At 49.2% G+C, this 71,177-nt stretch overlaps 2 protein-coding genes and 1 pseudogene across 2 annotated transcripts; all 3 read right to left on the minus strand.

Annotated features, from left to right (window-relative positions):
• Positions 1 to 12,306: 12,306 nt before the first annotated feature.
• LOC123092929 (probable inactive receptor kinase At1g48480) lies at positions 12,307 to 16,797 on the minus strand. The gene is made up of 3 exons (XM_044514786.1): positions 15,225 to 16,797; positions 13,835 to 14,217; positions 12,307 to 12,894 (listed from the first exon to the last, which is right to left on the minus strand). Exons 1-3 carry the CDS (start codon positions 16,618 to 16,620, stop codon positions 12,637 to 12,639), a joined length of 2,037 nt encoding a protein of 678 aa, XP_044370721.1. The 5' UTR covers positions 16,621 to 16,797; the 3' UTR covers positions 12,307 to 12,636.
• A 3,043-nt stretch (positions 16,798 to 19,840) lies between these two features.
• LOC123090178 (chaperone protein DnaJ) lies at positions 19,841 to 28,601 on the minus strand. The gene is made up of 16 exons (XM_044511596.1): positions 28,271 to 28,601; positions 27,625 to 27,693; positions 26,901 to 26,996; positions 26,008 to 26,132; positions 25,733 to 25,928; positions 24,860 to 25,035; positions 24,444 to 24,573; positions 24,128 to 24,288; positions 23,067 to 23,140; positions 22,874 to 22,952; positions 22,594 to 22,800; positions 21,925 to 22,150; positions 21,798 to 21,847; positions 21,605 to 21,710; positions 21,459 to 21,517; positions 19,841 to 20,100 (listed from the first exon to the last, which is right to left on the minus strand). Exons 1-16 carry the CDS (start codon positions 28,559 to 28,561, stop codon positions 20,046 to 20,048), a joined length of 2,100 nt encoding a protein of 699 aa, XP_044367531.1. The 5' UTR covers positions 28,562 to 28,601; the 3' UTR covers positions 19,841 to 20,045.
• A 16,329-nt stretch (positions 28,602 to 44,930) lies between these two features.
• Positions 44,931 to 47,482, minus strand: LOC123095054 (peptidyl-prolyl cis-trans isomerase CYP59-like; annotated as a pseudogene).
• Positions 47,483 to 71,177: the final 23,695 nt, after the last annotated feature.

Consider the following 71,177-nt stretch of genomic DNA (forward strand, 5'->3'; position numbering starts at 1 on the left):
CGATAAAGATCATCATAGAATATGTAGGAACCAATATGGACATCCAGGCCCCGCTATTGGTTATTGACCGGAGAGGTGTCTCGGTCATGTCTACATCATCTCGAACCCGCAGGGTTCGCACGCTTAATGTTCGTTGACGATATAATATTATACGAGTTATGTGAATTGATGAACGAATGTTGTTCGGAGTCCCAGACGAGATCACGGACATGATGAGAAGCTCCGGAGGTAAAGATTGATATATAGGACGATACTATTTGTTCACCAGAAAGGTTTCGGAGTGGACCGGGTAATTATCGGATCACCGGAAGGGGTTCCGAGAAGCCCTTGGAGGTTAATGGGCCATATGGGCCAAAATAGGGGAGCACACCAGCCCACAAGGGACTGGCACGCTCCTCCTCGGGGCGTAGGCCTTGGGGGAGAAAAGGAAGGGGGGAGTCGGCCTCCCCCTACCTTCCTCTCCTCCCCTCCCCCCCCCCCCCCCCCCCCCCCCCCCCGTGTGCAACAAGGAACGGGGGGTGCCAGAGGGCAGGAGCCCAAGGGGGTCGGGGGCACCTCCTGACTGCCCCCCCCCACCTATATATATATATGTGTGTGTGTGTGTGTGTGTGTGTGTGTGTGTGTGTGTGTGTGTGTATGTGTATAGGGTGGGTCTATTCTAATAACACCTCTTAAAACCTTATTCTGCTAACACTACCGTTATTCTGCTAACACCCCAGCCGGTGCCCATCCTCCCCAATCCCCCCGTCAGGGCCCAAGATCCACTCCACCTACCTCCTCCCGACCACCTTCTTCCCCATCGCAGGCCCCTCCCCTTCCCCTTACCCACCTTCTACCGTGGCAGCGCACCCACCCAAGCCGCCGCCCCACCTTCCCTGGCGCGGCGCACCCACTCGAGCCGCCGCCCACACTCCCCACCTTCTTCGGTCCGGCTCGCTGTCGGCCAGCACGCCACCTTCCTCGGCCAGATCCATTGGTGCCACCCCGATGGCCTCAACCTCCCCCGGATGGATCTCGCCCCGCTCCCGCCATTGACCGCTCAATCCCACCGGACCACCGGATCGGCACCAGGATTCGGCCATGTTTGACCAAGCCTGCCTCGATCCGTGATCGTGTGGAAGACAAAAGGGCTCGCCGGAGCTACCTCCTCACGACAGATGGTAGCCTGGCGCCCCTCGCACGTCCTTGGCCCGTGGTCGACATGCTCCTCCTCCTTGCTCACCAGGTGACACCGTCCTCCTCTGCTCCTATTGGCACCAGGCCAGCCCCGCCCTCCTCATGCGCTGGCACCTCAATTCCTTTTCTGCTTCCGTTGATCTGTAGCGTTGGTGAACCGGAGTCTGGTGGCGCGTGGCGTGCGGTCCAGTGTGCTCGGCTTTGCAGTTTTTTTCTCGTCCCCAATGGTGTCCGCCCCTCTCCAGCTCCTCTAATATCCCGCCATGCCTCCCCTCTCCCAACACATCACGCCGCTGCTTCTCAAAGCCCCGACGCGCCACCACCCGCTTTTCGAAAGGATCTGCCGGATCCGGGCTCCAGATGCGGTGGTGCCCACCGTGACGGTCGGGGATGCTCAAGGCTGAATCCAGGCGGCCTGGTGCCCCGCGGGAGGAGGCAAGAAGGGATCCCGTCGCTGGCCGCCTGGCTCGCCGGAGGATGTCGGGAAAGGGTTGCTGAGGTGGTGCAGCTCCTTCACACCTAATGAGCAGTTCCAGCAGCAGCATCCACCACCACGGCTCAACCCCCATGCGCATAGTTTTTTGCATTTTTCTGTAGATAAATTCAAGTGCAAATTGCAGTACGCTATTGTTAGCTCTTGAGGTTCACTTTACTGATTTTTGCAGGAAGAATGTGGTGCACTTCGGTTGGATGCCGCATGGCATCTTTTTGTAGTTTCCCTGGTCATTTAGTTTGGACAGTGAAGCCTCCCTCCGTGCAGTCTGCTGGTGTGTCCATGCAGCACAGCGAGTCCGTGTGTGCAGTCTGTTGCAGAAAATCCCCTTATTATTAAGGGAATTGATGTTCATTGTTACGAAAAATGTGTAACGTTCACTTTATAAAAAAGCATGGTCATTATTCTCATAACAAAAAAAGATGCGGTTCTCTTGTCTTGGCCATGTAATTCGGATGCATTTTAAAAAGTTAATAAAAGAAATAAAATGAAGCCGATCACTAACGTTGGCCATGTGGTCCACATAACCTATAATTTTTTTAAGAGAAAAGAAAAAATGTCATGCAGTCCGCTTCCATGTATGCCGAGGTTCATTTGCACTCGTTTCTGCGGTCCACTCTCGTTCATAAAAAAGTTAAAAAAAACAACAAAAACTCGCCCAACAAAAGAAATTATGCAGCTCGCTTGACCCTTGTATGCGGTGCGGTTTTTCGTCTGAAGCAGTGTGATTTTATGTTGGATGAAGCTCACTCGTCGATTTGAGTGTCGCAAAAAACCGAGTGTCGCAAAAATGTTTCCGTGTGTCTCAGAATTCAGTCGACTACATCAACACTTGCAGTGCCTTCGGTCTTCGAATGTCGTTCACTTTTGAGAGTGATGTTGTTCACTTGCGTATGAGAAAAAAAACGTCCAACAAAACAAATTATGCAGCTCGCTTGCCCATTCGATGCAGTGCAGTTTTCATTCAAAAGCAGTGCGGTCGGCCGTATGATGTTGTTCATCCCATAAGTGCAAAAAAATTGTTATGAAAACGAAAAAAAGTAATGCGGTTCATTTCTTGATAGTGTTGTGGTTCATTTACACCCGATGTGAAGTGCACTCTACTTTGTCGTTCTTGAAAAAAAATACGTTTGAATAAAAGGAACCATGCACTTCTCTTACGCGTGTGATGCAGTGCGGTTTTTCGTCCGTTGCAGTGCGGTTTTCAGTCGGATGAAGTACCCACGTCGATTTGGTTGTCGTGAAAAACAGAGCGTCCGCATTTCGGTAAATTCGAAATTCCTCTTAAACCGTAAAGAATTAGAGAGAGTGTTCTACATGAAAGAGTTGCGTATCGTCGATATCTTTCCAACGGCGTATCGTTTGAATCATTCCAACCAGCGGTTTCCAAATTTTTTTCCCAAAACGGCCGCTGCCACACGTCGTCCGCCGCATGATTTTTAAAATTAACTTAAAAACGTAAGGAATTTCAAAAATATTTCAACATATGAAAGTTGCGCCTCGTTCGTAGCTTTCCAACGGCGCATCACACACCACGTTTAGACAAATGATTCAAAAACTGGAGCAGAAACAGTACAAAAAATTTGAATTTTTTTGAAAAACAGAATTCCGCGATTTAGTAAATTTGAAACTGCTCTTAAACCGTAAGGAATTAGAGAAAAATTTATATATGAAAAAGATGCACCTCAATGATATCTATCCAACGGCGTATCGTTTGCTTCATTCCGACGAGCGATTTAGAAGAAATCATGAAAAAACGCCCGCGGCCACTCGTCATGGGCCACACCATTTTCAAAACTGCTCTTAAACCGTGTGGAATCTCGAAAAGTGTTCAACATGTTGAAGTTGCGCCTAATCCATAGGTTTTCAACGGTATATTACACGCCTCATTCCGATAAATGGTTAACAAATTAGAGCGAAAACAGTACCGAAAGAATAACGCGTGCAGTTTTTTCCGACGAGAAGTTCACTCGTGTGAGTACTGCAGCACACTTGGTTCAAAGAATGACGTGCACTTGCGTTCAGCGTGCAGTGCGGAAGTGGTGTGCAGAATAGTTATTCTGCTAATATTAGCAGAATAGACCATGTGTGTGTGTGTGTATGAGAGGGGGAGCGCCACACAACCCATGACAATCTCTTAGCTGTGTGTGATGCCCCTCTCCACAGTTTCATCCTCCGTCCAGTTTTTTCGTAGTGCATGACGAATCCCTACGGGAACAATTTCACCACCACCGTCACCACACCGTCGTGCTGCCAGAACTCATCTACTGCTTCACCTATCTTGCTGGATCAAGAAGGCGAGGACGTCATCGAGTTGAACATGTGCTGAACGCGGAGGTGTCGTACGTTCGATACTTGATCAGTTGGATCGCGAAGGTGTTCGACTAGATCAACCGCATTGATAAACACTTTTGCTTAACAGTCTATGAGAGTACGTGGACACACTCTCCCCTCTCGTAGCTATGCATCTCTATGGATAGATCTTGCATGCCCGTAGACATTTTTTGTTTTCCATGCAACATTCCCCAACATGCAACCATCAGCAATATAAGCTGGGATCGGCGGCATTTTTCGCTACAACCGATGAGTAGTGTCGGGACAATCGGCTGGGGTGGCGTCGTGGTTGCTGCAATCAGCAACCATAAAAAGCTACGATCGGCGAGCTTTTTTGCTAGTGATGGCGAGGTGAGAAGTTACAACCGGCGAGTGGAGAAAAGTTGCGACGAGCATGTAGCGATGCTACGACCGACGAGGCCAGAAGCTGGGACCGGCGATGTAACGCCCCGGATTCGATGCGCCAGGTGTCTGCCAGTTATTCGCCGTTGTTGACATGTCATTTGCTTGTGTGTTGCATATTTCCATGTCATCATGTGCATTTTATTTTGCATACGTGTTCGTCAAATGCATCCGAGCATTTTCCCCGTTGTCTGTTTCGCAATCCGGCACTCCTATGTCCTCCGGCGTCCCCCTTTTGTCTCCTGTTGTGAGCGGGTGTTAAACTTTCTCGGAATGGCCCGAGGTTTGCCAAGCGGCCTTGGTACACCACCGGTAGACTGCCTGTCAAGTTTCGTGCCATTTGGAGGTCGTTTGATACTCCAACGGTTAACCGTGTAGCCCGAAACCCCTTTCTCTTTGCAGCCCAACACCCCTCCAAACTGTCCCAAAACTCATCCAAACCCCCTCCATGCTCTCGGTCGTTCGATCATGATCGTGTGGGCGAAAACCGTGCTCCATTTGGACTCTCCTAGCTCCCAGAAACTATAAATAAGTCCTCCCCGTCCATTTTCGCAGACGAAACCCTAGCCTTTCCCCTTCCTCCCGCAGCCGGACGCGTCCGCTCGCGCCAGACACGTCCGCGCCGCCGCCCGCAGCCAATCGGAGCCCGCCACCTGTCCCAGCCGCCGCGCCCCGCCGCCAGGCCCGTCGGGGCCCGAGGCCGGCCCGCCCCGGCCCGATTTGGGCCGTGCCCAGTCCCGCGAGCGCCGCCGCCCGTGCTCCGCCCGTCACCGCCGCGGCATCCCGCCGCCGGCCGCGGCCTCGCCGCCCCGCGCCACCCCGGCGCTCGCCGGTGCTGCCCGTCGACCTGCGTCCGGCGCCCGCGCCTCCGCCCGTCGCCGCCCTTGCGCGCCCGTGCCCCGCCGCCCGGCTTCGCCCCTGCCGCGGCCTGCAGCCACCTCCCTCGCCGCCGGTGGCCGCCGTCGCCTTGCCGGCCTCGCCTCGCCGGGGCTGAGCCGCCCCGCCGGCCCCCATCGCCTCCTCCGCCTCCCCTCGCCGGGATCCTGCCGGATCCGGCGAGATCTGGTTCGGATCCGCCTCCCCGACACCTCTCCGGCCACCACCACGTCCAGCTCCGGCGATCCTCGCAATCCGTGCCCAGATCCACGAGGTTGACCCCGAATTTTTGCCTAAGTCCCCGAATATTTTTGACATTATCATGTCATGTTCATCACATCATATCTCCTAGCATACTGCTGCGTTTTGCGTACATAACGTATCAAAATGTTCATTGAGAGATTTTCTTCATTTCATTCGATTGCATCATGTTCATTTGAGTCCATCTTGATGTCTGAATCATCATTGCAAGTGTGCTATATAATGTTGTTTGCTGTCGGTTAACAGAACATGTTCATTTGCCATTTTTGCCATGTTTGATGTGTGCATCCTATGAGGTTGATGTCTACATGTGTTTTGTGCTACATCATGCCATCTTTACAGTGGTGTATGCCATGTATTTTTGTGATTAATGTGGTGACTAGAACAAGCGTGCAAACTAGGCTTCGTGATGTTGCTGATTTTAGTCCATGTTCTGCTGTTATTTTAATGCCATGTAAACTTGATCCTACAGAGAGATCCATGCATATTTTGAGATACTTCAGTAAGGATGTTTTGAACATATGGTTATGATCTATCCATTCATGCTCCTGTTTGCAATTATGGAGTAGTCTATCATGTCATTTTCTTGCTCTACGTTTGCTATAAAATGTTTCCTGGCAGATTGTTTACATGTTATTTAATTTTGCCAAGGTTGTTGTAGTTGATCCTTGCATGCTATGAACTTGTTCTTGCCTTGGTTAGTTTCATAAACATGTCTTCTTGCTGATCATATGCTTATCTTGTCATGCAATGACTTGTGGTGAGTGAATCGAGCTCGTGAAGTAGTGTACTTGCTGTTACTGTTTTGCTAGGCTGAATCTGTTATTTTGTGATGCTATGTAAACCTGGTGCTACTAATCATTCTATGCATAATCTAGATATGTTCTCTAAGGATGTTTTGTTATACATGTCATGCTCTATACATCCATGCCCCTGATTACATTTATGGCTTGCTTTAGCTTGTTGTAATCTTGCTCTCAAGTTGCTCAATAATGTTGCTGTCAGCCTGTTAACATTAAGTTCAGTTTGTGCCATGTGTTTTGCTAGTTATCCATGCACCCTATGAACTTGCTCTTGCCATGATTAGCTTCATAAATATGCCATCTTACTGTTGGTTGTCTTGCCATGCCATGTATTGCTCTGTGGTGAGTTGTACGAGATCACCAACATGCCTACTTATTGTTGTTCCTACCATGTTAGAATCTGTCATATCATTTGCCATGTTTACATGGGTGCCATCATATTTTCTGTGCCCTTTTGGCTCATGGTCAGTAAAGGACTTTTGTTCTATGCAATTAGTAGATTCATGACATGCCTTTGTTTGCCATGTTAAGTTCCTGTAACATGTTGTTTGATAGCTCTAAACATTGCAACCTGATGTTATTTCTGCCAAGTCTGTAAACTGTTACAATATGCAATCTTGCCATGTGTTTTGGAGCATGTACTAGTGATTTCTGAAGATAGCTCAGTGTTCATGTTTTGTTATGCTTTACCTGTACATCATGTCCATGTCTTTTTTTCCATGTTGAGATGCTGTAGCATATTGTTTTGATGCTTGCTAGATGCCTAGTTGCTGTTTTGGACAGATTGTTGCTATAACTTGTATAGTGTGTGTGTTGAACCGTTGCTCCGTTTTAAGTGTGCTCTATATGAAACTTGCTTAGATTTGCATGTAGTTTCATATTATCATGTTGCATCCTTGTTTTGAGGTGTTTGCTTGATGTTTGTATGCTTTTTGCATCAATGTCATGTTTAACTTGTTTTGTTCATATCTTCTAGGCCGTAGCTCCAAATCTAATGAACTTTATATGTAACTTGACTAGAATCTCGTGTAGATGATCTTGGTTTATCTTAACTTGCTGTTTAACAACTTGAACATAAGGTTTATTCAGATCTGTACCAATTTCGAAATTTGCATATGAGGACTTACCAGAATTGTTATATGTTGTTCCCGACCTCATTTAAACTTGCCTTGATGTGTTGCTCTTATTTGCATCATCTCTTGTCATGAGTAGCTTCATGTAGCCTTGTCATACATCATACTTGGTTGTGCATCATGTCTTATTCTTGTGTGGTGTGTTTACCATGTTGTGTGCTTCTTCTCGATAGTTCCCATTTCGTTGCGATCGTGAGGATTCGTTCGTCTACGCTTGGTTCGGCTTCATCCGTTCATCTTCTTCATGGACTCGTTCTTCTTCCTTGCGGGATTTCAGGCAAGATGACCGCTACCCTGGATCTCACTACTATCATTGCTATGCTAGTTGCTTCGTTCTATCGCTATGCTGCGCTACCTATCATTTGCTCTTCAAGCCTCCCAATTGCCATGACAGCCTCTAACCTTTTCACCCTTCCTAGCAAACCATTGCTTGGCTATGTTACCGCTTTTGCTCAGCCCCTCTTATAGCGTTGTTAGTTGCAGGTGAAGTTGAAGATTGCTCCTTGGTGGACAGGATTATGTTTGGGATATCACAATATCTCTTATTTAATTAATGCATCTATATACTTGGTAAAGGGTGGAAGGCTCGGCCTTATGCCTGGTGTTTTGTTCCACTCTTGCCGCCCCTAGTTCCGTCATACCGGTGTTATGTTCCCGGATTTTGCGTTCCTTACGCGGTTGGGTGATTTATGGGACCCCCTTGACAGTTCGCTTTGAATAAAACTCCTCCAGCAAGGCCCAACCTTGGTTTTACCATTTGCCTCACCTAGCCCCTTGCCCTTGGGAGTCGCGCTCTCGAGGGTCATCTTTATTTTACCCCTCCCCCCCCCCCCGGGCCAGTGCTCCTCCGAGTGTTGGTTCAAACTAGAGCACCGTGCGGGACCATTCCTTGGCAACTTGGGTTACGTCGGTTCCTGTACGCTTCGCTCATCCGGTGTGCCCTGAGAACGAGATATGTGCAGCTCCTATCGGGATTTGTCGGCACATCCGGGCGGCTTTGCTGGTCTTGTTTTACCATTGTCGAAATGTCTTGTAAACCAGGATTCCGAGTCTGATCGGGTCTTCCTGGGACAAGGTATATCCTTCGTTGATCGCGAGAGCTTATCATGGGCTAAGTTGGGACACTCCTGCAGGGTATAAACTTTCGAAAGCCGTGCCCGTGGTTATGGGCAGATGGGAATTTGTTAATGTCCGGTTGTAGATAACTTGACACCTGATTCGAATTAAAACGCATCAACCGCGTGTGTAGCCGTGATGGTCTCTTCGTGATGGAGTCCGGGAAGTGAACATGGTTTTTGGGTTATGTTTGACGTAAGTAGGAGTTCAGGATCATTTCTTGATCATTGCTAGCTTCACGACCGTTCCTTTGCTTCTTTTCTCGCTCTTATTTGCGTATGTTAGCCACCATATCATGCTTAGTCGCTGCTGCAACCTCACCACTTTACCCCTTCCTTTCCCTTTAAGCTTTGCTAGTCTTGATACCCATGGTAATGGGATTGCTGAGTCCTCGTGGCTCACAGATTACTACAACAACAGTTGCAGGTACATGTTTCGTGATGATCATGACGCGAGCGCGATGTTTGCTTGTTTTGGAGTTCTTCTTCTGCTTCTTCTTCGATCAGGGGATAGGTTTCAGGTCGGCAGCCTGGGCTAGCAGGGTGGATGTCGTTTGAGTTTCTGTTTGTGTTTCATCCGTAGTCGGATGATGCTCTTATGTATTGTGATGTTGTATTCGTGTGGCATTGTATGCCTCTTGTATGTATCCCCATCTATTATGTAATGTTGATGTAATGATATCCACCTTGCAAAAGCGTTTCAATATGCGGTTCTATCCTTGGTGGGACTTTCGAGTCTCTTTAGGATAGTATCGCATATTGGGCGTGACAGGCGAGGTATGACGCTACCCAGTGGGGGCGAGGTGATGCAACGACGACATGCGAGATGGCATGCTTGGACCAACAAGGCAATGGTACTGCAAAACGACATGGATGCTGGGACCAATGATGATGTGGCACTGGGAACAACAAGGTGAGGTGTTGAGATGTCGGGACCAGCAATGGGATGGCATTGGGAACAACAAGGCGAGGTGCTGAGATGCTGGGATAGGAATATGATGCGAGGGAAGGCGAGGGAGTTGCGAGCTCGTAAGGCGGTGTGGGGATTGCGGCAAGCACGACGATGAGGTGCTGGAGGGCGCGAGGTGGGTGCGGCAAGCGGTGCAGGAGAAGGATGAGAGGAAGACTCGTACTGGGACGAAGCGGTGGAAAGAGGATAAAGTGAGGTAGGGATCAAACGGCTACAAGTGAGCCAATCGAACGGTGGGCGTGCGACTGGCCAAGCCCTGGCCGGTCGCCTCTTGAATTATGCTCTCGCCTCGCTTTATAAATAAAGCAATAGCATCAATGTTACACGGCCGAACGATACAATGTTACATGCGACTATGCTGCCAAAAAACTGGCACAAGACTACCCGATTACAACGCCATGACACTTAGCAGTGTAATATCTAGAAATGTGAAATGTTGACTTCTCTCTTTATGGATGCCCTTATATGACTTTCCAAAGGATACTGTATTTTCATAAAATAATGAAATGCTAAACCTAATAGCACCAGATTTTAATTAATGATAACTTTTATCCATTTGTCAACTCCTTTACCCTCTTCCTTTTGCGCGCTCCTCTTCTGAGTCTCTTCCCAATCCCATGATGGGTTCACAGCACGCAGGTACCATGTATACAACAGATTGATTTTTGCTTGAACGGCTATATATAACATAGTTCATAGTGCAACGGATTGTTTTGCATTGTCAACCCTTCACATGCATTTTAATGTCCGTGAACATGTTTGTCCATTCTTTTATTAATTGCTCCACGCAACGTCTGGAAAAGAAACCCGTCTGAATCGCGCATTGACGCTCCTTGGGCCGATCGGCTCCAGACATCCGCTCCAATACTATACAAAATAAAATAAAATAAAATGGCACTCTAAGAAAATTCGAAGCAACGTCTAATTTTCTTGTAAGGACCACTCCAATACTTAACAACACAAAAAAACTCGAACCAACGTCTCTACTTGCAACTTGCAAGCATTATTTTAGCAACAACAAAAGAAAACAGCAGGGCGCCCACACCACCTCCTCGCTCCTCCCTACCCCTCGAAGCCTTGACCTATGGCCAATATTATCAAATCGAAAACCTTGGCCGGCCGGCGCATATCACATCATTGCAACCAAACGGGAATTTCACAGCTAACTCTTGTGACCCATATGCGCAAAGATCATGCGTGTCCGATCCAGGTCACTTCTTCACGTGGATGCGCCGGGGATGTGCTGTGCGGTGCGCCACCAGTGCGCGGCATCCCAGCGAGAGATAGCCAAGCCAGCGCCATTGAACTGGAAGCACAAGCACGGGACGAGAAGGCGAATAGGGGCCCATTTCTGTCACCCGACTCCATTAGGCCTTGTACAATGGAAGATGCTTAGGGAGGTGCTTAGAAAAATAAACCGAGTTTTTCTGAAGCACCGGTGCCTATTTCTACTGAATGCTTAAGAAAAATAAGCGCCGATGCTTAAGAAAAATCTGGTTTATTTCTCTAAACACCTCTCCTAAGCATCTTGCATTGTACAAGGCCTTATAAGTATGCCGCGGACTTAGGTCTAGATTGGGTAAGGACCTCCAGGCAGTGGCCAACACGGGGCTGGGGCTGGCTGGTTCGTCTCGTCGGGGAAACAAGTCAAAAGGTCGACCTAGCTTTTATCTCCGCTTGGTCCTTGGAGTTGTACCAACTCTCTGATCAGCAAAAGTTTTGATAATTGGTCTCTCTTTTTTTCCTTTATTTTTTTGCGGTGGATCCTTTCTTTGTTTCTGAGTGGGAGATATGCTACGTATTGAACTCAAAACATTTGAAATGAAAGCGGAATAAACATCGATGGAGACTCCAAGCTGGATTAACTAATCCAGGATGAGGGCAGGAGAATCTCACCAAGCATTTCCAGCAGGAGGCGGCCGAAGCCAAAACAAAAAAACGAGGAGGGCATGGCTTTTGAGCTGTATGCCAGGAGAGAAGCGGCGCGCGCTGCTCCACTGGCCAGCCGACAGAGCTGGCCGAGCAGCGCACACTGGCCAGCCTAGCTCTTGGCTTCGTGTAATTCTTATTGCTGCTGCTCACTACAGATACTATTACTAGTACTAAGACACTGCATAATTGCGTCTGTTTATTACTACATGGAGGTTGACGCGGCATGGTATTCCAGCTGGTTTGACACGCGACGGCTGGTCTGTACTGTCGGTTCGCCGGCGTATGGTACCCATACAAAACCGGGTTGCAGTTGCAGACAGGCGATAATCCGATATGAATGAGCCAGCCACAAACGGTGCATAGACGACGATGATGTCTTGTTGCCGCACTCTCGCCGAGTTTGACAACCCCGTCAGCATCATCGAACTGCACACGTATAAACGCAACGCTACGTACATGACCTCTGGGACGGGATGGGTCTCTCTCCGTCGCCGTGTTACTTCGAAAGCACTCTCCGATGTCTCTTCCGACCTACCACACCAAGACCAGTAGCCGTAGCCGTAGCCGGGTTTCGTCCATTCACTCACAGGCCGAGTGCTAGACGCCACAGGTGGAGCCATCGAGCGGCGGAGTGACAGGCAAAAGGAGGCTCATCACGGTAGGAAAATGGGCAGCCCAACAACCATTAACAACCGAGATCGGCCGATTAGACGAGGTGAAAGTGAGGGAGGGTCGGGAGCTGGCATGCACAGGCAAGCAAAGCAAAGCACTGGCAGCGAAAGCCTAGCTACCGCGAGCAAATCACTCGGTGTTTTAAATAAGCAAGCAAGCAAGCATTACAACAGCTGGTGGCAATGGTGGCATCCGTGGGATCGTCCTTAGGTACAGTACAGGCATCATCCATGTGTTACTTTCCAAGAATCAAACGCTTACAGTAGTGACTGACATGTGCTATAGAACAGAATCAAAGCCCGTGAGAAAAAGAAAAGGGGCCAAAAAGGAGAAGAAAAGAAGAAGAAAATATGAAGACATGCACAAGTTGCTGATGAGCAAAGATAAGATCCATGCAAAGAACTAAGCAATTTCCTTTTTTCCAACTGATGAATTTCCGTTCGAACGGGGATCGATCAACGCCGGTCGGTTATAGGGAAGGCTCGTCGCCCTCGGGGGCGGGGGCGGGGGCGGGGGCGCCGTCCGTCGTCGCGTGCTGGGCGGAGGAGGCGGAGCGCCGGATCTCGTCGATGCGGGCGGCGGCGTCGGACATGTTGGGCCTCCGGTCGGGGTGCTGCGCGGAGCAGTCGATGGCGAGCTGGAGCAGCTGCACCATCTCCTCCTCCACGTTCTGGTACCTCAGGAGCTCTTGGTCGAACACCTCGGCGGTCCACTCCTCCCGGACGACCAGTGGCGTAGCTGTAGGGTGGCCTGGGTGGTCCATGGACCACCCTGGAATTCAGCCCATTAATATACTACTAGTCTATCAAAAAGAAAAAGAAGAAAGCAAGCCCAACTCAGCCCATGTATACGTGAAGGTTGGCTCGTTAGTCTCCGCGAACGCGTGTATGCGCTGATTGATCGACACCAGAAGACGTTCCTGATTCCCGTCTCCTCTTGCAGTTCTGGAACCCTAGCAGCGAGCGCCATCCGCCATCGCCCCGCACTCCCACTGCGCATCCACCGGCCGACAGGGCACTAATCGACGTGCCGAACCGGTGGCCGGGCGAAGGACACTTGCCTGCGGCGGCAAACAGGCTGTCGGTGAAGCATTAGGTTGAGCACCACTTGTTCAGTTTTTCATCCTACTACTCCAATCAAAAGTAAGATATTTTGTTCTCCTTATTCATAAATTCAAAGTGTAAATTTCTTTTGCTATGAAGATTTGAACAAGTTAAGCTGAGATCTGAGAGTGCAAGATATAGTTTTACTTTTGGCAATTGATAATTGATAAATAGAAGTATAGAACTGACTTATCATTAGGGATTTGATCCAGTTGATAGATAATAAATTAATGTTTGTGTAGAATTTTTGCAAAATGAAGAGGACTGGAGACATAGTATCTCTTTTGATTGCGTTATATACATCAGGCGAGATGCTTTCTCCAAAGTGAATGAAGATGATATAATTGATACTTTCATGGTGAGAAGGCGTTATCCCGACATATAAGGTGTGAATCTTCTTTTACGCGAATTTAAGACTTAACCATGAATTTTATTATTGTGATGAAGACCTTATTGATATATTCTGTGTGCATATGCTGGTTTAGTTGAATTTGTGGAGCAATTTTTTTTCCTGTCAATTGGACCACCCTGAGATAAAATCCTAGCTACGCCACTGCGGACGACGGACTGCACCCAGCGCGGCAGGTCGAGGCCCTCCTCGTTGACCACGGCGTGCGTGGGCGCCTTGCCGGTGAGCAGCTCCAGCAGCAGCACGCCGAAGCTGTAGACGTCGGCCTTCTGCGACACGCGCCGGATGTCGGTCACCTCCGGGGCGCGGTAGCCGGACACCCGGGTCGGGGAGAAGGAGGGGCCGACGAGCGTGGGCAGGCCGTGGTCCGACACCCGGGCCTCGTAGCTCTTGGTGAGCAGGACGTTGGAGGACTTGATGTTGCCGTGCGACGCCGTCGGGCCCGTGGAGTGGATGTGCGCCACGCCGCGCGCCGTCGATAGCGCGATCGCCGACCGCGCCTCCCAGTCCAGCGGCGTCCGCCCCGACGACCGGTTCCCTGCACGCACACCACAATCACATGAAGATTATTAACACACATCTCATCACAGTTACCGCGTCCACGGTGCAACACGGTTGTTTCTTTCTTTTTGGCTTCCGTTGGTTTTACGTTTCATGTGCATGTGCCATGCGGATGCCACCCATGTGTTCTTATCTACCCCGTCCGGGCTCATGAATGATCCTTTTAAATCTCTTTCTCTCTGTGTACGTACGCCAGCCATTATTGGCGCGGGGAGGGGAGGAATCCCGAGGATCGGAGCAGTGGCGCCAACTAAATGTCACATGGACGCATATCAAGTTCATCAACCACCCTGCCAGCCCCGGGACGCCTTCCCCGCTCACATGCGCGCGCAACTTGCCAAGGAAATTTTACTACTCGTACTACCAGGAATCAATCTGCAACTAATAACTCCATGTACGTGCTCGCATAGTCGTATCGGACAGTACTAGTGGATTTCAAAACGAGAGCCTCCATGGACCACGAGCTTAAGCTAGGCAAGTTGGTCGCAAATGGCGGGTCGTGCCAAGGGCAGTCATGGCTGTCACGTTGTTGGCTGCCTTAAACTAGTGGATTAGTGGATTAGACCCCACGCAACTCGGCTGGCAACGCTGAACCCGACAAGTCTACTACTGTAGTCGTAGTACTCCTACATGCTAGCGTACAAATTGCAGTTCCAGCGTATGAAATGTACACCTTGGCAATGGCAGAGCCATAAAGAAACCGGGCCAGGGACGCGGCGGGGTAGGTCAGGCGTGGCCGTGATGTGAGCGAGCAAATTGATCGGTGTCCGAGGGAGCACTGGTAAAAAGGGTCTCAAACGGAATGGATCGGGCGAAAGCGACGCGCCACCGCGTTGGACTTTTTTTCACGCCGGCGACGGAATATCGCCAGCCTGTTTGGATCCACCGACAGGACGGCAGCGGCGATAACGATCCGGCCCGGCGCGAACCTGTAAAAAGTTACTCGGACTGTACGGTGAAAGAGAAGGTTTTTATTTTTGTTACCGTGGAGGAGGGCGGAGAGGCTGCCCATGGACATGTAGTCGTAGACGAGCAGCTTCTCGTCCTTGCTGAAGTAGTAGGCGCGGAGGGGAACCACCAGCTCGTGCTGCACGGCGCCGATGGCCGCGATCCGCTCGCGGAACTCCGGCTCGGGGAGGTCCACGTCCTTGAGCCGCTTCACGGCCACCGCCGCGCCGCTCTCCATCACCGCCTTGTACGCCGTCCCGAACGCGCCCTTGCCCAGCACCTCCGCCGACGCGCGCAGCAGGTCCTCCAGGTCGAACGGCGGGGCCGCCGCCATCGGCCCGAAGTAGATCAGCTTCTTCGAGCCCGTGGTCGACCCTCCTCCTGACTTGGCGGCGACGGCAGCTGCGGCCGCGGCGGCCGGCACTGCTCCAGCGGCGGCCCCGGCGCCGTGGACGCCGTTGCCGTTCTGCCCCTTGGGCTCCCCGTCCAGCGGGCCCATGCCCAGGTCCCGCCCCTTCTCCACCGCCGCCGTAGAAGACCTCGGCGCGCTGCCGGACTTCTTCTTCCGGCAGAGGAAAAAGATCAGGGCGAGCAGCAGCAGCAGGCCGAACACGCACGCGATGGCAATGCCGGCGATGGCGCCGCCGGAGAGCTTCTTCTTCTTCTTGCCGCCACCGACGTCGGCCGCGCCGCCGGCGCCTGGCTGGCCCTCCGGCGATCCGGCCGGCGTGTCCGCGGTCTCGCCGGGGCACAGGCCGAGCGGGCCGCCGCAGAGCCCGGTGCCGAGGAAGGAGTCCTTGGGCATCTTCCGGAGCTTGCGGGGGATGGAGCCGTTGAGCTTGTTGTAGGAGACGTTGAACTGCTCCAATGTGGGCAGGTCCAGCTTGGGGATCTCGCCGGAGAAGTCGTTGCTGTCGAGGATGAGCGAGCCGAGGCGGTTGAGCTTGTTGAAGTCGGGCGAGATCTCGCCCGAGAACTTGTTCTGCCCGATGTTGAGCCGCACCAGGTTCTTCAGCGCGTAGAGCGCCGCGGGCACCTCGCCGGAGAAGGCGTTGTGCTGGAAGTACATGGCCCGGAGCTCGGTCATGCGGGAGACGTCGTCGGGGATGGGGCCCGTGAGCGCGTTCCAGCGGAGGGAGAGCGTGCGGAGCGCGGTGAGGTTGCCGAGCACGCCCGAGGGGAGCGCGCCCATGAGCCCGGCGCCGGGGAGGCGGAGCTCGACGACGCGGCCGTTCTCGCAGGCCACGCCCTGCCACTGGCACGTCTGGGTGCTGCTGTTCCACGCCGGCAGCGCGGACCGGCCCACCGCCTTGCGCAGCGCCTCCAGCGCCTGCGCGTCGGTGTTGAGGTCGTCGGAGCGGTAGGCCGGGAGCACCGACGCGAGCACCAGCACCGCAAGGGCCAGCCTCGCCGGCCCCGGCATTGCCGCCATCGCCGGCGGCGCGGGGTGAGAGAGAGCGGGAGGACGGTGGGCGGCGAGAGTCTGCTTCTTGCTCTGTCAGCTCAAGGAGAGCACTGCCATGGCCATGGAGAAGAAGAAAAGCACAGACACACTCTCTGTGTGGTGGTAGTACTGGCAGTAGTAGAAATAGAGTGGGCGAGGCAGGGGCAGGGGAATCTTGAATTATAATGGAAGGTTTGGTTAGCCCAAGGAGCTGGAGCGGCGGGCCTGATTGGCGCAATGGGCTTGATTGCTTTAATGATAGATTAACCCGGTGGCGCTTACTGGAGCCTAGTTGGAGAATTCCCGCTTTCCTCTTTTTCTAATCCAAAGCTCGCTCAGAGGGGAAAAGGCAGATTAGCAGGTGGAGTCTTTTGAGGCCCGATGAAATGAAAGGCTGGGCGCGGGACCAGCCGGGGCAAAAGACACGAGAAAAATAATACTGCTGCAGTGCTAATAATATATATTTCCATGATGGATTGTTTAGGAAATCACGAGCTAGACGGGTGAACCGCGCTCGCTTTCACCCGGAATTCCATCGGGAGAGAAATTCCTACCCACCGCGCTGGAGATTCTTTTGGAGTTGGAATGCTGCTGTGCTTGGGGTTGAGTGAATTCCAAGCTTCCAACCACGAGCAAAAGGGCTGCTAGGTGCGGCACTCGGCCAGTGCAAGTGCCAGTGGTAGTACCCGAGCATCGCATGTTATCCAGTTCACGGGCATTTATCGGCCAGTTCCCCGGGCAAGGCACACGAGCACGGCCTTGTGTTGGTGTACATAAACTTGAATTTTTGGCAACACGTACGTACCCGGTGCCTGAAGACGCAGCGGTAAAACTCGGCAGGTTCACGGTTATGTGAAAAGGCAAATTTAACTGGGCAGCTTCAGGATCGCACGCTTCACAGGCTTTTGGTTCCGGTCAAGGACTCGCGGGATGAGCTGCATCATCACGCTCGAGACTCGGCTACTCGTCAAGAGAAAAGAATTGTGGCCAGCCAGTCTCCCGGGAGAACAAGAGCGACGAGCTCTGGCAAATGATGATGGTGTGGCCCAAGGAAGTGTGGCACCTCTTTTTTTTTGTGTTGTTGGTTTGGCAATGGCAATGATCGATCGACGGTGCGTACGGTAGGTCTTTCCAGGCAGCAGGTATCGTATCGGGTACAACGAACTCCCTTGTTGTTCCATCGGTTGGAAATTGTGAGAGAGATGGGCTCCGCCCCTCCCCGCCCACCAACTAGGTTCTTTTGTCTGCCCAAGCAAATCGGTCCAGCCCAATCGTATGCCAAGCTTGCTGATGATGCATTGACCGACTGGCTAGGTTTTACTAGGGGCTTTCGTTTTCGTTTCTTTCATTTCTATTCCCTCCGTCCCATAATATAAGAACGTTTTTGAAACTACACTAGTATCAAAAACGTTCTTATACTATGGGAGTACCTTTCTTCCTTCGAGATTGTATTACTGCTATATGCATGCAGGTTGGTTGAAGCTGAAACAATTTCAACATGGTGCTAATAATAATGCCTGCGGGAGGAGGAACCCAGACTGCAATGGATTCCATAGAATAGCTACAGACAGGGCTCAAAGACATCGAGGAGGAGACAAGAATAATACATGTGGAGGAAGTCAGCAACCAAAGGGGCGACAATGATACTACTCCTTGAATGTCAGAAAATTGACCAAACCATCTTAGAAACAGCTTACTGTAAATGACAATCCTTCAAAAGAAAACGAAAATCCTTTAAAAATGTGAAGCTATGTAAATCAGATGATTTCGTAGTGAATTCTGGAAAGGACAAATAACAGTAGAGGCTGTCGCAGACGCACCTGCTTACCATACTGGGTTTCGAACCAAGATTCAGAAAGACAACGCATGCTGCAGGATGGTGAAGATGGTTTACCTACTTACCATGCTCAACTGGCCGTAAAAAATGCTGGAACTTGTTGACAGCGATGAGATAGATGTTGCAGTTGCCATCTCGAAGCTGAACAATGTTTGCATACGAAATGGTTCTCTCCTCTTCTACAAAGGGAGGTTTGTCCCGGCAGATACAGCGACTGAAACTGGGCAGAGAGATGATATCTGACGCTTATAATCGGCTGATAAACTCAAGCAAATGCCTTTCATTCATGCCTTTGTATTCCACTGAAACCAACATAACTTCGCAAACTCAAAATGGAGCCCTTGTTTATCTTCATATCCAAAAATATTTGCTGAATCGAGCCTGCAAGACTCATCCATTGACACTGACACAATACCAGCAACTATAGCGGAATCGTTCAGCTTCACACCATCTCCAAGGAATTAAACACCTTCCAAGATCCATCTATGTAGAGGCTACCCAACTGGGTAACTCTGCACCTCAAGTCAACCGAGAGCAAAATATTGCCGACACATAATGAGGCCGAGGCACCTCTTTGTGAAGTTGACTGATCCTACATGATGGCACCTATGCTATTTCCAAAGAGTGACCAGGCGAATGGGTTTTCCCACTTGTCACAGTCGCAGAGTTAAACAGAAAAAATGAATCGGCAGAATATTGAAGCTTTTGACCCAGCTACTTCTCTGGATTGAGAGATGTGCCTAGTACTGATTCTGAAAGCATTTTGCATGATTGTCAAATATGCCTCCCAAGCTTCTCGTTAGTGGCAACAATTATCACGAGCCTCTCCTCTTGACTTGGCACTTATTATCTCAAAATGCAAGAGGCTGTCGGTCGAGAAATCTTGCCACACTTTTTGTGTGTATGACATATGGTTATTTTTCACAAAAAGAATATTGCCTAGGGTGTGGCTTAGAATCAAACACCCACCTAATATGAGGTGTGGCAATGTGTGGGAAAGTGTGGCTAGAAACCAAACAGCCACGAAGTGATGTATTTGCTGACCCCTTTTTAGTCACTCATTGGCAGTAAAACCTGAATGTTGACATAAAATTCAGGAGCTTGTTGTTCTGGGTGCTTCTTCCTTGTTGAACCCTTTCCTTTGTAATGTTGTTTGTGTCAACTGAAGCTTCGATTCTGTTGTCTATCTAACACTAACAGTGATCTCAATGAATCTTAAATATGGTTTCCCTGTAGTACCTTATTATGTTTGCATATCTGACTTGTTTCGTTATCTTTGGATGTCTATTATTAAGTCTATTGGGATATCAGATAGAGATGACAGTGGAAACACAGGAATAACTTGACACAATTTTCCTAGATAAGAGCTACTGTTAGATACTAAATTTTCCAGCATGAAATGAAAACACTGGAAAGATATATGTTGGATTGGTGACTAAGAATTTCATACAAATATACCTAGTGCGTAATGCAACATAAAGATACACCATATGTTAGGAAACGTTACAGTTTACTGTTTACAGCAGACTTGGAGAATATTTCTCTGTTCACTCCATTGGCAGAAAGTACAAATCCTTCATGAATAGCTGAAGGAACCCTTCACACCATCCAAGCTTTCTCCAAGGGATACCCTGAAAAGAACAGAAACAAAAAACACAAGTTGGGGCGACGGAGCAAGAGCAGCTAACCAAACTAAAATGCCATCTTCTATATTAGGTGGAGTGGAGTGGCAAATGTGGGTGTGAAAGTTTGAATGTAGAATCCACGGTGGATTGGGCCCTTTACCCATCTTCTATCTTTAATATATGATACGCATGCTGTGCGTATCGAGAGAAAAAAAACTAAAATGCCAGAGAGTCAATGGTCAACTAGTAAAAAATGATGCAATGACAATATGGATACAAGTTTGGTTCATTACAGTATAAAAATGAGATTATTTTTTCAGACCTATACAACAAACTGAATAATAAAAGTAGTAGCATGTAAGCTCTAATGTAAATTATCCAAAACACCTCAGTCCAAAATAAAGTGATTTCTGTTTTCATTTTCTGGATGTAATTTCTCAGTAAATAACAAATGATCATGGGAATCAAAGTGATATTCTGGGAAGTACAGGTATTTACAATGTGAGGAGCACCAGTAACTAATATTTTCTTTTTTGTTCTGGGGAAGTAAAACTGCGCGATATAGCAACAAGAATTAAAAACCCAATGGATCCAGCAGGTTACCCTTGATGAACAGTTATACTAGCCCACATTAGGATGAGTCGAGTTGTGAGTTGACAAAATTAAACACACAGTAATGTAGACCGTAGAATCGAAGAGACAGCTGGGTAGAATACATAAGGACTGAACCTTTGTTCTACTGCAGATCACTGAGGTTGGGAATGTGGGTGATGACACTTGAGCAGACTAACATAATGATTTGCTTGGTAGGAATAAAATGTCCTGAGTGCTTCTATGCTTGTTGTTTGTGAGCGTTATTTGGCGCAATGCAATCTCCCTTGCTCAACTATCACTTAAACAGACAGCATGCAGTAAACGACATGAGATGAGTGCAACGTAATCTCCCTTACTGAATTATCCATTTGGTTAACATGTTATGACAGGCTTTATGGTCAGGCTTTTAACACAAGCCATAACTAACTGTCCCACCATAAGTACATCAAGTCTAATCACTAAACGCTAAACATATACCTAAGACTGCCCTTCATAAGGAACTACATGAAAAGATATAGTTACATGAAATTGGTATGTGGTGAGAATTGCTAATAACTCTACTTGTCTATGAGCATTGTTCCGACCCTCTCCTAAATATCCCATCTGACAGGAGACGTTACTCCAAAAATTATTTTGCTCCTTTTCCACCCTCTACACCCAATCAGAGAGCAAAACAATGCAATCGTTTACAATGCTAGGTAGATACGTACAATCAGTGTATATCCAGAAACATTAAAGATACATATTCCATATAATTCATGGTGTCTTACTTGTGCATGCAGTACTTGTACTCATGGCTGCGGACATAGTCCAATTCCCCTTCCTCAAGCTGCCACAACAAAGTAAAAAAAAAAATCCCTTCAGAAATCAAATCAAACATCACAAAAGCAGCCTTCCACACCGCGGCTCCACTCACCGGATCGCCGCCGTATATGAGGTTGTAGCACTCCGGCGAAAGGCAGCGCAGCACGCAGTTCTCCTTCTCCGTGGTGGAGGACCTGCACGCGAATCCCCACAGCCCGCTGCGCGGAGCCAAGAGAAAAAACCGTCAGAAACAACATCAGATGCATCCCCATCGAGCACGAGCAGCATACACGGCGGCCACGTACTTCTCGACGTCGGTGTAGCAGGCGGCCTTGTTCTCACGGATCTCCTTGTCCTGCAACGCGGAATTGGAGGGTGAGACGGGTGGGTGGCAGGGAGAAGCGTGGGGAGAGGTCAGGTGAGGAGACGTACCGTGATGGGGCGGCCGGAGGACTTGGCGGCGGCGGTGGTGGGGGAGATGAGGAGAGCGAGGAGTAGCAGGACGCAGCTGCAGGCCGCGGGGGTCCGCCGCCGCTGAATCCGGTGGAGCGGTGGACGCGGACGCATGGCGAGTGATGGATCCATCCGGTCGGCTGCGGTAGCGGCCGGGGAGACGAATGCGGCGGCGTCTGTCTCTGCCCCGTGTGGACCAACCAATCAAGTGGAACGCATTACAGATGCTAGTACTACCATATTTCAATCTCTTTGAAATAATATTTGAAACATGTTTTAAAAACTTCCAACGCATTTGCCACCAGCTTCTTCAAACAATTTTGATAAACATATTTCAATCCCTTTTGCATGTAACTTGTTTCACTCTTTGAGCCAACAGCTTCTTTAAAAATTGTGGGTATTTTCCATCACATACTGTAACCTGTTCTAGTCATGAGCACCAGTCTAGGAAGTACTAGTACAAAATGTGCTGTTCTATGTTCACTGATGTTACTCTGGCCCCTGCTTCTTCCTGGCTTCCCACACAATAACAAAACTGGCGGGGCGCAAACAATATGATCGCCAATCTGTCCGAGTAACAGATTTGTGCAACCGGATTCCGATCCATCACACTATTAACATCCGACAAACAGCGCTACCAAACTTCACTCTCCATCTTCAAAAGTAGTTGCGCGATCATCCCCCTTCAGGCAAAGCCTGAATTTGCCCCTTCTGAATATCACGAAGATGAGTGCTGCGATCATGAAGCATCCTTCTAACAGTGGGGCAGCAGGATGGATTCCTCGTTGATAAGTCCACCGTGGAATAACAGGTTGTGCACTGATCGAAGCAAATCTCTGATCCCCTTCTTCACCCCTGGCATGGTATGAATAACATTGTTAAATTCGGGCAAAAATGAACTATAATACTAATAAGATATTATATGTACCTGAACAGATTCCTGACGGACCCCCAAAACGATGATTTCTTCCCTGTGGAAGAATGATGGCTTCTCAAGTTTCCTCGATCTATAGTATTAAGCCAAAAGTTAGGAAGCAAAAAGTCTTGCGAATTATGTTATGTATGCGTGCATAAGATATTAAGATGCTAACTACAATTAACTCAGGAACAGTATGATGTACCATCAGCAGGAACTGAGATGCCCTGAGTTCCCTTTAGTGCGGCAAGATCTTCAACAAGTGAACGTGCCTGGCCACTGCATAAATAAACACAATTAGGAAGTAACACAACAAAAGTGACTATGGTGTTAACACTATAAAAACTAACAAGCAATGCTACTGTTTCCAGTTCAGCTCCCTGAAGACCACTACGAGTAGCAGCACACTTGCCAACCGATAATGCCAACAGAGAGCAAACAACAAAAGGATGACAGGACAGGTCAGATGAAAAATATGACGTCATGTGATTGTTGTTGGCTATTGCGCCCTGCAATCAAGCATGTCCAATTTGGTTCACTCTTTGAACAAGAAATCAGCTACTCCCTCCGTCCCATAATATAAGATCTTAGGGCCTGTTCTGCAACGCCCCAGCTTCTGCAAAACTTCTCAAATCTGGCTTCTCGCGTGGCTTCTCGCTTCAGGTGGCGATCTGGAAATCGTTCGGCAGCGTCAGCTTCTGAAGTTAACGTTTTGGAGTGGGCTGAGAGCCCAAGTGGCTGTGAAAGAGGCATGGGCCTGGTCGGATAGGTGGGTGTGGACGTTATTTTCAGCCCATGTGGCACGTCGGCTGGTGAATCGTTATGTTCGCTCGTGACGTTTGCCTCGTACCGGTTCGATCGTTCACTTGGCGGTGGCATTGCTTTGTAATTTTCACCCAACTCTGTCTTCTCCGTTTTCTGAGAGCTGGCAAATGCTAGCTTCGGAAACTCCTCAGTTTTTGCACGTAGACGCCCGCCAGCTTCTCAGATTTGAACTCCGTGAAGCTAGAGTGTTCGGCTCAGCTTCATACGTAAAGTTGACGAAGCTGGGAGCTGGAGCGTTGCAGAACAGGCCCTTATTGCATCCAATATACTCACATATTGGATGTAATAAGAGATTATATTATGGGACGGAGGGATTAGCTTTTAAAACTTTTGGAAATTTAAGTGACGATTTCGGGAATAGCTAAAGATCAAATCATCTGAGTGTAAAAACAACATTTGTCAGAAGCTCGCGCGCTATTAGAAAACACTGGCAATTCACACCTGATATTCTTCGGGATGTTCACCTTTATCACAAAGTTGTGATCTCCTCTATGGTTAGGTCTCTTAATGTCCGGAGCTCCCAGTTGCGCAATCTTCAACTTCTCCCCAGGCTGAGTTCCAGGAGGAATATAAAGATCCCTCAATCCCTCTATTGTCTCAACCTGCAATAACAAGATTGCTTTCTCGATTAAGCTTAAGTGGGAGTCTTTCTAGCATAAAACAAGAATGTTTGCAACGTGATGGAATTAACAAAAGAAAATGCTTCACTAAAACAACACGTGAGTTTTGTGTGACGTCCAAAAAATTAACAGCTCACCTTAACCGTAGTTCCTAAAATTGCATCGGTGAAATCAATCGTGACATCCGAGCACAAATTGAGACCTTCTCTGTGGATGCCTTGTTTTTCTTCAACACGAAGAAATATATACAAGTCACCACTTACACCCCTGCATGATAAGACAGAAATGGATAACGATAACAATAATAATATCTTTTCGCAGTAAGTGGATCCTAATCAACTTAACTGAAATGTGAGTAATGTTTCATCCAGACTGTATTACTATACTTAATATATACAAATTAATAATTATGAGCACTTTGCCAATTGACAGAAATTACAGTATAGACAGCCTAGGCCTAGCTTTGACCAAGTTACAGTTCAAATTAAACATGCGGAAAACTACATAAAGGTCATGAATTTACATAATTATGTATTAATTGCCCAGTGCTTGCCTTTGCTTATCAACACTACCTCCTCCGGTAATTCGAATGGTTGAGCCATCCTCAATACCTCCCGGTATGTCTACTTGTATACTTTGCTCAACTTGGACTTTGCCTGAACCATCACAGCTTGGGCAATGTTCAGTAATTATCTTCCCACTGCCATTACAATTTAAGCAAGAAGATATCTGCAGAATGTAACAGCAACAGATAGTAACTAAGGGGTCATACAGCAAAAGATAACAGCTAAAGTATATCATTCTGAACTCCAGGAAAGAGAGGACTTTGCTAGCATGCGACATGAGCAATAGTAAACAGTCATAGACAGACTAAATTATGTGGTAAATGCACCAAACGATGGATTATGACATATTAACATTTATAGAATTTATTGCATGTAAGACTTTGTTGTTCATACACTAATAAGAGTTTATGCATGTCCAGAAGACAAGAGTATCACAGGCTAGTTAATGGGTTTATGTTTTTTAAACCTCTGCTGGCGGTTCCTATAATGGAAATCGACGAGGTGGCTCGTTGTTTCAAAAATAAATAAATCCCAGGCTAGTTAACTGAGTAGAATCTAACACTTGATATACAGTGGTTTTCTACAATATGATCTCTCTTCTCCCATATTAATGAAATACAGATTCCACAAGTAACTCCGTATTCAATGAACTCCACAGGTAACCGTGGTGAGTGGTGACCCAACAGAAAAACAAAATTCCAGAGAGGCAACTTCATTTAACAGACAATTTGTGTATTGTAGGCTCTAATAAAGGTGCATGAATTTGCAAAAGCCATATAGTGAACTCAGTAAGCCAGCATTAAACACAAGTTACACAATGACAGAAAACGCAACATTCCAATGTAGCATGTCTAGGTCACCTGAGATACTATACCAAAAGGTGTCCTCTGAGATTTCATCGACCTGCCTTGACCTCTGCATTGTGCACATTCTGTTATGCTATTGCTAGATTTAGCTCCAGATCCATGGCAAGCGCCACAGGTTTCATGTCTAGAAATACTGATCACCCGTTTGCCTCCAAGGATTGATTCTTCAAAAGGAAGGAGAAGATCATAGCTGTAATTCAGAAAAAGGGTGTAAACAGCTATCCAAGAATTAATTTTCCCCGCTCTAATGCGAGGCTTAAATTGTTTACCGAATATCAAGTCCCCTGTTATCCTTGACATTTGAACTGTAATAAAATCGCCCTTGACCCATGCTATCTCCAAAGAACTTGTTAGAACTGCCAAAAAATGCATTGAAGAGTTCATATGGATCAACCTGCAAAAGAATCATGTTACATTAACTTTATTCGACTGAGACCTTCCATATTAAGTGGCTTGTTAGTTAGGATGCAAGATGCACACAACATTGCAAGTTTATCACGCGTAAATGAGAATCACATGCTGTTGCTGTTGTTTTTTCTTCATTGCATTGCATCCTATGGATAACTATGTACTTTGTTGGGTAGATTCTCTAGCTTAATTTTTCAGTTAGACTTTTACTTGGCGTTTATCTGTATATTCTTTCCACGGGTCTCTTGTAAATACTATTGTACATATCCTGCAAATCCTTTTCATTATTAATAATATATATACTTTCAAGGCCTCCTCTACAGTTCTCTGTTAAAAAAAACTCTCTAGTTTGTTTACTTCAGCTAGTCCTTCAGAAACAATGAGAATCACATGCCAATGTATATGATAGAGAATATAGAATGTACGCGGAGGGTTAAGTGAGAAACATTTTTACAATTCATCCCATAATAATTTCACGATTGAGCCTATCTGACTGCCATCATATTAATTGTGAAACATGAAATCCAATTTAGACAACAATTGTTGGTGTAAGTTGAAGAATATAATTAGCAAGAGAAAACAACATCGAATAGTACTCCCTCTGTAAACTAATATAAGAGCATTTAGATCACTACTTTAGTATTCTAAACGTTCTTATATTAGTTTACGGAGGGAGTAGAAAATAAACTTATACCCTAAATTAGGAAAATAGCTGATTGAAAGCAAAACCATAACGTTTTGAATAAGTAAATACCCCATGTGCACTGAAATCTCCACCTCCATAATCTGCATGAAGTCCTGTTTCTCCAAACCGATCATACAGAGATCTTTTCTCTTTGTCCGACAGAACCTAAAAGAGGCTACAGCGTAAGTGAATCACATAAAAGCGTAGTCATCTGATAACATTATCAAACATCACAGTTTGGAACATGGTCATCTAAGACTCTTTGACTACAGCACAACTATAATATAGTATATTACTTGATTTTGATTCAATAATGTTGTCGATAAACAAGGAACCAGTAAGTACAAGGGTCACCGTTAAGTGTTAACCCCTTGACACAGTGGATTAGCAGTGTAGTAACTAGCAAGGGTACGCGCACAAACTAAATGTTAGGAATAGTTTCAAACTGGCCCTCTTTAGATCGAGTTTCAGCTAGCAGGTAAAGGAAAATTAAAATAAATTAATTAATATACATCTGCACAGTAAAAGAAAACAACAGAGACACAGAAACCATAGCATTGTAAGTAATAGGTTTTTTAAGTGGCTTCATGAAATTGCTGCAACTATTCCAATATAGCATATCTCCAAGATGCAGAGAATAACTTCATGTGGCTACAGTGCACATAAAGTGCAGCATGGTGGGAAAAAATGGGTCACCACTACGAAGAGTAAAACAATAACTAAATCTTGGTTTAATAGTCTAACACTGAGCATATTCCTAGCACTTCAGCAGAGACCAGGGAGCAGACGATACCTCGTATGCAGCACTTATCTCCTTAAATTTTTCTTCTGCCCCAGGGCTCTTGTTCATATCCGGGTGGTACTGAAATACAAAACAAACCAAGAATCACAGTCTGTAGCTCCAGCACCAACTATACATGGGTGGAATCTTGGAAATCAACGAGTAGGGTCTACCTGAAGAGAACACCCAAAAATGCACAATTGGGATTTAATTTGTAAACTGTACTACATATGTATAGCTCGGTAATCTTCAACACAAAGAGCACAAATATGCAGGATTATCATCTTACAAATTGCTAAAATTGCAGTAGAGACCAGAGAGCTTGCTTTTGACCAGGCCAATTCCCAACAGGTCAGAAAATGTTCATGCTGTAACATTGCAGTAGTGCAGTACTGTCGCCGCGAGCCAGCTTTCTGAAATGTTACCTCATTTTTAATACAAGATCGAAGTAGTGAAATAGATGCACATGCTGATAATTCCCCAGGTTGGCACCAGAGAATTATGCGAGTGGCTCAACTCAATCATACCACATTATCTCTCTTATTTCTAGTCTCTGTACACTCATACAATCACAGTCAGGCAAACTGTACTGTGTGTAACAGAATAGCAGCAGCAGCCGAGAGGGGCATGGAAGAGGAAGGAAGCGAGAGAGCAGTACCTTGCGCGCGAGGGTGCGGTAGGCGCTCTTGACCTCCTTCAGGGTGGCGTCGCGCGGGACGTTCAGCGTAGCGTAGTAGTCCTTCCCTCCGCGCGCGGCCGCAGCCGCCGCGGGCGGTCGCCTCCCGAACGCGGAGGGGAGATGGGTTCGAGCGCGGGCACGACGGGGCACTAGGCGGGGACGGAAGTGGAGCTCGCCGGAAGTGGAAGGCCGTGGCAGCGACGGGCGGAGGGAGGAGGTGGGGTTGCGCGTCGGATTTGGGTTCGCGGGGAGGTAAAGCGCGGCGGCCATTGAACAGGGCGGTGGCTGCCCGCGCACTGTACGAGTCCGGTTGCGGTGAAACTCGCAACGCACTGTGTCTTTCACACCGCGACTCAAACTTCTTCTTTTTTTTAACTAGAACAACGCCATTGCGTTGCAACCGGGTATAAATATTCCAATACGATAGCTTGTGATTTATCTGTCAATGATAATATGATTGTTTAAATAAATGTTCATTAAATTCCGCACGTGAATTAACTTATATTTTAATTAGAAATTTGGTAAGTAAATTAAAGTGGAATTGGTTCAGGAAGTAAGTAAATTAAGATGATTGATTATCGTATATATGAAAGGTTGGATGAAGGGGTGATGGGAAGACAGGTGAAATGAAAACCTTACGTTCTTTCTAAGTAGTAGAGATTAACACCGCGACTCAAACTACGGTACCACAAAATGACTCTGGACAATCACAAATGCTATTTCTAATAAGAGCATCTCTAGCAGACCCCGCAAAATCCCGACCCGCATAAGTCTTTTGCAGTTCGCGGAAAAGGGTATATGCAGGCCGGCGCGGGCGTGGACAGACTCAGACCCCGTATAATCAACCCGTAAAAAAGAATATTCTCCGAATATACTGAATATATGCAAGTCGTCCTCTTCCTCGCGTCAATCCAGCGGACAGGCGGACAAGGGATAGCGGACAGCTAGCTCTTTGAATCCATTGAGCAGCTAGCTAGCTCCGTTCGAATGGATTGAGCTAGCTAGCTAGCTCCATTCGAGAGTTGCGTAGTCACGAGCGAGCACGGCGACCGGGATGGAGGCCCGGCCGGCTATCGTACGGCCGGCGGGCGAGCGCGGTCGCCGGGGCGGACGGCCGCGGTGGCCGAGGGGCGGCCGGGCGAGCTTCATGGCGTTGGCGGGAGCAAAGATTCCTCATCCGCCAACGTTGACCGGTATGCAGGACCCTGGGAAAGTTGCCCTCAAAACTGCATATATGAAGGTTTCACGTTTGCGTTTACAGGGCCCCTTAAATTTTTTTAAGGGTTGGACGATTTTTTTTTAGAACATAGACGTCAGAGACGTCCGGCTTTAAATTAATAAAGCCCACAACATTAGGCAGCGTGCGAACAAGTATCAGACCAAACTAAACCGAGGCTAGACAGCCAAGTTTCGAAACAGAGCCAAGAGGCGAGACCGATGATAAGTGCGTTACATGGCATAGCTAGCCAGAGTAGCGAGCACGCAGGCTCAAAGAAAGCAGGACCAAAAGGGCCGCCTATCCCTATAAGGCAGCAGACGGAGGAGGCGACGGGGCTCGGGACACCGAGTAGACTGTGCGGAGCCGAGCGGTAGCATGTCGATGGAGATCAGCACCCTGTTGCCTTCCCAGCGGAGCCCACTGCTGCAAGAATAAGACGCATTTGAAGATAACATCGGCGGGGTGAGAGGGAAACGCTCCCTCAATAGTAAACTTGTTGCGAATATGCCATAAGGCCCATAGCAAGGCCGAAGCACACGTCCACATTATCCGGCGCAAAGAGCCCGGGGTCGCAGCTAAGTAAGACACAAGCTCAGAACGTGAGCGTGGATCCCAATCCACCCCAGCGGCCTCCCTGACCGCACTCCAAGCAAACCGCGTCAAAGGGCAGCGAAAAAACGCGTGGTCAACATCTTCCGCGTTATGACACAGAGCGCACGGTCCGGAAGCAGGGCCATTGCGCTTGGCTATATTAATAGAGGTAGGAAGGCGATCCTGACATAATTGCCAAAGAAAGACCTTAATTTTTAGCGGGATTCGCGCCTTCCAAAGCCCCGTGGCTGCCATAGGGGCATGCCCGCGACACAGCTTCCTGTACATTGACTTGACAGTGAACTTGCCAGAGCCCGAGAGTCTCCAAGAGACCTCATCAGCGGAGTCCGATAAGCGAACGGTCGCAGTCAAAGCCCGCACGTGATCCCACTCGGCCTGCTCCGGTCCCACAAGCTCCCTTCTGAAGAATATGGGGGGCGGGGAGGCACTGAGGGCCGACGCCACCAGTTGATTGGGATCAACCGCGATGGCGTAGAGGTGGGGGAACTCCGACCAAAGGGGTTGCTGGCCAATCCACACGTCGTGCCAAAACCGGGTGGAGCGGCCATTGTAGACCGTAAACCTCGCTCCCCTGGCGAAGTACGGTTTGAGGTATTGGATGGAGGTCCAGAAAGGTGACCCGTGAGGAGATGCCTCAAAGAAATTCACATGAGGGAAGTACTTGGCACGAAGGAGGTCAATGCAGAGGCCGGTCCCTCCCTGGGACAGCTTCCAGATCCACTTGCACATAAGTGCTATGTTCATCAGCTTAGAGTTGATGACCCCGAGACCCCCCTGGGTTTTAGGTCGACAAACGGTTGCCACTTAACCATGTGGTACTTCCGTTTAGGGCCCGCACCTTCCCAAAAGAAACGTGCCCGGGGAGTGTGCATTTTCTTATGGACGCCATCCGCCAACAAGAACATACCCATGGCGAACATGGGTAGGGACGAGAGGCTTGAGTTAGTAAGGATTAGTCGTGCCCCTGATGACATAAATCGACCTCTCCATGGACATACCCGGTCCGCCACCTTAGTGTTGAGAGGTTCCCAATCGGCAATTGAGCATTTCTTCTCTGCGATCGGTAGGCCAAGGTAGGTGAACGGGAACTTTCCAAGCTTGCAATTTAGCAAGTTGGCCACCCGTTCGCTTTCGGCCGCGCCCATCCCTATGGACACCACTTCACACTTGTGGAAGTTAATTTTTAGTCCGGACATTAGTTCAAAACATAACAAGATGGCCTTAACCGTTGCTATGTTGTGAGTGTCCGGCTCAAAAAGGAGTAGGGTGTCATCGGCATATTGAAGGTGCGACACCCCTCCAGGGATCAGATTGCCGACCACTCCCCTGATGTGGCCAGCAACGCGAGCTTTGTCTAGCATGACGCGCAGTGCATCTGCCACAAAGTTGAAAAGCAACGGTGAGGCTGGGTCCCCTTGACGCAGCCCACGTTTGTTGCGGAAGAAGTTCCCAACTTCTCCGTTCACCGCAATCGTCGTTTGGCCTCCCGAGACCAATTGCATCATACGGTGAACCCAAACTGCCGAAAACCCTCGATCCAGAAGGATTTGTCGGAGGAACTCCCAGTTCACTCGGTCGTACGCCTTCTCGAAATCTAATTTCAGAAGTATTGCCGGCTGGCGGCTACGCTTGAGCGAGTGAACGATCTCTTGTAGGGCCAACGGGCCCTCCAAAATGTTGCGACCACGAATAAACGCCGTTTGATTCCTACTAATAATACGATGGGCCACCGGAGACAAGCGCGTAGAACAAGCCTTAGAGCAGATTTTGAACGGGACGTTGATAAGCGCTATGGGACGAAAAAGTCTAATATTGTCCGCGCCCTGAACTTTGGGGATAAGCGAAAGAACCCCAAAGTTAAGGCGCGATATGTCCATAGTGCCACGCATAAACCCGTTACACACCTCGAAAATGGGGCCCTTGAGGACTTGCCAAAAAAATTTGAACATCGCCACCGGCCACCCATCCGGGCCGGGTGCCGTGTCAGATTTCATCCCCAGGATCGCCTGGTCGATTTCCTGAGGAAGGAAGGCGAGGCCCAAGCCTTCGTTCTCTTCATCCGAGACCAGCAGAGCGGGATCCCAGATATCCGCCCGTAGGCGAGCCCTGGACTCCTCCCTGGAGCCCAGCAGCTTGATGTAGAAATCGTAAATGTGCCGGACTATGTCCTGTTGGCGCAATAGGAGCCCCTGCTCCGATTGCAACCTCAGAATGGCACACTTACGTCGCCGGCCATTGGCATAAGCATGGAAGTATTTTGTGTTTGCGTCCCCTTCGAGCGTCCACTTTATTCCACCCCTCCTACGCCAGTACTCCTCCTCTGCACGGAGGAGGGCCTCAACCTGGGCCTCAACAGCGTACCGCTCGGCCCATTCTTGCTCCGAGAAAACCCATACGTCCGCAGCCGCGTCCATACGGTCGAGGTCCGTCACCAAACGGGCTCGGAGCAACTTATCCTCGCGGCCCTGGTTGGCCCCCCAACCTTTGAGGGCCGCGCGCAACCCCGCCCCTGCGGAGATCCAGAAATCCATGGGCCCTCTCGCGTGCCGTATCCGGGCCACACATGACTCCCATTTGGAGAGGAAGATTTGTTCAAATTCCGGGTTTTCAAACCAAGCAGTTTCAAAGAAAAACCGTGGGCTTCATTTTAACCGGTCCTTCCCCGAGGAGAGGATAAGAGGGACGTGATCCGACCCGATCCTCGTTTCAGCGTGAAGTGAGCACATGGGGAAGAGCATCTCCCACTCCGCGGACATGAAACACGGTCCAGCACCGACCGGACCGGTGAGAGTTGCTTGTTTGTCCAGGTATAGCGTGCGCCCACGCGAGCCACTTCCCTAAGGGCCATAGAAGCAATCGCATTATTGAACATGGACACCCTTGTCCAGTTAATAATCCCGTTGTTCTTATCCGCTCCCGAACGGATGAGGTTAAAATCCCCTCCCACAATGAGGGGTAGGTTGCGAACACCCAAGGCCGCAACCTTTTCCTGAAGTTCCCCCAAGAACTCATGCGAGTGAGAATGATCTGCCGGGCCGTAGACCACTATAATCTCCCACTCGCGGAGCGACGCACGGTGGCGGACATGAGCCGACACGAAAAACCGACCGGCGTCCCAAGCCACCACCTCGCAGCACACATGGCTAATGCCAAGTAGCATGCCCCCAGAGTGGCCAATCGCTGGCACCCAGTGCCACACGAAGCGTTCGAGCGGGTCGATGGCGAGTAGGTCTCGGTGAGAGAAATCAGCCTTGATGGTTTCCTGCAGACCAACTACATCGATGTTTTTGCCGCGAATGAACTGGTTAAGCTGGGTCCGCCTCCCAACGTGGCCGTAGCCTCGGATGTTCCAGAATAGGAAACGCATTTAGATTATGCGATTGCGGAGGCGGATACCATGAGCGGTAACCGCCTTGGCCACTCACCGTGTCCTCACAGGACCACGGGCTGGGGGGACCGTGCAGCCCCTGCTGCTGTGTCCGCCCGATCGGGCCGGGCGACCGGGACCAGAGAAGCCCCTGCCTCTTCTGGTGCCGTCGCAGCGCGTGCCGCCGCCGCCTGGGCAAGCGCGGCCTGCGCGATCTCCTTAGAGCGAATGAGAGACAGGAGCTCTCGGGCCTCACCCTCATCAGACAGATCAACCCCACTATCCCCTAAAATACTACCAAGGCACTCATCCGAGTAATCGTCGAAAATCGTAATACGGGATAGGGGGTTACCTTCGGTCTCCATGTTCTTCTGGGCCAGCAAGAGTTGCGCGCGTTGGAGAGCAGGGAGGTTGCCCTTGGCGCCCTTTGGCCGGGAGCTGACCCATTCCTGTGCCACCGGGGTTGTCACCACCGCCTTGGAGCGCTTGGCCGTGGAGATGGGAGCCGCCTTGGTCACCTCCGCCCGGAGAGAGTCGGAGGGAGGCGTGGGATCCGTCGGCCCGTGCCCCCCAACCGCACCGCCAGGGGAAGCCAACGCCATCACCACCGTCCGGTGCGAAGCGGGCGTGCCCGCCCGCACCGAGGGGGGGCTTGTTGGCGCCACCGGGGGGGTCTGGCGGCCCGCCGTCTTCTTATGGAGCCGCCCCCCACCAATCGCCAGACCGCGCACGGGCGTGGGGAGCCCGCCTTTCTCCGCAGCCGGGGAGATGAGCATGGAGCGGCCCTCCGAGTCGCACGAAGCCAAGATGCCCTTGTCGAGGTCGAGGCCGAGGGACATGTTGGAGCCGTATTGATTGAAACCCGTTTCGTTGCTGCCCACACCAACGTGATGCTCCTCCCGGTCCTTCGCAGCCCCCGCAGACGGGGCCACATCCTCCGAAGTCTTGTCCTTGAGGCCCAGCTTATCCCAAGTTGCAGTGTCAATGGAGTCATCCCCCATGCTCGCGTCCTTCTCCTTGTCCGTGTCCTTGTCCATGTCATCGGGGCCCTTGTCCTTGCTAGCCGGGGGAGGGGGAGGGGGGGCACCTCCCAGCCTGCCACCCGCCTCGGCCTCCATCCGAATGGTAAAGCCCTCGTTGTTGAACCAGATTTGAACATACCCTTTGATCTTGGCCGGGGAGCGACACGCAAAACGCATCCGCACAGGACCCAGCCCCGCCAACGACGCCTTGTCCACTTCCATCGGGCGCCCGATCATCACAGTCCCCGCCATGAGACGGTCCACGCGGCGGTGCTTGGGTGGCACTCCCCAAAGTTTGACCCACACATCCGGCATGATTTCGGCCTTGGGAGTCTCCAGAACAGCTTCCTTGATCTCTGCCATGATGTCGTTGAGGGAGAGGTACAGCTTGCCACTGCGCGTCGCCATTCGCAGCATGGCCTTGTCGAGGAAGACGAGGAGAACAAGTCGTCCCCGACGGCCACCACCTGCCAGTCCCAATCCCCTTCGAAGAGGTGGGGGAGTTCCGCCTCCAAGATCGAGACTGACAGCTTGCCAGGTGCCGCCGAGATGAGCGCCGCGTCCGCCACCACCGGGGCACTGACCTCCTCGCCCGCCGACTCCACGAAGGGCAGGCAGAAGAAGCCCTCGCCGGGGATGGCGTTGCCCATGATCTGCATCTGCAGAGGCTGACCGCGCGTAGAGTAGTGTGCCGATGCGTGCCCCTCCTCGTGGCAGACGACGCACAGAGGCTTGAAATGGCACATATTCTGGTAATGGCCCACCCTCCCGCATTTGAAGCACTCTGGCCCATCGAGTTCTTCCACTGGGATCGGGGCGTCAGCCGAGCCCTTCGACGCCGACGGCCCGGCAGCCAGCAGCGGGAGCGCCGAGCCTGCCCCCTTCTGCTTCTGCTTCTTGGCGAGAGGATCCCCAGCCCGCTCGCCGCTCGGAGGAAGGAGGGAATCCTTCCTCTTGAGCTCCTTCTTTTGTTCAAGCCCACGGCGCCGGTACTCCTCTTTCCTCTTCCTTTTGCGCTCACGTTCTTCCTCCTTCTTCCGCTCTTGCTCCGCGAGCCACCAGGGAGGCGGCGGCCCCCAGCCCGCCTCGCCCGCCGGCGGCGACGGGACCTTGGCGAGCGCCTTCGCCCGCAGATCTTGCTCGCGTTGCCTCTCCGCCGCCGGGATCGGAGGCGACATGGGTGGCTTCTCCACGCGGCGGGAGCCCATCCTCACCGCGGTGGCGAACGAGCGGGTGAGTGGAGGTGGAGAGACGGAGCGGCGCAGGCGCCGCGCGCGATGCTCGAGCCGCCGCACCTGCAAGGGGGATGCGGGAAATCCTAGCGACAGATCTAGGGCACCCTTCGGCAGCCACAGCCACCTATAAATAGGCAGGGGCGGCCGCTCATCCCCCGTCGCGATGGGCCCAGGCCTCTTCCCTTGCGGGCCTGAGGCGGCCGGGCCAGGCCGAGCAGGCCCAAGCCCAGGGAGGCGCACCTGCGACCCTGCTGGCGCTGGCGCACTAGGTTCGACCACTGGGCCTCCTGGCCCATGAACAGGCAGACTGGGCCATTCCGACAAGCCCAACAAGGCGTCCGGCCCGGGCGCTGCCAACGCCGAAACCCTAGCCGCGGGCGGCGTCTCCCTTGCAGAGTCCGCCCCGCCGCCGTCGTCGACCCCTGTCGACTCCGGCGAGCCCGCCGCACCCGCTGGCGGCGCGGCCAACGCCAGATCGAGGCGCGCCTCCTCCGGCCGGGCGCTCGAGCGCCCCTCCGGGCCCGCGTCGACACCCTTTGGCGGGCGCCAGATCCGCGGGGCAAGTCCACGGCCGCCGCGTCCACCAGGGGCGAACGCGCGCCGGCGACCTGCCATGAGAGAGCCCCCTAGCTCCTCCGCTCGAGCGACAAAGTCACCCACCGAGCACCCCGCACGGGGCCTCGGCGAACCACCACCGCCACCTGCACTTACCTCATTCCTTACCTCGTCATCGTCGTCGTCGGAATCGCACCCCACCAGGGCCCAGAACCTGCTGCCGGAGAGGGACGGGGCAGGGGGCTCCGCCCTAGGCGGCGAGCGCCGCCACGGGCACCCCGGAGCGGGCCGCACCTCCGTCCAGCTGACCGCCACCGCCGCGGGGCCGCGGGCGGCGTCGCCCCCCGAGTCGCCCCCCGAGTCGCCAGACCGAAGCGCCATATTCCCTAGCGATCCCCGCGGACGATTTTAAGATGTCTGTTCGGACTTGTTTTTTCGACTGAAACTGCAAAAAAACGGTTATTTTGCGGGTTTGACCACTTATGCGGGGATCTGCCGGAGATGCTCAAACAACCCCCTTTCCCCAATAAATTCTTGATATTTCCCTTAATTTTTTTCCTGATATTGGGGGAGTTGAGCAAAAAAACTATTACTACCGTAGCCGGACCACCGTTAGACCGTCACTGCGTCATGCCAGACCGCCGCACCCCCCTGTCAAATCACCGCCGTCACCGCTGCATGGGATCGCCACCACCACCATCGGCAATAGGCGCCACCGCCACGAGTCGAACCGCCGCCACCATCCATTGTGCCATCGCCTCCACCGTCAACCGCTGCCACCACCGATCGCTGGCGACCTCCGCCACCACCCAACACGACACAACCAATCACTGGCGACTACCGGCACCACCCGCCACGCCACCCGCTCGTCAATCGTGCCACCACCAAGTGGGGCCTATAGTTGAGGTTAGGTATTAGGGAAGACTTATTGCTGATCTTCTGGAGCGTTCATCCCCAATCACAAGAGAAAGTGTTATTGGAGAGCCCCAATAGGTAGTTTGCTAGACGAGTTTTGTTTGGTGAGATGTTCGAGATGCTCTAAGTTTCCTAAAAATTCTTCGCGTTCCAGTAGATTCGCAGGGAGGCCACTTGGAGAGCCCAAGACAAAATGACATGTGGGTGGGTGGGGTTGTAGAGTGATGCCATCTCGACAGTTTAGACGGCGGTTGTGTTTTTGATGGGTGTGCGAAAGAGGGAATGGGGTAGAAAGATGGTCGGGGAATCCCAAATGATTGTGAGGCGGGTTGGAGGGATGGGAGACCCAACGGTTCCTGTACGGACTGGCGACGCTGTCGTCTCGGGCGATGGTGGCGACGGCGCTGCGCAGGGCCTCGTCCCCGCCGACCACGACGTCGTCGCTCTGGTCTCGGCGGGGGGCCTGGCGGGGGGATGGTCGACGGCTCGCTCCCCTGCACCCAGGCAGACGGCCGAGCCCCCCACGGGCGTGGTTAAGTGGTCGGGGAGCCGTTTTGGGGCTCTGGCGGAGGAGGAGTCGGATGGCGAGGAGGAGGCGGTGATTGACGGCGACGGGTTGCCAGAGGTGGGCGGCCGTGCGGCCTGCACCATTGGCGAATTCGTGTCGCGGGCCGAGAAGCTTGGGGGCTCTCTCAAGGCCAGACGTCGACGTGCCTTTGCGCCTGGTGGCTGTGGCCCGCGTCGGGTCGCGGCGGTCGTGCGCAGGGCGCCGGGTTCTTCGTGGGGTCGCGAGGGACGGGGCTCCCTTGCGGTGGCTGATGCGGGGCTGCTCCTGCAGCACGCGCTGGATCCCCCATGCCCGGCGACGGAGCTTCCTGTGGCGGCGGCGGCGGCGTAGCCGGCGCTGCAAGAGGAGCGTCCTAGGGTTGCGGCGGCTGCGCCTGTGTCTTGGGTGGGCCGGCCCGCTGGGATGGCGCCCGGCCCATCTACGGGGCAGTAATGGGCTGGCGCCCAGTCTCCGGACGGGCCTGGGGTGCAGGGAAACGTGGTAGTCCGGGCCCAACCCGGCCCACAGGAGGCAATCCAGCCTGTTTCGCCAAACCCAGCGCGGCCATATAAATGGCTCTGGATCCCTCGCGGAACCCTAACCCCCTCGCTAGGTTTCCCTGCTTCCGCCGCGGAGGTGCGACGTTTCGGCCATTCCGCACGCTTCCTCTCACCCACCCCTCCCCCTCTTCCACTGTGACGCTCCTTCGCGGAAGTTGTGTCGATGGGCTCCAAGCAAGACCGCCGTGGGGAAAAGCCCCCCATGGATCCGCCGCGGGATCGCAACCGTGGCCGGGCCGACAACGAAGGTGGCTGGGGGCCGCCGCCAGCGTGGTGGCTCAAGGAGCAGGAGCGCAAGAAGAAGAAGAAGGCGGAGTACAAGCAGCGCGGCCTCGAGCTCAAGCGCAAGGGCCTGCAGCCTGCGGCGGGCGGCGAGCGGGGCGGCGAAGCTCAAGCGAAGAAGAAATCCAAGCCTGCAAGGGCGGTGGCCTCCAAGCCGCCCCTCCTGCCCAGATCTGAGGCGCCGGGCTCGGCCAAGGGCACGGAGGAGGAACCCATCCGCATTGAGGAAGCCGATGGCCCGGAGGGCTTCAGGTGCGGGCGCACAGGCCACTACCAGAACCTGTGCACCTTCAAGCCCCTGTGCGTGGTGTGCACCAAGGAGGGGCACACGTCGGTGCAGTGCCCGACCCGCGGCAAGCCCCTACTTCTCCAAACTATGGGCCATGCCATCTCTGGCGAAGGCTTCTTCTGCCTCCAGTACCCGGAATATTCGCGGGAGGAGCCTCAGATCCAGTTGGGGGCCAACGCGGCGGTGCTCTCCACTCCGTCCGGCACGCCCACGTTCGAGATCCTTCAAGTGGAGCTGCCTCATCTGTTTGAGGGTGAGTGGGATTGGCAGATCTCACCAATGGAGGGCGGGGCTTTCTCGATGGTTTTCCCGGATCCGGCGATGCTCAGGATGGCAACACGAAGCGGCAAACTTTTCCTCTCTCTCAACAATTTAATGGTGGATATCCGTGATGCGGTTCTCGAAGCTCCCAAAGCTCTGGCGATGCCCGAGGTGTGGGTCAAACTGGGCGGAGTTCCACCAAAGCTGCGGCGCTCCGACCTGCTCATGGCGGCTACCACCATGCTCGGCCGCCCCCTGCGGATTGACGAGGAGACTCTCATCCTCCCGGGCCCTGTGCGCATGCGCTTCGCATGCCGCAGCCCCCGCAAGCTGCGTGGACTGGTGCAAATCTGGTTCAATGGCGAGGGCTTCGACATCCACATCGAGCCCGAGCTCCCCCCGGAGCAACTCACGGCGCCCGCCTTGCCAGCCCCACCTCCTCAGCACGGCAAGGGTCCGGATGGGGCGGGGCGCGACGACCCCAGGGACGAAGATAAGGCGACAGATGATAGCATGGGGGACGATTCCATTGACACGGCGGCCTGGGAGAAGTTGGGCATCAACACAAGGGCGGCGCGACGAACCGGGCGGCGATGCTTCCGTTGGAGTTGCCTCTGGAGGGGAGGTCCATGGAACTGGCGCTCTCAATCCCAAACCAGTATGGCTCAAACCTGGGCTTGGTCACGTCCCCCCCGGTGCGGGCGGCGGCGGAGGCCGATGCGGGCCATCTAGAGGAACCGCTGGGAGAGGCCAACACTCCAATCGCGGTGTCAGTGGACTCGCTGCCTCTTGCCTCGCTCTCCCCGTCCCAAGGAGGCCGCAGCTCCAACAAGCTCGGCGCGTTGTAGCAGCTCAAGAAGGTGGCCGTGCGCAAGGTCAGCGCGGAGGCAGGGCGTGCCGCGGAGCTCCTGGGTGCGCCAGAGACGCCCCGTCAGGCGGTGATGGCGCTGGCGGTGCCCAGCCCGGCCCCGACCGTGCTGGAGACGTACAAGATGGCGTCTTTCCCGAAGGCCAAGCGCTCCAAGGCCGTCGTGGAGGGGCAGGTGGCCACTGTGCGTGCCAGCATGCGGGCCAAGGGCGCCAAGGGGAACATGCCTTCGCTCCAACGCGCCCAACTCCTTCAAGCACAGAAGAATCTGGAAACCTCAGGTAACCCACTCCCCCGTTTTGCAATCTTGGACGCTTTTTCGGACGATCATCTAGGTGAGGTGTTGACTGAGGTGGGGTTGCCCCGATGGGCGAGGGCGGGGTTTGCGAGCTCATCTCACTGGTGCGTGCCAAGGAGATGGCACAGGCGGCACTCGCAGCGGCGGTTGCCCAACACGCCGAGCGCTTGGCTATCGCGGGTGAGACCTCGACAGAGCTATTGCTCCAACCCGAAGGGGAGACAGCAACAGGGGTTGCTGCTCCCCCCTCGCCTCGCTGCGGCAAGGTGAGGCGCGTGGCCAAGGCGATCACCTCCAGAGGTGTGCGCCTGTGTAACCGCGTTATTTAGATGCGGGCGTTGTTTTGGAACATCCGTGGCTACGGCCACTCGGGGAGGCGTACCCAACTCAGAGATTACATCCGCAAGAAAGGGATAGATATCGTAGGGCTCCAGGAAACCATCAAATCTGATTTTCGACACCAGGATGTCTTAGCCATAGATCCCCTTGAGCGTTTTTCGTGGCATCATAGTCCGGAAAACGGCCATTCGGGTGGCATGTTGCTGGGTTTTTGTGGTGCCACTTATGAGGTGCTGTCCTGGGAGGCAGGCACCTTCTTCCTCGCTGCTAATAAACGCGTGAGAGCCTCGCTTTGCGAACTCGTGGTCGTGCAAGTTTACGGCCCAGCTGATCACTCGCGCTCGGCTGAGTTTCTGGGAGAACTTGAAGCCAAGGTGTTGGCAGTAGCCGCAACCCATGTACCTCTTATGGTGGGTGGCGATTTCAACCTTATCTGATCCGATGCGGATAAAAGCAATGATAATATCAACTGGCCAAGGGTGGCCATGTTTAATAACGCAATTGCGTCAATGTCACTTAGGGAAGTGACAAGGACTGGGGCAAGATATACTTGGACTAACAAGCAATTAGCCCCAGTTCGATCCGTTTTAGATCGCGTGTTCATGTCTTCGGAATGGGAAGTGGTGTTTCCACTTAGCTCGCTCCTGGCAGAAACACGGATCGGCTCGGATCATGCTCCTCTTATCTTATCTTCAGGGGAAGATAAGATTCGTCGTAGCCCACGCTTCTTCTTCGAAACAGCGTGGTTCGAAGTCCCTGAGTTTGACGCTATCTTTAGGGAAAGATGGATAAGATGTGTCCAAGCCACGGGCCAGCAGCGCGGCCCATTGGAGTTCTGGACTGCGGTCGGGGGACGCCTGCGTGCAAGCCTCAAGGGATGGGGTGCGAACCAGGGGCGGGATGACAAAGTTCTAAGGGCGCGGCTTCTCACCGAGATTGCAACCCTTGATACACAAGCTGACGCGCGCCCTTTCTCGGAGCAAGAATGGGCGCACCGATACGCCTTAGAAGGGCAAGTCGAAGAGTTGCTCCGTTCGGAGGAGGAATATTGGAGGCGTAGGGGAGGCCTCAAGTGGACGCTCAAGGGTGACGTGAACACTGGCTATTTTCACGCGTACGCGAATGGTCGCCGCAGAAAATGCCTAATCCTTAGACTGCAGACGGAGCAGGGGCTCCTTCTTCAGCAATCGGAGATCAGCAAACATATCTATGACTTTTACATCAGCTTGATGGGGATAGACAAACCTCAACGTGCGCGGTTGCGAGAGGATGTGTGGCTTCCAGCACAGAAAGTCTTAGATTCCGAGAATGACGAGCTGGGGCTCGCGTTCCTCCCCAAGGAAATCGAGGATGCTATCCAAAGTATGAAATCTGACATGGCACCGGGGCCCGACGGGTGGCCGGTGGCGATGTTCAAGCATTTTTGGCCACTATTGCATGAACCCATCTTTGCGGTGTGCAATGGCTTCATGCGTGGATTCGTGGATATAGCTAGGCTAAACTACGGCGTGCTATCGTTAATCCCGAAAGTGCCTGGTGCAGACAATATTCGCCAATACAGGCCAATTGCGCTCATTAATGTCCCTTTCAAAATCTGCGCCAAAGGGTTTGCCACTAGGTTATCTCCGATAGCTCACCGCACCATTAGCCGAACCCAATCTGCCTTCATACGTGGTAGAAACATCTTGGAAGGCCTGCTCGCGCTTCAAGAGACCCTGCACGAACTTAGACGCATGCACGAACCGGCGGTTTTACTCAAACTAGACTTCGAAAAGGCCTACGACCGCGTCAACTGGGATTTCCTTAGACAAATCCTAATTAGTCGAGGATTCTCGTTGACATGGGTTCACAGAGTAATGCAGTTGGTCTCGGGGGGCCATACTGCGGTCTCGGTGAACGGAGAAGTAGGGAACTTCTTCAGAAACAAGCGTGGCTTACGCCAGGGTGACCCTATGTCACCGCTTTTGTTCAACTTCGTGGTTGATGCGCTTGCGGCCTTGCTTCGTAAAGCAACGGAGGCAGGCCACATCAAAGGGGTGTTGGGGCACCTCATCCCAGGGGGGATCTCGCACTTACAGTACGCGAATGACACGCTTCTGTTGTTCCAACCGGACATACACAGCGTGGCCACGATCAAAGCTCTATTGATCAGTTTTGAACTCATGTCGGGCCTCAAGATCAACTTCCACAAATGTGAAGTGATGCCCATAGGGTTAGGTTCGTCTGAGAGCAAGCGTATCGCGGACCAGCTTAACTGCAAACTTGGCAACCTCCCGTTTACCTACCTGGGCTTACCACTGGATGCCAAGCGTATCTCGATAGATGGTTGGGCCCCGCTTTGGACTAATGTCGGTGGGCGGGTGTGTCCGTGGAGAGGGAAGTTCATGTCCTCGGCAGCTAGGCTAATTCTCACGAATGCGAGCCTATCCTCGCTGCCGCAATTTGCGATGGGATTGTTCCTACTGGCAGAAGGCGTTCATGTCAAGATGGACACGCCTAGGTCTCGTTTCTTTTGGGAAGGGACAGGACCAAAACGCAAGTACCACATGGTTCGTTGGGATGCGGTGTGTCGTCCCAAAGACCTCGGGGGGTTAGGGATCACTAACACTCGGATCCTTAACATTGCTCTTATGTGCAAGTGGATTTGGAAACTGTCGCAGGGGGCGACGGGCCTGTGGGCAGATCTGCTACGCGCTAAGTATTTCACGAGCGGCAATTTCTTCGAAGGCAGGGCGCGGGGCTCTCCCTTCTGGAATGACCTTCAGGCGGTCCGTCCGGCTTTTGCTCTTGGCGCCAAATTCGGAATTGGTAATGGCCGCTCGGCCCGCTTTTGGCTAGACAGGTGGGTGGGTGGGGCGCCCCTCTGGGAACAATTTCAGGACTTATATGTCCTGGCTGTTAATCCGGAACAGAAGGTTGCTTCGGCACTCGCCTCTAACCCGCCGGAGATCCACTTCCCTCGGGAGTTAACGGGTCCTGAACAAGCCCTCTTAGAAGAGCTGCTAGCCCTCATTCATCCGGTGACACTGTCCCCTTCTGCTGACACGGTCACCTGGACTCTCACCTCGTCCGGCAAATTTACGGTTAGATCACTCTACCACAGGTTGTGCCAGGGTCAGGGCCCGGCCTTCCCGATGCCGTCGAGACTGTGGGCTGCGTGTATGCCGCTTAAGATCAAGGTGTTTTTCTGGCAACTTTTTCGTGATAGACTTCCCACTTCGGCCAATATTGCCAAACGCAATGGCCCGTCTTCCGGCCTTTGCGCCATTTGCAACACCGCGGAGGATGCGGATCACGTGTTCTTCCGTTGCCCTCTCGCGCGTTTTGCTTGGAGTGCAGTCCGTGAGGCCACCAACTCCACATGGGACCCGCACTCGGCTAGGGACCTAGCGGCCATAGTTGCAACGATGAATGGAGGCAATAAGCGCGTGCTCTGGAGTTGCCTAGGTGCCTTGGCTTGGGCGATGTGGCTCACCAGGAACAAACTAGCAATCGAGGGAGTTTTTCCTTCTCACCCTGCTAACATTTTGTACAAATGCAACATCTTTCTGCAGCAGTGGAGTCCGTTGGCGAGGTCTAAGGATGCGGAGAAAATGAAGCTAGCTCAAGATCGTCTTTGTCAAGTCTACCTTTTGGCTAGGGAGCCAACCGCCACTCCTTCGTCGTGAAGTGGCTTTTTGTCTAGCGAGCGAGCCTGCGTGCTCTAAGCTCTTGGCTTTTAGCCTGTATTAGACTCGCTGCGACCGCATGTGCCTTTTGGCCTGCCGCTACTCCTGTGCCTCCGTGCACGACTGTCCTGAGCCTCCGTGCTCGTTCCGCTATGTTTTTATATTTCCAGTACTGTTAACGCTGCCTATGTTGGGGGCTTTATTAATTTAAAGCCGGACACTCCTAGCGTCTTCGTTCTAAAAAAAAGATGGTCGGGGTGGAGGTGGGGTAACCACTCAAGCCAGAAAATGGCCAGGGTGGCAATGCGCTGGCCGTGGGGGTTGACGATTAGGCCAGTGGCGGAGGGCAGATGGATTGATGGAGGTATTATAAAAAATATACCGTTGAATTCATATTAGAAAAAACTATACAATGGTGTAAGTTTTAGGTCACGAAGATATATATTATAATCTAATTTACGATCAAAGTTGGATTTGAAAATGTTTTTATTTATTGGAATGGAGGGAGCTGGTAATAAAACCCATCCTCCAATTTTAAATTTTTATAAGCCAGGTTGGAACAATGAGAGAACAAAGGTAGCCACTGAACAACCACAGGCTGATACGAGTCTTCGAAACAAAATATTCAGCCATGGTCAATTTTTTGGATCACAGGCGACACCACAAACTCAATGTACAACAGAAATCAGATAAGGAAAACTGACGGGGACACAGCCCCGTGCATCTGCGTCTCACGGTGTCCACAGTCTTCGCTTCTCTGCCTCTCACAGTATCGACTCTGCTGCTTCTTCTATGGTCATCTTCTTACATTATCCCTGTCCTAACGATCAACTCCTGATCTTGTTCATGCACAAGAACAACAGAAAAAGCTCCTGATCTTCTTCGTTCATATTTAATCATCCCTGCGCCTGCTCTTGCTCTGCTGCTTGCCATAGTCACGATTGTTGCGTCTACTATAGCTTCGATCACTAGATCTATCGTAACTGATGTGGTCATCATGCCTCCGACCCCCTCCCTCGCTAGTATGGAGTTTGTCCCTGTTGTTCCTATCACGATCACGCTTGTGTGGTACCTCTGATCGGCAATCCCCCAATTTCTGGGCCTTTCTTCGATCACCATTTCGATGATCTTGCTTATTACCAGCACTAGCACCGTCCTCATCAAAGACTAAATCATAACTTCGATGGTTACTGCCACCTCGCTGAGTGTTTTCATCTCTCAGAACATAATCTCGATCCTTGTTTTTCTTCTCAGCACCCTTATCCAGATCCCGGGCTCGGTAATCAGGGGCATGACGCTTGAAGCACCCATCTTTACTTGCATTCCGTGTGCCCTGTCTGAACTGACGCCACAACTTTGAAACGCTTTGACTAAAATCAACTTGAATCCTCCGGTCATCAATCAGACAATTGTTCATATCCCTGTGTGCACACTCGCAGGCTTCCTTTGCCTCAAACTCAACAAAAGCATAGCACAAGCTGTCACCAGTCTTGTAGTCACGGATTGTTTCAGCCGATGTCACGGTTCCGATGCGAGAAAAGATTGTATACAGGTCCTCATCCTGTGTCACTGGGTTGAGTTGACAAACAAGACATTGTCTGGTGGCTTGACCTCGGCATCTGGAATGTCTCCAATACTCGCAAGGATCACGGCATTCGTATGCGCTTCTTTAGAGCGGATCATCTCCTGAAGCTGCACAGGATCCACTGTTTCATCGAGAGGGACCCAGGTATCCTCTAAGCGCTCCTCCGCAATCTCGTCGATCGGCTTTCCAATTGGAGAATTTGGAGGAATAAGTTCAGCAAGCTCAGCAGGATCATCGTCAGGGTCATACAACACATAAGTATGTTTAATCCTTATGTCCTTGAATGGCCTCCCATCACCATCAACATATGATTCGTTTATCTTCGTCAGTGTGTCAAGACCTTCACCTTCAGCAACTATCCCAAACACGGTGTGCTTATCATCGAGGTATTCCACGTCGTCCCGCAGCGTGATGTAGAACTGCGAGGCGTTGCGGTTTTGCCCGGCGCTTGCCATGGCGACCGTGCCAATCTTTGAGTGCCTCAGTTCGGGATGGATCTCGTCGTCGAAAAACCGAGCCTGATCACCATGGAGGAACTTGTACACGGAATCACCGCCATTGCCGGTCCCGGTCGGGTCCCCGGTATGCGCCACGAAACCCTTGGCCACCTTGTGGAACAGGCACCCGTTGTAGTACTTCATCTTGCAGAGCTTGAGGAAGTTGTAGGTGGCGCGGGGGCACTGATCGGTGTGGAGATCCACCACAAGATCGCCCACGCTGGTGACGACTAAGACCGACATGTCCGCGGCACTCCCCTAGCCACCGGCTGTAATGGGACAGCGACCTGAGACAACCGCACGGCTGGAGCCGCGGAGGTGAGTGTGGCCGGTGGCCACGACCTTTTTAGGCGTGGACGGGGCAGATCAGGCTGCCGGTGGGTAACCCAGAGTCGCCGTCCGCGCCTCGCCTGATTAGGAGTCAGGGTATTATGGCAATGCCGAGATGCAAAAGGCTCTGCGAGTCCCCCGAATCCTGCGAGGAGTTCGAACCGAATTAGAGATGAATCTGTTTACTTGTATTGTTGGACAACACGAGATATATATAGGGGAGGCAGGAAGAGAGCAAGCACCTTTGCGTTGCGCGGGAGTGTGGCGTCGCGGCAGATGGCCAGCGTGCGTAGTTGTCCTTCCGTCAGCGCTTGGGCGCAGCCGCCGCGGGTGCGAACGAGGAGAGCGGAGGATTGGAAGGCGGCAGCGGCGGGCGGAGAGAGGGGAGGCAGGGTTAGGCGTCAGCCATCAGGTTCGGCCATTGAACAAGGCGGTTACAACGAACCGACCTGAGCTGGTACTCTGAGTTGGTCTCCAAAGACCGACCTGTGAGAAAATCAAAAACATTTTCATCTCGATGCGCTCCTGCGACTCACCCACCCGCCGCAACTACACCGCCACCGATCCCCTTCCCGCCGTCGCCCTCAATCATGCCGCCGCGTCTCCGTGGATCGGAGCGGCAGGCGCCGCCTTCCCGCGCGCCTATACTGCAAGAGGTGGGGTTTCCCCTTTCCTTTGTGTACGAAGCCTTCCTGGAAGCGCTGCGCCTGATCTGCTCGGTACCAGACGAGAGGCTGCGAGCAACGAGGGAGCAGAGGTGGATGGAGCGGTTGAAGCGGATCAGCGACGACTCCTTCTCGTGGATGCAGTGCGAGAAGGAATGGAGGGATGCGATGGAAGGTGCGCAGGCGGAATCAGATCCAGATCTCAACCTCTTGAAGGAGAGGTACGTTCAAACTTGTCGGATCCAAGCAGATCGAGAGATGATGAATCTGTCAAGGAGGATCTACTTCGAGGGGTCACCGGAGGAGCGAGCTCGGATGCTGCCGGTCCCCACATCACCGGCGATTGCGACAATCCAGTGGGCAAAAGGGAAGGGGCGCTCGACAGACCCGCGAAGGAAGCGAAGATGGATTTCTCTGATTGGGCGTCAACCAACAAGTGTTCCTCCGCCGCCGGAGGCAGTGGATCCTCTCCCATATTTGTCGCCGGAATTCTGAATCAGTCTGAAGGTGAATACAGGAGCAAAGCGGGGAGGGAGATGGAGACAGAGGATGAACTTGACACTTCCGATCCAGGTGGAAAACTTAGGGTGTGCAGAAGTGAGAAGAGAGATAAGTCAAGAGAAAATCAAATTGGGGGCGGATTTTGGGTTCTAGAGCAAAGTGATGAAGAAGAAGAAGGGGAAGTTGTTTCTGAAGAAGTTCAGAGAAATCCATACCTGGCCACTATTGCTGATGCTTTTGTTTGTGGCAAGAGAGGAAGAACCAGGAAAAACAGAGGTGCAAAGATTGGGAGAGGAAGCGAAGACAGGGAGTCAACATTGGTGAAGTCAAGTAACAATTGAACGAAGAAATTCCCAGCAAAACGCAGAATGCCAGGTACCGATCGCTACAGAAACACCAATTTCCCTCATGTCCATTGTAAGTCTGTTCAGATTGATAGATGGTATCAAAGTAGTTCAGGGGGAAAATGTTGATGCTGGAATTGGTTTAGAGCCTAATTGGGTGCATATGGTACATGGGCGGGGGGGGGGGGGGGGAGATCAAATTAACGAGATCTTTAACTGATTTTCCCCTTTCCATACAATCGCCTGCACGCCAGGAGGGAGAGACAGGGGATGATTTTGAAAAAACAGGAGATACTCATATTTCTATTCGCACTATGGGCCAACAGAGGGGAACAGGCCGGCCCACAGGCTTAAGTTGGAGAAAACCCACAAGACCTGAGAGTAAGGGTGTGGATATACATCCTGATTGGAGTCAGGGCGTAGATCCCAAACAGTTCTTGAGGTATAGGGTTTCCCACCTGTGGTGCACTCCCCCTCAAGCCGCCGCAGAGAATAGCAGAGAGAACCAAGAAAATACGGCTGATCGTTTCGGACCTGGTCGCGGTGGTGGTGGGAGAGATGGAGGAGGCGGGAGCAATTGGAGGCCGACGCAAGGATTCGGGAGAGATCGAACGTATGATCGGTACGATCAGGGCTACCACACGCGTCCAAGGCCTCCTTTCAAAAATTTCCCAGGTAACCAGTACAACCAATCTTATGGCAAAAGGGAGAGATTTGGAGACTGGAATCAGACTGGCGAAAATTGGGATGCGCGTCCTCCTCCCTGCAGGCCTTTTATTCAGAATAATTTACCCACAGCAGCCATCACTTATCAGCAGAAAACAAATACAATTGTCAGTGGGGGAGGAGGGGGCAGCGACGCTCAAGCTTCCAAAGCAAATTCAGTTGGTGCTGTGTTGACAGGGAATCAAGGGTCTGTGGTTGTTTCTGAGAGCAAAACTACAACTAACGACAAAATCGCGTGCCACAAATGTGGAATGAAAGGACATAACTCCAAGGGTTGTGAAGCAAAAGTCAAGTGCGTGATTTGCTCCAAAGATACTCACATCTCTGATTTCTGTGTTTGGCTTCATAAAAAAAACCAGTTGCCACTTTGGTTGGATTTGGAGGGGAAGGGCTCGGCATTTTTGTGGCTGAGCATGCCAAAGAGATGATGGGCAGTGGTAAGAATGACGCAGTGGCTCTGGTAAGGTTAAGAGAGGGTTGTGATATGGAAATAGAAGTTGAAACCTTGATCAAATGTCTGGCGAGAACTTATCCATGGAGATGGGATTGGAAAGCTAAGAAGGTCTCAGATGGGGTGTTCTTGGTAAATTTTCCCTCAACTGCAAAAATCAATGAAGTTGTTGTGTATGACTGGGTTCCTCTGAAAGGTGGAAACATCACAGTGAACGTCAGGGTTTGGAATGATGATGCAATGGCGGTGGGAAAACTATCAGTGGTCTGGGTCAGAGCAAAGGGCATTCCAAAAACCATGAAGAATTACCATGGGCTGTGTGAGATAGGGTCAACTATTGGTTACCTCCAAGCTGTCGACATGGAGCTGATGAGTAAAACTGGTCTGGTTAGACTCAAAGTGGCAGTAGTGGATCACACCAAAATCCCTAGATGGACCAAACTGACAACTCCAGACCTCATGGTATTCAGAATTTTCTTTGAAGTTGAGGAAGTGGTGGGAAATGACTGGGTTAAAGAGGAAGATGAACTATCACAAGGATATGAAGAGTGGACGGATTTTAAGCAAGAGGAAGAGGAAAACAGAGAGGCTAAAAAAGCAAAAAACAATGAAGAAGGAGTGACCAAGAACTAGTTATGTGCAAGCACGAGGACCAGGATTGCTGCGGAGGAAAGAGATGCTGCTCTGAAAGAACAAGAAGCTGCTGATGTACTGATGTATAGCAAGAATGTTAACAAGGACAAGTCAGGTACCATGGAAGAGGAGGTTGGATCGGCGTCTGTTAATGGGGATGGGGAAAAACTGAGGGGGAAAAGATGCAAAACGATAGATCTGGTGAGGCTATGGAAGAGGAATATGAAGCATCTCAGTCCGTTAGCCTTGGCACTAAGCTTGGGATAGCAATTTCAGATAAGGAGAATAAAGAGAATGAAAAAGTTAACAATGCAGATCAGGGGGGCAGCGGTACAATGGGAGAATTGCGTCAAAAAACATGGATGACATACCTATTCTGGACAGAGCCATGAATTTAGCCAGAGCCAAAAATATGGTTCTATCTGAAGGTATGGCTTCCAATCCCGAGAACTCAATTAATATCTATGCTGAAAATTTAAAACTTATTGATGTGGATAATGTTTTAGGCATAGATATGGGGGTTACTTTAGACATGGTGGAACATAATTTGGACTTGCTGTCTTCTTTAGAACAATCTAGGAGAGACATCTTTTTGGCTAGTTCTAGAGAGAGCCCTAAAAACCAAGAGGAGGACCTCACCTTAGAACCTAAGGATGTTAATGACATCCTTCAGGATCTTTTGAGTTTAAGTAAGGATGGAGATGATGAAAATATGGATGAAAGGTTGGATAGTATTTTGGTGGGATTAGGAAGGGGCTTAAAACCAACAGTGCTAAGTTTGAGGCTGTAGCTGTTAAAACCCCAGTAAAAACTGTACTGAGAAGAAAGAAAAGGAGTATTCACTAATCCAAGTTGGGAGAAGTGTTTTGTATCCTTTTACTGCTTTCTTCTCTTCTCTGTTGTGGAATATAGCCAATTATAGTTTGAATAAAAAGGGGTGGTCTTATAGCACGCTCGGCTGAGATGTTGAGTGGATTAATTTGGAACTGTAGAGGGATTGGAGAAAAGAAGAAGAGAGACTTTGTGAAAGAGCAAATTGAGAGGAATAATTTGGATTTTGTTGGTATACAAGAAACTATGAAGACATATTTCAATAAGTTGGATTTATCTGATCTTAGTGCTTCAGAAAAATTTGAGTGGGATTTTTTGCCATCTAAAGGAAAATCTGGGGGAATTCTAGTTGGCATTAATAGTGCCACTCTCGTTAAGGAGAAAACAGAGCGGGGGAATATTTTGTTAAGATTAAAGTAAGGAACATCAGGGATGGTTTTTGCTGGGATCTGGTTGTAGTATATGGAGATGCTCAACCAAAAGGCAAACCAAAATTCCTAGTGGAGCTGGTCCACATCTTCAAGAATTCGAAACATCCCATGCTGGTAGGGGGAGATTTCAATATGACTAGGAAAGATAATGACAAAAACAAGCCCGGTGGTTATAATAAATGGAGCATGCTTTTTAATTCAGTAATTACCTATGGGGAAATGATGAAGCTTCCCTTGGTGGGGAGGAAATACACTTGGTCTAATAATCATGAGGACCCCACTTATGCCTTATTAGACAGAGTGCTAATTTCCACCTCATGGGAGGACAAATATCCTTTGGTCTACATTGAAGACTTACCCAAAGAGCTCTCTGACCACACTCCACTGCTATAAAACTGGAAACACACCTATGAAAACTTCTATTTTCAGATTCGAAAACAGTTGGTTTCAAAGGCCGAATTTGGATGAGATAGTCAGGAAAGTGTGGGAATCAAAATTCCCTGGGAGCTCCAGTCTGGACAGGGTTCATAACAAAATGAAGGAGCTAAGGAAAGTATTAAAAGGCTGGAATTTGAATATTGAAGCAATTTTTAGAAGAAAGAAAAAGGAAGCATTGGAGGAGCTGGATAGATTAGACAAAAGGGAAGAAGAAGGAAAAATATGTGATAAAGACAAGGAAGTAAAAAGGGAGTGCCAAGAGGCTCTGAAGGAAATACTTAAAGAAGAAGAAATCAAATGGCTTCAGAGATCGCATGACACAGAGTTGTTGGAGGGAGATGCGAATACTAAATATTATCATGCTGAAGCAAATGGCAGATTTAGAAAAAACAGAATTATTAAGCTTGTGCAAGATGATGGGGTGATTGAAGGGCAGGATAATTTGAAGAAATATATCACTCTTTTCTACAAAGAACTTTTTAATGAGCCTGAGATCAAGACTTTAAACATGGACTCCAGTGGTGTGGAAACACTCACTGCAAATGAACAGGAATTCCTTGTCAAGAAATTCACAATGGATGAACTGAAAAAAAATGTCTTTGAAATGGAGAAGAACAAGGCAGCTGGTCCAGATGGGTTCAATATTGAATTCTATCAACATTTTTGGGGACTGGTTAAAGATGATCTGTTTGCATTGGTTGAGGAATTTTATGAACATAATCTAGACCTAGATAGGCTGAATTATGGAGTGATTTCTCTTTTACCCAAGGGGAGTGATGCGGATAGGATTCAAAAATATAGACCAATTTGCCTCCTGAATGTTATCTTCAAGATAATCACCAAAATTCTGGTGAATAGATTGATTGTAATGGTTTCTAGAGTAACCAGAGATTCTCAAACTACTTTTATAAAAGGAAGGTACATCTTAGAAGGGGTTCTGGTGTTACATGAAACTTTGAACTCTATGCACAAAACAAATAAAACAGGGGTTCTTTTTAAGATTGATTTTGAGAAGGCGTTTGACAAGGTTAAATGGCCTTTCCTTTTCCAAACTCTTAAAATGAAAATTTTCCCAGACAAATGGATTAATTGGGTGATGAAGACAGTGGTGGGGGGAAAGGCAGCCGTCAAGGTGAATGGAGAAATTGGGCCTTATTTCAAAACGCATCAAGGATTGAGGCAGGACGACTCGATGTCGCCCTTGCTTTTTGATCTCGCGGTGGATAATTTAGCTATTATGATGGATAGAGCTTTTGAAGGGGGCCTGGTCTGTGGCCTGGCCAAAAATCATAAAGAAACTGATATTTGCATTCTGTAATATGCAGACGACACTATTCTCCTTTTTCAAAATGACTTGGAATAGGCTAGAAACATCAAAAGAATTCTGAGCATTTTTCAAATCATGTCGGGACTGAAAATTAACTTTCATAAAAGTGAAGTGATATGTGTGGGTTTAGAGGATGATAGAGCTAAACTTTTTGAGGAGATCCTCACTTGCAAGAGAGGGGTACTCCCGTTCAAATATCTGGGAATCCCAGTTGACGATCATAGGCTGAAGAATAGTGATTGGAATCCTCCTGTTAACAAAACTAAGAAAAGAATGGGAGGCTAGCTGGGGAGGTTTCTTAACATGGCTAGGCGTACGACCTTGATTAACTCCTCCTTGACTAGCCTAGTCCTCTTCATGCTTTCCTTTTATGTGTTACCAAAGGGAGTCAAAAAAAGATTGGACATACCCAGAGCCAATTTCCTTTGGAGTGGTGAAGAGAACAAACATAAATATCATCTAGTTGCCTGGGAAAAAGTGTGTAGACCAAAAGATTTAGGCGGTTTGGGGATTTTAGATTTGGAATTCATGAATATCGCACTGCTGTCTAAGTGGTTTGCAAACTTTTTAATGAAGAAAGCTTATGGCAAAGATTGTTATGGGATAAATATGTCAAGAACTCCACCTTCGGACAGGTTAATAAAAAACAAGGTGACTCACATTTTTGGCAGGGGCTGCTAAAATGCAAACCTTTGTTCTTAAACTGTTGCAGATTTAAGGTGGGGAATGGAATGAAAACTAGATTTTGGGAAGACATATGGATAGGGAAGCAGAGGTTGTCTAACACTTTCCCTCGTCTATATAATGTTTCCTTAAATCAACACATTACAGTTCATGAAGCTATCTCCTCCCAGATGTCTACTCTCCAGTTCAGAAGAGCGTTGGTGGGGGAAAGAGAAAATCAATGGCATGACATGGTTGAATTATGTAGATTAGTGAAGTTAACCGATGAGAATGATAAACTACACTGTATTCCTAATAAAACAAGGGTGTTTAGTGTGAAATCCTTCTACTCTGGTCTTCAAATAGGGGACGAATGGCCTGACAGTTTTCTTTGGAAAGTAAAAATTCCTCCGAAAATCAAAACTTTTGTCTGGTTAGTCTTGAATAAAAGTATTCTAACAAGAGATGTTGTGTTACATAGAGGAGGGAAATGTGAGGAGAAATGCCTTTTTTGCAACGAAAAAGAATCAATCAATCATCTTTTTTTCTGATGTCCGCTTGCCAGATATATGTGGAACATAGTCAGTTATTGCACTGGGTTCAGATGCAATTTCAATGACATGGACACGTGCATACATATCTGGTTAAAGGACTTTGGGAAAGAGAATAAAAAGAAAGTCTTCGTCGGGGTAGTAGCGCTTATATGGAGCATTTGGAAAGCTAGAAACTCAGCGTGTTTCCAGCATATCTGGCCGAATGATCCTAGCATCTTGTTGTTCAAGATGTCGCATTGGATTAATAATTGGAGTTGTTTGCAAGTGAAGGCGGATGCAAAAATGGAGTTGCAACGGGGTGCAAAGCTGCTGGATCGAGTCGCCAGTGAAGTATTTCAATCAAGAAGAGGATGGGCGACTTGGGTGCCAAGACTGGAAAATGGTTGAGATCGAGTTTGGATAGTTTGCTGATTTTGTTGTCTGGTGGTTATCTGTGTTGTCTCTCGATGTAATAAGGTAGTCTGGGAATTGACGATGGTCTTTTTCTCCTCGCCTTATGTGCTGTGTTTGGTGCATGGGTCTGATGGAGGGTATGCTATGCGCTTGTGCAATAGGGCATGCTTCTAAAAAGGGCGTTGAGGAGGACGGTGTTGTGTTTTGGATGTATCAAACTACTTGGTTTCTTTAATGAAATCGGGGGAAAGATCCCTTTCTTTCAAAAAAAATATTCTTTTCAAAAACATTGCACGCTTTTAACCAGCGAATGCCAGTTTTTTTAACATAGAGAATGCCAGTTAGGACGCAAGGAAACTGCGAGCAATTTGCATGACAATTTATGTTGACCGAAGATGACAAGTCTAATTGACAAGTATGTCAAATTCTCCTCTGGTTCTTTTCTTCTTGGATTTACTATGCTTACCAACTAAAATTGCCATCCTCGCGGCAATATAAATTAGATAACAAAATGTTCGATTTGCCATCCCCTCTCGGTGAACGTCAGCTGAATAGCATTATCGAAAACATTATATTTAGACCCAAAATTTTCTAAAAATAGTATACATATACATATAGATTTCTGGTATATGCATAAGAATTAAATCAATATATAATTCTATATATCTGGTGTACACAGAAAAACAAATGCTACTTTATGTCGTTGTTTGGCAAAAAAATTGTTTTGTGTGGCCTATAAATAAACATTAAACATCTTTTTAAAGATACATACAGACATCTATATGCAGCGACAGAGCCAGAAAAATCATATTAGGGGTGGGGGGGGGGGGCTATTGTTAAAACGGGTTAGGGAATGCCAAGCTAGAGTAGAATAGGCTTTTTAGCAACAAATAATCACTAACTTGAATCCCTGATGTTAGGGGGGTCAGGGCCCCTATTGACCCCCTTGCCTCCGCCATTGTCTATATGTCCTACAATAAAAACTATTAGTTTTGCTAAAGCACATCTCGATGTGCTCTAAGTATTGCATATATACTCATTTTTTTGGAAAAGAAATAAAATTCTAGGGTCCCTAAAGCCTGGGAGCCAAAATGACGTCCTTAGTTGGGTCTTTGCCGCAAATCCGCGATGGCATGGACCTGGAAGCAACCATCGACATGCTAAATTTTTGTAAGAACCGTTAGAGTATCAACGACCAAATGGCCCATATTCACCCCAAACGCTCGGGCGGCCTATCCGAACATTGCCCGGACAGAAAAAATAAGTCACCTAAACGGGCTCCAACGTTTTGGACTTGAGTAGGTTAAAAAAAGGCATACAACCTTGCCAAGAATGACGACCCACACGCAGCCCAAATGCCTGGGTTGACCGTCAACCCCCATACCCAACCCATACTTGGGGTGGATATGGAATGCTCGGATGCGTCCACCACGTAGGATCCTGAAAGGGCTAGTCATCGACTAGAGGGGGGGTGAATAGGAGATTTTTATGAAAGTCTTCGAAACATGGGAGTTTCAAAGACAAACAGTAGAAACAACACTATTCGGATGCAGCGGAAGGTAGACTACACTAGACAAGCCATAGTCAAGTATTCAATGAAGTGAAAGCACGAAGACTATTAGCAGCTAGGTAGTAAAGATCAGGGTGGAAGATAGTATGAAGCCAATCAAGACAAGTAGTCACACAGTGAAGTCAAACAGATTATGCAAGCAGGCAATGACTTCGCGGAGACAAACTGTAAGTAAAGAGAAGTGAGAGATAGAACCAGTAGCTTCAGGAAGACAGTGGTTTGTTCGACCAGTTCCAGTTGCTGTGACAACTGTACGTCTGGTTAGGGAGGTTGAGATTTAACTCAGAAGACCACATCTTCACCTTATTCCCCTTGAGCTAAGGACTCTCAGTCCCCGCCCAATCACTCTGGTAAGTCTTCAAGGTAGACTCCCAAACCTTCACAGACTTCGTTCACCGGCAATCCACAATGACTCTTGGATGCTCAGAACGTGACGCCTAACCGGCTGGAGGATTCACAGTCCTCAAGTGAAATAAGTCTTCAGATCACGCGGACAGAAAGACTTAAGTGATGCCAAACACTCTTTGGGCTCTGGGTGGTTTGGGCTTTGTCAATGCAAGGATTCTCTCTCAAAAGCTTCGGAGGTGGGTTGCTCTCAAATGACAAAAGCCGTATAATAACTCTGAGCAGCCACCAATTTATGGTGTATGGGGTGGGCTATTTATAGCCACTGGGCAACCCAGCCTGATTTGTTCGAAATGACCCTGGGTCACTAAGGAACTGACACGTGTCGCAACGGTCAGATTTCAAACACACGCGGCAGCTTGACTTGGGCTACAAGTAAAGCTGACTCATCCGACTCTAGATAAGATTTGCTCTCATTGTCTTCGCTCGAAGACATAGGATTTTGTTGAGCATCACTTCAGTCACTCTGACTTTGTTCACTTGGACCCCACTTAACAGTGCGGTGGTTCCTATGACTCAACAAAGAAGAAAAGAAACAACGAAACAGCTAAGTCTTCGCGCTCCATAGTCTTCAGACATTGTCTTCTCATGTCATAGTCTTCAACGTGATTAGCTTCACAGACCACCATTGTCTTCAATGTCTTCACACATTTTTAAGGGTCATCTCTGGTAGGTAAATCGAATCAATGAGGGACTACTACCTGTGTTATCCTGCAATTCTCACAAACACATTAGTCCCTCAACCAGGTTTGTCGTCAATACTCCAAAACCAACTAGGGGTGGCACTAGATGCACTTACAATCTCCCCTTTTTTGGTGATTGATGACAAACTGGTTGAAGTTTTCAACGGGGATAAAAGTATTTGAAATTGTAAAGTATTAAGGTATTGTCTTCATAAGTGGCAAAAGGCTCCCCCTGAAGATGTGCATATAAATGTTTTGCGTTGGAATGCAAATGCACATGGCAGGTTGTTCTTGTGGAGATCATCCTTACTTATGAAGACAATACATCATGCATGAATAGATATTCAAGGAAAAATGACATGCATAATGAAAGATGGGCGTCTGCGAAATGACTTCATGCGGGATTTATCATCGCTCATGCGGAATTTATCGTCGCATCACAGAATAGCAGAGAAAGTAGCAGACGACCAACAAGTTTAAGTGTTACAACTCAAAGAACCAAATGTATCAAAATGAGAGTTGTAAACACTAGGCAAAAGTATAGCAACCACCCATATGGACCCGCTTGAAGACTATCAACATATGCTTCTCCCCCTTTTGTCAGTAAGGACCAAAAAGGTTTGAAGACATAGTTGCTACTCGTTCCCATGAGTATTAGTGAAACAGTAGGGTCGTCGTTGAGGTTTGGTGGTGCAGAAGAACTTGGTGCAGTGTCGAGACGCGCTGATGTTGGAGGTGGAGAAGTAGCATCATCGGCTTCATCAATAACTCTGGCGTTTACTGTGGCTGCGGAGGAAAAGTAATCTGAGTCTTCAAGAGATGGAGTTCGATGCAGGACAACATTCCTTGGAGGAGTGGAGTCAAACTTGAATCTCTCGGTGAAGCCATCGTCTTGAAGATCAGCTTCAGCACTGAGCAATGTCAAACCCTTCCAAGTCCTCCGACAGGTTTCATGAGTGACAAAGGCGTTCTTGGTGGCAAGGTTGCGAATGCGATTTACATCTACCAAGAGGCTTTGCATTTGTCGTTTCAGCCAGTAGTGATGCTTGTCGTGTTTCTGATGCAAGGCCACTAGAAGCTCTCGGTCATTGAGCACACAAGATCGCTTTCGAGTCCTTGGAGCAATGGTGCTTTCTGTGGCTTCAGTACGTGCACGGCGAGTGTTGTCGGCTAATGGATAGACACGAGAAGCAGCCTAAACACCTTTAACATGCTGAGTGAAACTCTGACAATCGACATTGTAAAGATATATAGCCTCCTTGGCAAGCTCTTGGTAGATGGCTTCGACTGACATATCAACCTCTGGCAGGAATATAACATGGTTGCGTGCAGAGGACTGATAGTCAACAGCAGAGTGAAGCTTGATCAGACGCATAACCCAAGGAGCATAAAATTTCAGACCAAAGATGTCAGAGCCAGATGCAGCAAACTGACGAATGAAGAAATCCTAAGCATTGAAGCTTTTGCCATAGAGAATGTAGAAGACCAATGTCTTCATTGCACCTTCAAGCCTTGCTGAGGAGGAATGCCCTTTGACGGGACATAGAGTTTGCCTTATGATATGATAGATGGTTCGGGGCAGATACTCTAGGTCTTCAACAAAGAATTCCTATGGATATTCAGTGTCATGTGGCAGTGGCTTCATCATGCTTAGCATTTGGCTCATGTTGGGCTCTGGCTTCTGAAAGATGCTTTCCAATGCATTGCGGTGAAGCTGACAACCAGGTTCATAGAGTTCACCTGGAGTGGACATGCCGGTAAGCTCAATGAGGTCAAAGGCTTTGGCTTCATGATGGATTGCCTGTCATCCACTCAAGGACCCGTGTCTTCAGATCCCTGTTGTAGCCGCGAATGTGGAGAGTGGCATAAAACTGGAGCAGAAGCTCTTCATTCCAATGCTCTTTATCAGTGACAAACTGCAGCAGGCCTGCATCTCGAAAACTGTTAAGTGCTTCTTCTAGGCATGGCAGGCCAACAATAGCTTCGGAATCCAGACGCATATGAGGAAATATGTGCCCTTGGTTGTACGGAATGCAAGAGTAATAGCTGCGTTGTTGATAACTCCAGAACCTATCAGATGATATTCTTGGCTTGGAGTGTGGGTTCTTGGCACTGTCAAAGAAGGTGTTGTGTGCAATTAAGCGATTTACATTGAATGAGCCTGGTGCAGATGCAATACCTGGAAACCTCGGCAACCTTGGCTTTGGCTTCTGAACCTGAGGCCTGTGCTCCACATGATAATCAAATTGGGGACCGGGAGGAGGCGGAGGAATCAGAATAGGCCATATGACAGGAACTAGTTCTCCTTGATAGAATGCATGCTCAATAGTGTGTGGCCTTGGTGGCGGTACAGGAGCAGAGGCATTAGCAGAGGCGTCAGGCTACACATTGGTTGCAGGTACATCATTTGCTTCATTCATAGTGTTGACTTGAGGCGCCACATTAGCTTCAGTCATGACAACGTCATTGGCTTTGGTGGCATTGTTGGTGGACGCCTCAGTATTCTCAACCTCCACTTGAGTAGCTGGAGGGTTGGGCATGGACACATTCTCCTCGAGAATATCTTCTTCTTGATTGGTGGGGGGTGTGGCAACACGTTCTTCTTGTCTTTCGTCGGCTGCAGCAGCTCGAATCTCTTCAGAAGCATTAGCTTCGGACACAGGAACCGTCACAGAAGGATTGTCTTCAGGGAACACTTGACGTGCCACTGAGCTGGACTGGTGGGAATCCTCTTCTGTGATGGTTGTCATGGAGACCGATGGCCTCTGGCCTTTGCGAAGCCGTTGAAACACGGGCGACGCTTTCGGTGATGGTGTGGTCTCCATGTAATTTTCGTCATTGACAATTGGACTGGGACCTTGTGTTGGTGAAGGACGGGGAGTACTTGGTGAGTCTTGAACTATGGTTGCTGGTTGGGGGCGATCAGCCCATGAGGCATCCTGTGAGATTGGCATCAAAGGACGACCAATGTTGATGGGTTCGCTGTTCGTGAGAACAGGCGATGATACCGTGGGGCGCTGGATCTGAGGAAGGACTTCATCATCTTCTACATTGTCTTGAGGACCAATGTCTTCAGTCACGATGGGGTCAACGACTGGAACATCTTGAGCTTCAGGAGCCTCTGTGGAAGCAGGCTCATGAACTATCAACTGACGCTCTTGATTTTTCGATGCAGGGGGAGCAAAAGCAATGGGCTCGACAACAAGGGGCTCTTTGGGAGCAGCCCGATCTCTCTTCTTGGTTTTCCTCTTCTTGGGGGATGGTGCATCATCTGTGGTGTTCTTGGTTTTACACTTTCTGGCTTCAGCTCCAGCTGCCCTGGTTTTCTTCTGTTCTGAAGCTGCTCTGGGGACCTTAGGCTTTGAGCCTGTCATGCTGGCAGGGAAGACAATGTGAGGTTCTTCCCGCCGTCGAGCTTCAGTTGGGGCCACAACAGACTTCTTCTTGGCAGCCATCTTGGGGTCAATGCCTGGATGCCCAAGAGCCTTGCGCTTTTCAGATTCGTTGTAATCTTGAACACACTTGGCAGCAAGATTCTTCACGCGTTCTCTTGAGCCTTTGGCTTCTTCACGCTTTGCGCGAAACGCCTCCTTGAGGTCATTCAGCATCAGCTTGAACTTCTGAACATCGGCCACACTAAGCTTGGCCACATGCTTCTTGAACTATTCCTTTTCAAAGTCAATTTTGTTCTTTAGTTCAATGATGCGCTGAGCCAGAGCCAGCTCAGGAGCAATGGCGCCTTGAAAGGCGACGCTGATGCCAATCAGGAGCTAAAGATCATCAAAGCTGAGATCTGGGTTGTCAAACCACTCATTAATGAAGTTATTCAGAATGTTTACGTCGAAAAGGGGCAGATCATTGAAGATCTCCGCCTCTTGCTTGCTCTTTATCAGCTGCTCAAGAGCATCCTCACCAAACTCGTCATCTGACAACAGATCAATAGCTTCAGATTCGTTCCTTAGAATGGCAGCTGGTGCCAGTGCTTGACTTGTCCTCTGAGCAGTTCTCTTCTGAGGCTTCTCGGTCCGTTTGGAGACACAAGATTGATCTTCAGAGGTGTTACTTGGAGCAGGAGGGGTAGTTTCCAATGGCTTCACTCGAGAAGCTTTTGGTGTAGCAGTTAGTTTGGAAGCCTTAGCTTTCTTCTGCTTCTGCGGTTTAGGAGGAGGAGCTGGTGCATCTTCGGAGTCAGCATCATCACCAGAATGATCTACGTTTGCACCTTGAACGGCAATGTGCGACAGGAGGCCTTCGAAGTTGTAGAAGGGGTCGATCCTGTTTTCATTGGCTTCACGGGTGCCATCTTCCCATGGAGAGGATGGACCTGGGTTGAAGTCAAGTCCGAATGCCTTCTTATTCTTCACAGCAGAGTCTTTTTCAAACTGGTAGTTGCGCTTGAATAGATGATCTTCACGGCACCACAGCAGAGAAGAGGGGTCAACATTCTCTGGCTCCGGCCCGCGAACCATGCACGGATAGAAGCCATGCTCAATAGCTTCAGTCTGGGACCTGGGTTGAAGATTCTTGTACAGTATATCTCCACATGGTTGCTTGATGGCATTCTTTTCTGCATATTCTTCTGTGACAAATTGATACTTGAACCATTCCTCAGCCCAGTATCTTCGAATCCATTGGATTCGATTCTTGCGTCCTGTATAGGTTTCCTCTGGGGCTGTTTTGTACAGCTCGTGCAAATCTGGAGGCAAATCCTTTGAAGTGTTCCTACGACGCTTTCTGCCACCCTTTCTTGCTGGTTTTTCAGTAGCCATGAAGCTTAAACTGAAAGGCTTCAGAACTTGCAAAGGCTTCTTACGGATGGTCAGACAAGAACTTGCTTCAGGAGAATTTATATGACTCTGTAAGAACTCTGCAAATGAATGCAGACTATGAGAACCAAGGGATTCTCCCACGGACATGTACCTATGACAGCATTATAGATGCGAGGGAAGGGGAAGAGGTCATATGCATTCTCAGAAGATTTTGAAGATAAATCAGTTTGAAGACATTGACCTCATATCGCGAAGACATTCACTTATTTGATGAGAGTTGGTTCCAGATTTGTACGAATCCAAGAATAAGTACAAGTGAGGAATCTAACTTGTAGAGAAGCATAAGTGAACATACTAGGCACAGTATGACATGTAGAAAGAGATAGATTCAACTTTGGATATGTAGAAACTACTTTTGGTAAAGAAGGATGAATCTATCAGATCGAAAAGACGGTAAAAAGTGAGTTTTAATTACCACAAGAAGAACTGCTAGACGGAGGGAAGTTGGAGGTCGAGCAATTCAATCTCCCGTGCCATAACTTGGCGACGAGAGACACCTACGGCTGCGGCGGAGAAGATGAGGTCCGCGGCCGGCGTGAGGACAGCGTCGGAGAAGTTGCGGCAGCTAAGCGCTTCGTCGCCGGCGTCGTCGAGAGCTAGCGGTGGCGCTAGGGTTTGCGTGAGGTGGCGAGGGGGAAGAAGGAATTTTTGACCGTGATGAGACGGGTATTTATAAGGAAAGAGATGGCACAGCGCAATTACGTAGGTTGGCAAGCATGCAACTCCTTGGTAGTTGTTCCATGTTCCCACGCATGACTAGATTGTCGGGGTGGTCGTTCCGAATTCTTCGGATTTCAGGCAATAAAGATAGAGCAATAAAAACAGATATAAATGTTTGTCAGATCGACTTCAGCTGACAAGGTTTCAGTGAAGACAATCAACAGTTTTCAATAGAATGCATATGATTTGGACAGATAGAGTTGAGGTAGAAGCATAGATAGGTTGGGGTCTGATCACATTCACTTAGATCAAAAGATTCAGTGCAAAACCATAGCTATAAGTGAATGTTGTAGAGGACAGAACATAAGTGTACTACTAGTATAAGGCCAAATCAACCACATGAAGATAAACTTGAATATAAGCCAGGGATGAAGACAATCAATTATGAAGACTTTGCAAAACTAACGCCAAGAGACACCCTTCAGACAAATGTTTGGTGGTGGCGTTACCCACCGTATAGGAAGTATTAGACCCAGACACGACGCACAATTATTATGGCGCTCCAAAGTCAAATTCCGCATTAATTTCTTCACACTTAGAGTGTATGTCTTCATTGATTGAAGATATATGTTACTTTGTGTGTTGCACATCCAAGTCATCAAAATACATAAGTGTTAGGATGTGTGTCCAATTCATAAGATAGAGGACTCCAAGATATTTAGCTCACACCGCAACTTGCAAAACCTTTTCTCGTACAAGGGCTTTGTGAAGATACCAGCCAATTGCTCTTCAGTGTTGACGTGAATGATATCAATATCTTCCTTCATGACATGATCTCTGAGAAAGTGATGACGAATCTCAATGTGCTTTGTCTTCGAGTGCTGAACTGGGTTGTTGGCAATCTTGATGGCACTCTCATTGTCGCAGTAGAGAGGCACATTCTTCAGGTGTATGCCATAGTCCTTGAGAGTTTGCTTCATCCAGAGAAGCTGAGCACAGCAAGATCCAGCAGCAATGTATTCGGATTCAGCAGTGGAGAGAGATACACAGTTCTACTTCTTTGAAGACCAACAGACAAGTGATCGTCCCAGAAAGTGACATGTGCCTGATGTGGACTTGCGGTCAACCTTGTCACCAGCATAATCAACATATGAGAATCCAACTAGATCAAACTCTGAGCCCTTTGGATACCATAATCCTAGTGTTGGGGTGTAAGCCAAATATCGAAGAATTCGCTTCACAGCTAAGTGATGCGATTCCTTTGGTGCCGCTTGGAATCGGGCACACATGCAAACACTAAGCATTATATTTGGCCTAGATGCACATAAGTAAAAATAAAGAACCAATCATGGAGCGATATACCTTTTGATCGAACTCTTTACCATTGGCATCGGGACTCAGATGACTTTTGGTTGGCATTGGTGTCGTGTATCTTTTGCAGTCTTGCATTCCAAACTTCTTCAGGCAATCTTTGAGATATTTTTCTTGAGAGATGAAGATGCCGTTGCGTTGCTGACGGATTTGGAGACCTAGAAAGAACTTTAGTCCACCCATCATGGACATCTGATATTGCTCTTGCATCATGTGACCAAACTCATCACTGTATTTCTTGTTGGTGCAGCCGAAGATAATGTCATCCACATAGATTTGGCACACAAACAGTTCACCATCATATGTCTTCATGAAGAGAGTAGGATCTAGTGAACCAGGTTTGAAGCCTTTGATCTTCAGGAAGTCTTTGAGCGTGTCATACCAAGCACGAGGGGCTTGTTTGAGGCCATACAGTGCCTTGTTGAGCTTGTATACCATATCAGGATATTTTGGATCTTCAAAACCAGGAGGTTGTGCAACATATACTTCTTCTTCTATCTTTCCATTGAGAAAAGCACTCTTCACATCCATTTGATACAGAAGGATGTTGTGATGATTTGCATAGGCAAGCAGTATGCGAATGGCTTCAAGCCTTGCCACCGGAGCAAATGTTTCATCAAAGTCAATTCCTTCCACTTGTGTGTAACCTTGTGCAACGAGACGAGCTTTGTTTCTGACAACTTGACCATGCTCATCTTGCTTGTTGCGATATATCCATTTGGTGACAATGATATTGTGCTTCCGAGGATCAGGACGCTTGACCAGTTCCCACACATTATTTAGCTCGAACTGTTGAAGCTCTTCTTGCATAGCTTGAATCCATTCAGCTTCCATAATGGCTTCGGTGACTTTCTTGGGTTCTGAGATTGAGACGAATGCAAAATGCCCACAGAAATTGGTAAGTTGTGTTGCTCTTTGTGTAGCCCTTGAACGAGTGAGTGGACCAGGTGCATTGAGGCTATCGATCATCTTCTCAATCTGTACTTCATTTGCAACACGAGGATGGGCAGGACGAAGATTTTGTTCATTTTGATCAATGTCATCATTTGGGGGATTGTCTTCAGATTGAGCATTGTCTTCAGGTTGAGTGGATGCAGAAACGATTAGTTCTTCTTCAGTCTGATTCTCAGAGGGCATGATCTCTCCAGTTCCCATCTGCTAGATTGACTCGCTAGGATGTAATTCATCTAGCACATTTGCAGGTGCTCTCTTTGCGAGCCGTTAGTCTCATCGAACCGCACATCCACAGTTTCAACCACTTTATAGTGAAAGAGGTTGAAGACTCTGTAGGAGTGCGAATCCTTTCCGTAACCAAGCATAAAACCTTCATGTGCTTTTGGTGCAAATTTTGAAGTGTGATGTGGATCCTTGATCCAACACTTAGCACCAAATACTCTAAGGTAACTTACGTTTGGCTTCTTACCAGTTAGGAGCTCATAGGAGGTTTTCTTCAGAAGCTTGTGGAGATAAACACGGTTGATGACGTGGCATGCAGTGTCAATGGCTTCAGTCCAGATCTTCCGTGGAGTCTTGTACTCATCAAGCATCGTTCGTGCCATCTCAATAAGAGTTCGGTTCTTGCGCTCTGATGCCATTCTGCTGAGGTGTGTAAGGAGCAGAGAACTCATGAGTGAGACCCATGGTATCCAGGTAGAGATTAAGACCAGTGTTCTTGAACTCAGAGCCGTTGTCGCTTCTGATGTGCTTGATCTTGATGCCATAGTTCGTCATGGCACGATTGGCAAAGCGTCTGAAGACATCCTGCACTTCAGTTTTATAGAGGATTATATGCACCCAAGTGTATCGAGAGTAATCATCAACAATGACAAAGCCATAGACGCAAGCAGTAGCATTGAGAGTAGAGTAGTGAGTGGGGCCAAATAAGTCCATGTGCAGCAGCTCGAAGGGTTGAGATGTAGTCATGATTGTTTTCGAAGGATGCTTGGCTCTTGTCATCTTTCCGGCTTCCCAGGCACCACACAGATGATCCTTCTTGAACTTGACACCTTCGATGCCCACAACATGCTTCTTCTTCGCGAGATGTGCAAGTTCCTCATGCCAGCATGCCCTAGCCTTTGATGCCAAAGCCAGCATTCTGAATCTTTTGCTAGAAGACATGCGGCCATCTGTGGTCCTGCTGAGAAATCTACCATATACAAATCATCTTTTCGATACCCTTCAAAGACTAGAGACTTGTCAGATTCCATCAGTACAAGGCAACGATATTTTCCAAATAACACAATCATGTTTAAGTCACAAAGCATTGAGAAAGACATTAAGTTGAAACCAAGGGATTCAACAAGCATCACTTTATCCATGTGCTGATCCCTTGATATTGCAACTCTACCTAGACCCAATACCTTGCTTTTACCAGTGTTAGCAAATGTGACGTGACTCTTGTCTGAAGGACGTAGCGTTGAATCCATCAGAACACTTTGATCGCTAGTCATGTGATTAGTGCATCCACTGTCCATAATCCATTTTGAAGCACGAGGTGTCGTAGCCTACAACACAGTTTGGGGGATAGGCTTCACCAAGCGAGTTGTGAAGCAGAAACATTTGAAGAACAAGTGGAACATGGAAATTCAGGTCTTGGATAGGGTAGATAGGATGAGTGTCAAGGAAATCTGGAGTGAAATACATAGTAAGACCATTTGGGCATTTTATCTTGCGCCCTACAAGATTTTTAAGGTGTCCAGCTTTACCTTTGGACGCCTTTGATTTCCGGCTGGAGACCTTTCCCTGCAAAAGAGAGTTAAGTTTTCTTAACCACCCACATCTTCAGGCGTGGCTTAGAAGAAATGAGTCTAAGTGTAGCATCTGAGAACTTCGGCTTTGGAGCCCTAGTAAATAGCCTTGCAGGGGGTGAATAATACTCATGTGAATAAGCAGAAAAGTTCATGGTCCTATGAACATAGCGGTTTAATGAAACACACTCATATTCATGGGTCTAAGTATGATTTTCCTGCAAAACATTAATGTTAGGGTGACTCACATGAGTCCTCGGTATGTATGAAGCTTTTGGAACATATGAAGCCTTTGGTATGGGGTTTGTCTTATTCATAGGTGGTGTCATAATAACATTCACAGGAAGATTCTCAAGACAACTTTTGGGTACCAATATCTTCTTCATAGGTGGCCCATTCCTGCAGTTAGTACCAATATACCTGGCAAACACTTCGCCATTCTGATTCTTAAACAATTTATAGTTTGCATCAAAGGATTCATCAATGATAATAGGGTTAGCACAAGTGAAGCCAGATAAGGTGGATGGATCCACTGAAGGTTCCTTTGAAGCAACCCAGGTGGTTTTGGGGTACTGCTCAGGCTTCCAGTACAACCCATCAACATTCATTTTTCTCTCAAACCCAACACCCTCTTTTCTAGGGTTTTGGTTCAGAATCTGCTCTTTGAGGACATCACATAATGTTTGATGCCCTTTGAGGCTTTTGTACATCCCTGTCTCAAGCAGTGTCTTCAACCTGGCAATCTCATGAGCAACAGTAGTGGCATCCTCAACAGAGGGGTTAGTTACCACATCAGCAGTCGAAGATATCTCAACAGTAGTAGCAGTAGAACATTCAGCAACAGAGGCAGTGTTATCACGCTCAATGCATTTTAGACATGGTGGTTCAAATCCTTCCTGAGCGGAACTGATCTGTTGAGCGCAGAGTGACTCATTTTCCTTTTGAAGATCTTCATGATCCGATCTCAACTTCTCAAGTTCCTGCTTCCTTTGAAGATAATCATAGGAGAGATTTTCATGAGATGTTGAGAGCATTTCATGACGACCTTCAAGTTCCTGGTACTTAACATGAAGATTTTTCATGTCTTCAATTAAGGACTGAGTCTTATTCATTTCCGCGTCCAACAGGTCATCGCTTTTGTCTAACAATTTTTGAATATGTTCCATAGCTTTCTGTTGTTCAGTTGCAATTTTAGCAAGTTTTTTGTAGCTAGGTTTGGATTCACCATCAGAGTCATCTTCACTTGATGTTTGAAAGTAAGCATCATGAGAGTTTACCTTGGCACTACGTGCCATGAAGCAGTAGGTGGGAGTCGAGTCGTTCTCGTCATCAGCGTTGGTGACAGAGCCATTGTCTTCAGTGTTGAAGATGGGCTTGGCGACGTAAGCTGTAGCTAGAGCCAGACTTGTGACACCAGAGTCGGACTCCTCCTCAGACTCCACCAACGCCTCCTCAGAAGTAGACTCCTCCTCCGAATCCATTTCCTGGCCAACAAAAGCACGTGCCTTGTCTAATGAGCTCTTCTTGTGTGATGAAGACTTGGAGGGAAATTTGGAAGAAGACTTTGAGGATTTCTTCATCTTCTTGTCATCAGAATCATATTCTTTGCTCTTCTTCTTCTTCTTCTTCTCATTGTCACACTGTGGACATTCAGAGATGCAGTGGCCAGGTTTCTTGCACTTCTGATAAGTTCTTTTCTTGCTGTCATGGGTGGAAGCTTCATCACCCCTTGAGCTGGATCATGAAGACTTTCTGAAGCTTTTCTTCCTAGTGAATTTCTGGAACTTCTTCACAAGCATAGCAAGCTCCTTTCCAATGTCTTCAGGATCACCAGAACTGCAGTCAGATTCTTCTCCAGATGAGGAAGCGGTTGCCTTTGCCTTCAAAGCGTGAGTTCGGCCATAGTTGGGGCCATAGATATCTCATTTCTCAGGTAGCTGGTACTCATGTGTGTTGAGCCTCTCAAGTATGTCCGACGGATCGAGTGTCTTGAAATCAGGGCGTTCTTGTATCATCAGGGCTAAGGTGTCAAATGAGCTGTCAAGAGATCGTAGTAGTGTCTTCACTATTTCATGCTTCGTAATGTCAGTTGCACCGAGTGCATGGAGCTCATTTGTGATATCAGTGAGGTGGTCAAATGTGAGCTGGACGTTCTCATTATCGTGTCTTTTGAAGCGATTGAAGAGGTTGCGAAGAGTACTGATTCGTTGATCACACTAAGTTGGGACGCCTTGATTGACCTTGGAGAGCCAGTCCCAGACTAGCTTCGACATTTCCAGAGCGCTCACACGGCCATACTGCCCTTTGGTCAGATGACCACAGATGATGTTCTTGGCTGTAGAGTCCAGTTGAATGAACTTCTTGACATCAGCAGGGGTGACACCTTCACCAGTCTTGGGAACGCCATTCTTGACGACATACCACAGATCGACATCAATGGCTTCAAGATGCATGCGCATCCTATTCTTCCAGTAGGGATATTTAGTGCCATCAAAGATGGGGCATGCAGCGGAGACCTTGATTATCCCTGCACTCGACATAGCTAAACTCCAGGTGGTTAAACTGAATCACACAGAACAAGGGAGTACCTTGCTTTGATACCAATTGAAAGGGCTAGTTATCGACTAGAGGGGGGGTGAATAGGCGATTTTTATGAAAGTCTTCAAAACATAGGAGTTTCAAAGACAAACAGTAGAAACAACACTATTCGGATGCAGCGGAAGGTAGACTACACTAGACAAGCCATAGTCAAGTATTCAATGAAGTGAAAGCACGAAGACTATTAGCAGCTAGGTAGTAAAGATCAGGGTGGAAGATAGTATGAAGCCAATCAAGACAAGTAGTCACACAGTGAAGTCAAACAGATTATGCAAGCAGGCAAATGACTTCACGAAGACAAACTGTAAGTAAAGAGAAGTGAGAGATAGAACCAGTAGCTTCAGGAAGACAATGGTTTGTTCGACCAGTTCCAGTTGCTGTGAAAATTGTATGTCTGGTTAGGGAGGCCGAGATTTAACTCAGAAGACCGCGTCTTCACCTTATTCCCCTTGAGCTAAGGACTCTCAGTCCCCGCCCAATCACTCTGGTAAGTCTTCAAGGTAGACTCCCAAACATTCACAGACTTCGTTCACCGGCAATCCACAATGACTCTTGGATGCTCAGAATGTGACGCCTAACCGACTGGAGGATTCACAATCCTCAAGTGAAATAAGTCTTCAGATCACGCAGACAGAAAGACTTAAGTGATGCCAAACTCTCTTTGGGCTCTGGGTGGTTTGGGCTTTGTCCTTGCAAGGATTCTCTCTCAAAAGCTTCGGAGGTGGGTTGCTCTCAAACGACAAAAGCCATATACTAACTCTGAGCAGCCACCAATTTATGGTGTAGGGGTGGGCTATTTATAGCCACTGGGCAACTGATACGTCTCCAACGTATCTATAATTTATGAAGCATTCATGCTATTTTATTATCTCTTTTGAATGATTATGGGCTTTATTATACACTTTTATATTACTTTTGGGACTAACCTATTAACCGGAGGCCCATCCCATATTGCTGTTTTATTGCCTATTTTAGTGTTTGGAATAAAAGGAATATCAAATGGAGTCCAAATGGAATGAAACCTTCGGCAGCGTGATTTTTGGAAAGATTATGATCCGGGAGACTTGGAGTGCAAGCCGGGGGGTCATTGAGGAAGCCACGAGACAGGAGGGCGCGCCCACCCCCTGGGCGCGCCCTACCCTCTCGTGGGCCGCTCGAGGATCCCCCGACTGACTTCTTTCGCCTATATAAGCCTAAGTACCCTAAAAACATCAAATATCAAGTTTGGTCAGGAGTTCCGCCGCCGCAAGCCTCTATAGCCACCAAAAACCTCTCGGGAGCTCGTTCCGGCACCCTGCCGCAGGGGGATCCCATCACCGGCAGCCATCTTCATCATCCCGGCGCTATCCATGACAAGGAGGGAGTAGTTCACCCTCTAGGCTGAGGGTATGTACCAGTAGCTACGTGTTTGATCTCTCTCTCTCTCTCATGTTCTCTCTCGTGTTCCCTCTATGGCACGATCTTGATGTATCCCGAGCTTTGCTATTGTAGTTGGATCTTATGATGTTTCTCCCCCTCTACTCTCTTGTAATGGATTGAGTTTTCCCCTTTGAAGTTATCTTATCGGATAGAGTCTTTTATGATTTGAGAACACTTGATGTATGTCTTGCCGTGATT

The sequence above is a fragment of the Triticum aestivum genome, chromosome 4B, assembly GCF_018294505.1.
Source record: "Triticum aestivum cultivar Chinese Spring chromosome 4B, IWGSC CS RefSeq v2.1, whole genome shotgun sequence".
Classification (NCBI taxonomy): Eukaryota; Viridiplantae; Streptophyta; class Magnoliopsida; order Poales; family Poaceae; genus Triticum; species Triticum aestivum.

What these genes read in the sequence shown, in the direction of transcription:
- LOC123092929 (XM_044514786.1), bottom strand. Translation starts at nt 16,620, where the DNA reads ATGGCGGCAATGCCGGGGCCGGCGAGGCTGGCCCTTGCGGTGCTGGTG. An exon ending in CCTCTCCGCCCTCCTCCACG is followed by an intron (nt 14,218 to 15,224) that starts GTAACAAAAATA and finishes GTGTGCGTGCAG; the next exon opens with GGAACCGGTCGTCGGGGCGG. An exon ending in TGCCGCGCTGGGTGCAGTCC is followed by an intron (nt 12,895 to 13,834) that starts GTCGTCCGCAGT and finishes GCTACGCCACTG; the next exon opens with GTCGTCCGGGAGGAGTGGAC.
- LOC123090178 (XM_044511596.1), bottom strand. Translation starts at nt 28,561, where the DNA reads ATGGCCGCCGCGCTTTACCTCCCCGCGAACCCAAATCCGACGCGCAAC. An exon ending in ACCGCACCCTCGCGCGCAAG is followed by an intron (nt 27,694 to 28,270) that starts GTACTGCTCTCT and finishes TTTGTATTTCAG; the next exon opens with TACCACCCGGATATGAACAA. An exon ending in AACAGGGGACTTGATATTCG is followed by an intron (nt 25,929 to 26,007) that starts GTAAACAATTTA and finishes TCTGAATTACAG; the next exon opens with CTATGATCTTCTCCTTCCTT.